General features: G+C 44.3%; 1 protein-coding gene across 1 annotated transcript; it reads right to left on the reverse strand.

The window, feature by feature from the left end:
• Window positions 1–7430: 7430 nt before the first annotated feature.
• LOC136624604 (putative gastrointestinal growth factor xP4) lies at window positions 7431–51720 on the reverse strand. Its single transcript, XM_066598564.1, has 5 exons — window positions 51528–51720; window positions 10649–10804; window positions 9495–9638; window positions 9033–9121; window positions 7431–7553 (listed from the first exon to the last, which is right to left on the reverse strand). Exons 1-4 carry the CDS (start codon window positions 51535–51537, stop codon window positions 9075–9077), a joined length of 357 nt encoding a protein of 118 aa, XP_066454661.1. The 5' UTR covers window positions 51538–51720; the 3' UTR covers window positions 7431–7553; window positions 9033–9074.
• Window positions 51721–72089: the final 20369 nt, after the last annotated feature.

The raw sequence follows: 72089 nt of genomic DNA on the forward strand, positions 1-72089 counted from the left end.
TCGCTGTGCCGGGGGGGGCTGCCGCTGTGATGGGGGGGCTGCCGCTGTGATGGGGGGGCTGTCGCTGTGATGGGGGGGCTGTCGCTGTGCCGGGGGGGGGGGCTGTCGCTGTGCCGGGGGGGGGGGGGCTGCCGCTGTGCTGGGGGGGGGGGGCTGCGCCGGTTACCTGCTGCCTGGCGGTGGGTGACTGTGTACCGTGGTCGGCCGCATTCAATCCAGGGGTCCGGTCGGCGGCTGCGGGGCGTCTGGTTGTCAGGGAGACACAGCTGGTAGCGTCTCGGGAGCGCGCACGTCGGGCTACAGCAAGCGATGGGAAAAGAGCTGGCGGCCATCTTGGGAAAATTTTTATAAGTTGCTGAAACGCTGGAACTGTAAGTACAAACCAGCTAGAAAAGTCATTTACAGGGGGGCTTAGTAATGTATGCTTAATAAGGGGGGCTGGGCAAAAAAAAAATTCACTGCTTCCTCGAGACAACCCCTTTAACTCCTGGAGTTTACTCGCAATAGACATGTTGTGCGTGAGCTGGAATGCCCTGGTCGAGAGCTCCCCGGGGACTGGCCGGCCCAGGGCCTCTTCCAATGCCCCCATCCACCTGGGGCAGTGGCCATCTAGTCGTTCTATTAGTAATTGGTTGTAGAGCAACGAGACAGTGTGTCTGGGTATCTCCGATGCACAGCATAACTTCTCGAAGGGGGTAAGGTTCATGTTCCAGCCCTGGGCCGGTTTTATCTTCCCCAGATAACTACGGACCTGGAGAAATTGCATCCATGAGCCCGAAGGTAGTTTCTGTATCCCGCGCATACCCACCATGTCACGTAGACTCCCCGTCTCTAACACCTCCCCCACCCTAGCCTCCGTTCCATGAGGCAGAAACCCCAGGCTGCGTGTGGACTGTGTTGCTGGAAGCTGTGGATTTCCGGCAAGTGGGGTGAGAAACCCTGGGACCGACATCCTGCACCCCCCTGCCAGGCCTTCAGGAGTGTATTCATTAGGGTTGAGGCCTCTGTCCTCTCGCCTTTTGCCCATCCAGGGACCCAGAACCCCCCCCCCCCCCTCTCAAAAGTGTTGTTATCATTCTCTATTTGTACCCATATTTTATCTGACTTATGGTGGAAAAGGTCTAGTATAAGAGTCCCTATTGTCGCTTTATGGTAAAGGCGCAAGTTGGGGAGTCCCACTCCCCCTTTTTCTTTCTGTTTAGTTAGGCTCTTATGGCTGAGTCTCCTGGAGCTTCCTTTCCATATAAATTGGAGAATTTGACTACGTAGTCTATCGAAGAAGCCTTTTGGAGGGCTACAAGGTGCGGTCTGAAAAATGTATAAGATCCTAGGGAGGATGTCCATCTTAATCGTGCACATCCTTCCGAACCATGATAGTGGGATTCCTTCCCTCTTCTCCAGATCTTTTTTAAGAGTTAGTAGGAGAGGTTTATAATTTAGTTCGTAGATTGTGGTCGGGTCTGTTGGGATCTGGATCCCTAAATATTTGATTGAATCATGTTTCCAAAGGAAGGGGAAGGCCGTGGTCAGGTCGTCAACAACCCGTTGAGGTATGGAAACATTAAGGATCACATATTTTTGTGCGTTGACTTTGTAGTTGCTGAGTTTTCCAAAAACAGCAAATTCTTGTATGATGTTGGGGAGACCTATTCGGGGTTCGGTGAAATATACTAGAAGGTTGTCTGCGAAGAGTGAGATTTTATGTTCATTCTTCCCGACCTGCATCCCTCTTATTGAGGGGTTGTTCCTGATGGCGTTAGCGAGGGTCTCCATCACTAATATGTACAGAATTGGAGATAGGGGACACCCCTGTTGTGTGCCATTTTTAATCTCAAAGGGAGCAGACAGGTTACTGTTGACCCTGATCTGGGCCGAGAGGCTGTGGTATAATGCCAATATCCAAGATAGTGCTCTGGGTTCCAGTCCCAACTTCCCAAGGGTCGCTTCCAGAAATTTACAATATTTCTTATGCAAAGGTTAAGTACTGATATCACCAAGGGAGATACATGAACACATTCACCTTACCTAGGAATATACTCACATCACAAACACATCATCTGTCTTGGAACATTAACTGCAGGAAGAGGCAGTGAAAGACGGAAAACCAATCCCATCTGTAGGAGCCTTCCTTAGCATCATCTGTCTGGGCATCAGCTGGAGAAGCAGGTAGCAGAAGACAGAGAACCACTGGAAACTACACCATGAGAGGGCATCCCCTACTCATGGGTCCATGGCTTCTGTCCTCCATGCATCAACTCCAATCTTTTATGCACTATAAACTAGCTTAGTAATCTACTATGCCCTAAACTTGCATCTTTGCAAAGAACAAAGGTTTGTTCCCCTGAAGTTATCACACATCCAAAGTGGCCACATAGTACTGGATTAACCAGGCTCACCAGCTCTTTTACTGAGAGGATCATAGTCCATGCGATGATACACTCATAGAAAATCAAATTATACAATCATTATAGTTCATATTCATGGCTACTAAGACACAAGATAGCGGGTTGCAAATAGCTACTTTTATACAGTTTCACCATAATTGCCGCAGGATGGACGACTTCCATTTATTTCAATGGAAGCCGTCTATGCGTAGCCTGCACAGAATCGCAGCATGCTGAGATTTCTCCTCCGGTTGCTGGTTGCCCCATTTCCCATTGGCCAGTCTGCCCTCCAAGAAGGTTTTGGAATTGGTTGATAGACAATGGTGTGACAGAGAGGGAGCCCGTGATTGGTCAGGAGAGAGAGAAGAAAAGGTCCCTTACAGGTAGACTTGGCAGTCGTTCTAGGGAAAGGAAGCAGAGCAGACGTATGTGCAGTGAGCGAGTAATGAGGAATGCGGGGAAGAGAAGCTGAGGAGGGGGAATGTGAGAAGGAGTGGATAATGAAGAAGGCCTGGTGCAGGTAAGTAGTCATGAGAAAGGAGTCCGGAGAGGACAATCTTCCTGACGGAGTCATGAGCTAGCCTGTAACTGTAAGTGGGACTGCGCAAGCACCTCGGGCCTGCTCCAGTCCCCTGGGTAAGCGAGTCATCACAGCATCTAGTGCATTAATCCATTCAGTAGGGAGTACACAGAGGCCACCGCCATAGTGTCCACGGCCACAGAAGCCTCCTTTTCACTAGAGGATGTTTATTCCTTATTTAGGATGCAGTTTTACTTAAACCAGAATGCTAAACACAGGAGCCTAAAATCACCTGTGAGGACACTGATGAGGCGGCCACCCACAGAACCTCCTAAATAATGAGGTGGGCAGCTGCTTAGTGATTATTCCTGCACAGAAAAGTGGATATACAGTTTCAGACCACATGGTACTTGTAGTGCACCATGCAGGCTTACAACCTATTGGTAATGCCATATTTGAAACAGGTGGGCTGCCTTGCACCTCACAGGTGAACCACACTGGCAATGGCACTAATATTGCTTAAAATGACAGAAAGGAAATATACAGACAAAAGAAAATAACAGAAAGCGGACATAGTTACAGTGTCCTCAAAGGTGATTTTGGCTCCTCTGTTTAGCATTCTCGCTGTTTGCATGTTGAGGGTGACATGGGGTATATGCCTGCTCTCTTGTATCAGTAAGTATGGCCGCTTTCTGTGATATTTCTTTTTTTGTCTGTATGATATTTTAACCAATATTAGTGTATGGACCTACAATAAGTGAGGATCTGTGACGAGGGTTGTGGGTTCACGTATTTTGGCCAAAATATCAGCTAATACCTCACATTTATTAGTATTTATCTATAACATGCAGTGCCGTTTTGAATGCTGGGAGAGCCCAGGGTGCCGGTGACAGTGTGGTTTGCCTATGGGGGTGCAGGGCAGCCTGCTGGTGTCAAATATGACATTACTAATAGGTTGTAAGCCTGCGTGGTGCACTAGAAGTACCATGTGGTCTGGCAATGTATATCCACTTTTCTGTGCAGAAATAAACACTAAGCATCTACCTACCTCATTATTTAGGAGGTTTTGTGAGTGGCTGACTTATCAGTGTCATCAAAAGTGATTTTTTTGCTCCTGTGTTTAGCATTCTGTCTGTTTGCATGTTGGTGGTTACATGGTGTATAGACCTGCCTTGTATCAGTAAATATGACCACTTTCTGTGTTTTTTAGTTTTTACTACAAACCTCAGTCTTTGCCCGATTTCTTTTCTCTGTATAGTACTGATGTCACGACAAATTATCAGCCCGCATATTAATATCCGTTTACCACTGCAGACGCTGCTGTTTGAGAAGTTGTGATTGTATCCGCTGTGATATACTTCAAAAAAACTACCAATCTTTCAATCTACGTCTGATCCAGCGCGCCGTAAATAGAGGCCTGTGGCTGCATTGTATATGGGGATGTGTGGCTGCACTGTATATGGGGATGTGTGGCTGCACTGTATATGGGGATGTGTGGCTGCACTGTATATGGGGATGTGCGGCTGCACTGTATATGGGGACGTGCGGCAGCACTGTATATGGGGACGTGCGGCTGCACTGTATATAGGAACGTGTGGCTGCATTGTATATGGGGATGTGTGGCTGCACTGTATATGGGGATGTGCGGCTGCACTGTATATGGGGACGTGCGGCTGCACTGTATATGGGGATGTGCGGCTGCACTGTATATGGGGACGTGCGGCTGCACTGTATATGGGGACGTGCGGCTGCACTGTATATGGGGATGTGCGGCTGCACTGTATATGGGGACGTGCAGCTGCACTGTATATGGGGACGTGTGGCTGCACTGTATATGGGGATGTGAGGCTGTACTGTATATGGAGATGTGCGGCTGCACTGTATATGGGGACGTGCGGCTACACTGTATATGGGGACGTGCGGCTGCACTGTATATGTGGACGTGCGGCTGCACTGTATATGGGGACGTGCGGCTGCACTGTATATGTGGACGTGCGGCTGCACTGTATATGGGGACGTGCGTCTGCACTGTATATGGGGATGTGTGGCTATTAAACAGAATATGGGGACATGTGGCTGCAATGTATATGGGGACATGTGGCTGCACTATATATAAGGACAGGTTGCAATACTGAATATGGTTTATTTGCACTCTGCTCCTGGTTTTGCTATATACATTCTGTACATATCACTAAATATAGATAACTGATATATTTACTAGGCCTATATATACAGTATCAATGCATTCTCAGGGACATGGGACTATATACAATCGAATACCCTATTTTGCCACCAGTGCTTATATTTTATATACTACTTTGTTACCAGGGACTGGTTTTATATATATATGCCACTAGGACACCAACTGAATAATTATATATAGCATTGTGTCACCAAAGGCAGGACAATGTACATACTATTGTGACACCATATATACCAATGGGTCCAACCCCCTGCTCAGTGCAGGATCACTAAATCATCCCAGACAGTTGTCTGTGCAGCCTTTGTTTGAACACTTTCATTGAAGGAGAACTCACCACCTCCTGTGGTAACCTGTTCCACTCATTGATCACCCTCCCTTTTAGAAAGTCTTTTCTAATCTAATCTGTCTCCTCACTTTCAGTTTCATCCCATTGCTTCTAGTCTTTCCTTGTGCAGATGAGAATATGGCTGATCCCTCTGTACTGTGACAGCCCTTCACATATTTGTAGACAGCTATTAAGTCTCCTCTCAGCCTTCCCTTCTGCAAGTTAAACATTCCCAGATATTTTAACCGTTCTTCATAGGACATGATTTGCAGACCGCTCACCATCTTGGTAACTCTTCTCTGAACTTAGTCCAGTTTGTCAATGTCTTTTTTAAATTAGGGTGCCCAGAACTGGATATAGTATTCAAAATGAAGTCTGACTAAGGAAGAGTAGAGGGGGATAATTACGTCATGTGTTCTAGACTCTATGCTTCTCTTAATACATCCCAGAATTATGTTTGCCTTTTTTTGCTGCTGCATCACATTGTTGACTCATGTTCAGTCTGTGATCTATTAGTATACCCAAGTCTTTTTCTCATGTGCTGCTTAGCTCAATTCTTCCCATTCTGTATGAGCTTTTTTTCATTTTTCTTGTCCAGATGTAGGACTCTGAATTTCTCCCTGTTAAATACCATTCTGTTAGTTGCCGCCAACTGTTCAAGCTTTTCTAGATCTTTTTGAATTCTAGCTCTCAGTGTTTGCTATCCCTCCTAGCTCTGTTTCATCGGCAAATCTGATCAGCTTTCCCTCAGTTCCTCCTTTATATAATTTATAAAATGTTGAACACCGCTAGGCCTAGGACAGAGCTTTGTAGTACCCCACTTGAGACATTTTTCCAGTTGGGTGTACAGCCATTTGTGGCCACTCTTTGAGTATGATTACTCAGCCACTTGTGAATCTACCTAAGGGCTCCTGCACACGATATTGTGAAAGTGATATCGGGCTGTGATTCATGTCTCAATATTACTCTCGCAAACCTCAGAAACCCCCTGGATGCGAGGTATTTTCATCTGTGGGAGTGTCCTTCATCCCCGCCGTGGCAGTCACAGCTGCGGCTGGAGACTGTGTGTTCTCCGTTTGTTTTCAATGGGGCAGCAGCAGTGCTTGCCCCATTGAAATTAATAGGAGACGATAGCGATCCCCTGCTGCAGATGTGACAGCAGGGGCAGGGGATTCCTTCATCCCCGAAGGAAGTCCCCTCATCACTGAATACTGTGACAGCACTGTCACAGTGTTCATTGATGAGTGGACTCCCAGCAGCAAGGATTTTCATGGGGGGAGGTGCTTGAAATATAAACCCTACCCCAAAAATAATCCCTAGCTGCAAAAAAAAATAAAATAATACATCACCTTAGAAGCCCTGTCATCTCCGGAGCGTCTTCTTGCAGGTCCTCTTCTGCAGCATTTCTTCTGACCGGGAATTGAAAAATCCCCACCTCCTGAAAGCACTGCTTCTGATTGGCTGAGCGCTGTGACCAATCAGAGGCAGCACTATGAAATGCCAGAAGAGATGCTGAAGAAGAGTGCTAGATTGTAATTGTTCAGCAATTACCTCTGCTGCTTCCTTCAGTACCCTAGTATCTAATTCATCTGGACATTATATCATTACGGTCTCAAAACTTTATTACTGGGCCACCAGGAGCTGGACCATGAACATATTGGTTTGTTAGCAAGAGCTGTCCTTTACATATACCACTAGGTCATCAGGTGTTGCACAATGTATAAATTAATTAGTCACCAGGTATATACCACTGGATCACCAGGAACTGGCGCTGTGTATGTGATCCCAGACTTTACAGCTAAAACAATGGATTTTCTCCCTACCAACATATTCAAACTCAAATTCTTATTAAATTGACCCTAGTATGTCTATGATATGGGGAATATAGATTGAGTCCACTGGGGACAAGGACTGCTGCGAGTGAGTGCAATATCAATACAACGCTGCGGAGTACGTCAGCGCTGCATAAATAAGAGAAATAGCAAAACCAAAAATATCTGCAATTGCAAGCAAAATAATTTATTTTCTTTTTTATGTTTTAGGAACATAAGAACAATTAAAACTTTAATAAAACATGATTATGAGAAGAAAAATCACATTGATAGAAGCTTGTTGGCAGATCTGTAAGACAAATACAGCAGAGATTAGCCATGGAATTTATATTGGAGGTCAAAATGTGTGTTGTCATGCTATGTGTTTATCTTTTTGTACTTCAGCCCCCCATCTGGGATATCCTTACTACCCACTAGGTATTATTTGTATTTATTTATTAGAAGTGTGGTCTGTGGTCAGGTATTAGAACTTAAAAAGGGGTCCGAGGCCTGACATATAGGCCCAGGATTGCGGCAGGGATTCCTGCTCTGTTTGGGGAGCAGAAAACGGGAATCCTCATGGCCAAAACACTCCATCTGTGGACGGAACTGAATACCCCAAAAATAAGACCCTGTCATATATTAATTTTTGCCCCAAAAGAGGTGCTAGGTCTTATTTTCAGGGGATATCTTATTATATTTACCTAGCAGGCTTGGTCTAGGAACCCTCATGCTGCTCTCCGGAGCTCTAATGCGCTTCTTGCAGTCCTCGGCCGCCCACAGAAGATCACTTCCTGGTTACAGCATTCACAAATCCTGCTACTCAGCCAAACAATGCAATGCTTGATGAACCAATCACTGTCGTCGCATTGGGTCATCGAGCACTGTATTGACTGGTTGATCATCGCTCGAGAACCAATCTGAGCCATCACTTCCTGGTTACGAAATTCATAAATCCCACATCCAGGAAGTGATGTTCTGTGGGCGGCTGAGGACTGCAAGATGAGCGTTAAAGCAGCGTGAGGGACCCGGACTGAGCCTGCTAAGTCATATATTCCTTTTTTTTAATGTAATGCAGCTATTTTCAGGGTAGTGTTTATATTTCAAGCCTCCCCAAAAAATTCCCCCAAAATGAGTTGCATTCCTGATCTGTGATGGAACTGACGCAATTGTGAAATCGGCCTAAGAGGGACACTTCCAAGTAACAGAGAACCTGAGAAGTGGAGTATAACAGATGGGCGGCCCCTATGTTAGTTCATGCTCCGTCCTTCAGACCCTAAACTAGCCCAAAGACAGTGTATCTGTTTTACCTGGAATGTTCCTTTAATTTAAAACTCAGGTAATTTAATGAATATATATTGATGACATCCTTATACTAGATGATCAGGGTGATATTTGACCATAAAGAACTCCTTATTATTTTTCTTTTTATTAGATCACATGATAAATCTTTTCAGTTGCAATTTTCTTTTACATTTTTGAAGCCATAGAAGGAGTTATATGGTCACATGACAACCCAGCCTCCATATTTAGGCACTTTATGTCAGGATGGGGCGTGCCATTATATTTCTCATATGACTCAAGTCTGGCCTTATTTATTGGTTTAGGTGTTATGCATACACTTAGATATATTATTCTCTGAGTGATACATGTTTGGTCTTGTCTAGATTTTAAGTCTATTTAATTTTTTGCTTCATTATTACTAAAGCTTATGTATGTTTGTCTATTATGAGAGTGCGAGCATTTTCAATGTAGAAACCATAGTGTAACAGCTTTTATTTTATATTACCTTTTATTGTCATACTTGGATCCATAGAAGCACAGATGGTTCCTAGGATTCTTCAGTCTTAACATCAGGCTCAAAAAAGACACTCTTATCTAATGCCGGGAAATGAAAGCAATAACAGTTGTATGAGAAATGTCCATTACATAAGGCCTTTTTCTAGATAATTTATATCCCGATAATCTGGCCTGCATTCGTCTAAACTTTTTTTTATTTCCCATTTATACCAAATCAGTCCTGAAAAATGTTTCTGAAACCCAATATGATTCCTAGTGAATGACTGCTGAGTCCCTCTGTGCTTCTGATTGGCAGACAGGGCTTAGGATAAGCATATAGCCCCCCACTAGGTTTGCCCTTAACTTTTTGATGGCCGAATATAAAGAGTTAGTAACAACGCAACCTTTAAGAGAACCAGACCATGCTAGAACATTAATATTTCATCTATGGATAATGCAGTGAATCATTTACCTTTGATTTGGGGATAAAAGCACCGCTCCCATCTCGGGGCATTTGCGTCAAAACAGCAGCCTCTGGAATAACAAACCTTAGCAGGTATTCCAGGGAAGCCACATTGTTGCCTTGTTTGGAGGCCGACAGAACACTGAGCCTTTTCTGGAAGTAAAAGAAAGTGAATGTTATTATTGCAATAAGACAGTAATCTAAAATTGCTTTAAACCCTTAAAGTCCAGGGTATTTCTGTGCTAAAGGTCCAGACACGTAAACGATTCTACCCAAGTGGTGGTTTTAAAGCCCTATTTTTTTCTTGACTGCCGAAGTTATTTTTGCTGCATTTTTTTCATAACAAATATGGCTATATTTTAATACATTTTTTCAGTGATTTTTTTTTAATGTTTTTGCTTTACTAAGTGTAATGTGTACAAAAAGTAAAAAAAAAAGATTTCGGAGTTATAGTTCTCTTTTTTAATATTATATTTAAAATAAAAGTTCCCCCCTTTTTTTGAAAATTTTGATATAGAATTTGCATAGTCTATGGTAATGGTTTAGGTTGGCGTGGGTGGTTTTCACTTGCAGACCTGGGCCGGGGTCTCCTAAGACCATGCACCTGTGACATGCTGGGGGTTTCTGGCGCTCAATTGATCGCCGGGTTCCATGCAGGAAACTGCACTGCCACTTCCTGCATTTTTTACATAATGCTCTCTAAGCACTATGTAGCCTGTGAAAGAGAAGGCAGAAACTTCTGCCTTCTCCTTTGGGTCCTCGACTGTGTCTAACAGTCGAGGACCTAACCTGCTCCTGCTAAAGTGCAGGAGCAGGAGCTTTAGTCCCATGCCATAGTTATACTATGATGCGGGATTAAAGCCCATGACCAAGCGCTGTATATTTACGGCGCTTGGTCTGTAAGGGGTTAATCTGGTATCATGCAGAAATGTGACTGATTCCTCTCCCAGCTTTCCTAAACTCCTTACTAGGCAATCATCACTATTTTTGTAATGATATAGGAACTGAGTCACTGGTACTATTTAACATAATCAGGGGTTTGGGAAAGTTGGGTGACAACTGCCCTAAGAGCTGAGATTTGCAATGGCTGTCACCCAGCTATCCAAGAAGCAGATGTAACTGTCTTTGTCGTCTGTTCAGACTTGAAGAAAAAAGAATCCTACCTTGTGACTTAGAGAAGAAGCACCAGCTCGTAAAGAAGACGGTTGAGTTATAGCAACAACCTCTTTTCTCGCATCGTGCTTTGCTGATCCCGAGGTAGCCGCAGTTTCTTCTTAATTTTGGGTCCACCTCACATTGCTCCCCCTTAGATGCTGTAGCTATTTATGAGAAGAAAGAAGAGCAAGAGACTCAATTATTTCACTGCAATCAGGGAAAACATATGAGGATACATTATTATGTCATATATACACCAGAGGGCGCCATAGCTCTGTTATGATCTGCAGCTATAGAACTGAGAAACATGTTCTGGTTGAAGCATAGAAACAAATGCATTTTCTCCTGTTGAAATTTTACTACGTTTTTTCCTCTGCCCTACATACACACTGACTGTGATGCTGTATGCTGCCTATCCATACATATAATAAACTGGGTAGTTCATCTATTTCTATAGGTGCATTGGCTGAGATGACGCTCTGACAGACCAGCCAGTATTCTCCCTTCCTGCCTTCTTGATGTTGTTCCTTGTCATCAAATATCTTGAAGCTTTCTGCTACTGCCTGGCATTGAGTGACCATATATATTACCGGCTCACATAGCTGAGATAGCCACTAGTCCAAGGCAAGAGCCAGGCAGCAGACTGAGAGGAGCCCAAGACTGGAACAGTATGAAGCAAAGGTAAGATAGCAGCTATTACTGAAATAAGTATGTGAACCTTCTCTCCTGCTAGGTAATTAAAGTGCATTCATTGTCATGTTCCTGTCACCCCGCCCCCCTCTAGAGGGAACTATAACTCCCAGCTACACACAGCTGAAAACCCAAGGAAGCTTCTTAGTAGAGAGGTTACACACGAGACACGCTGGTGTTCGGTTTCTTTTGCAGACAATATGGTCCTCGAACTGATTGTGAATGGCCACACGTGTTTGTAGGCAAAACTGCTGTCCATCAGCAAAACCGCAGAGACTTTAAAAGTCAGTTTGAAAACTGCTGGTTTACAATAAAACTACATTTCGGTGCATTTTTTGGCCATGCTGTGGTTGGTAGTGTGATCGTACCTTTTACTAGATATGCCATAAATGCCAACTCTGGAATCCTTACCTATCGGGTGGATGCAGGTCCACCAATTCTCAGCTGCCATGTTCTCCATATACTTCAGTGGAAACTCGGCCACACACCAATGTTGCCACCTTTTCATTGATGTGTGTGGGAATGCAGTGGCCAGGAATTTGCGAACGGGGATCAGGTAATATTTTCAAGTAGCTGTACAGTGGACCCCTGAATGATTTTTAGTATTGGGTCCTAGCACCCCAGTCTGACACCGCCATCAGTCATTGTGCTCCCATGTCAGTGATTTACAGTGGCCTCATAACAGCACCAGCCAAAGTACTCCCATAGGTGCTTACATAACAGTCTCAATCATAGTAGTCCGAACCAGCCAAAGACTGTGTATCCTGAGAGTGTTAGCCAGGGGTGTAGCTAGAGGCTCATGGTGGGTGCAATGGGCCTCTCATTTTGGCCCCTTCCGAACTTCTTTTGATGGCCGCAGTCCTTACAACTTTTAAAGCGGGTGAAATGGAAAAAAAAACAAAACATAATGAAGAGGAGACAATGTTTTTGGGGTTTTGTTTTTATGGCATTCTAAGTGCAGTAAAAAGGACATGTTGACTTTATTCTGCAATTAAGTGCAATTACGGCAATATCAAATTTATAGAATTTTTATGTTTACTACTTTTAAAAACCTTAATTTAAAGGGGTTGTCCCGCGCCAAAACGGGTTTTTTTTTTTTCAACCCCCCCCCCCCCCCCCGTTCGGCGCGAGACAACCCCGATGCAGGGACGTACAGAAAGCTTACCGGAGCGCTCACCTTAATCCCCGCGCTCCGGTGACTTCTATACTTACCTGTGAAGATGGCCGCCGGAATCCTCTTCCTCCGTGGACCGCAGTTCTTCTGTGCGGTCCATTGCCGATTCCAGCCTCCTGATTGGCTGGAATCGGCACGTGACGGGGCGGAGCTACACGGAGCCTGCATTCTGCACGAGCGGCTCCATTGAAGAGAGCAGACGACCAGGACTGCGCAAGCGCGGCTAATTTGGCCATCGGAGGGTGAAAATTAGTCGGCACCATGGAGACGAGGACGCCAGCAACGGAGCAGGTAAGTAAAAAACTTTTTATAACTTCTGTATGGCTCATAATTAATGCACAATGTATATTACAAAGTGCATTAATATGGCCATACAGAAGTGTATAGACCCACTTGCTGCCGCGGGACAACCCCTTTAACCCCTTAACACTGTCAGGCGTACATTTACATCCTGCAGCATTGGGGTATGTATGAGGAGAGATCTCTCGTCATACAGCACGGGCGCCCGGCTGTTTATAACAGCTGACACCCCACGGCAACAGCTACAATTGGCCGATCGGAGCTGTTAACGCCTTAACACCACAGGGCATATCTGTACGTCCTGGTAGAAGGGTACTTAACACAACAAAACGTACAGTTACGCCCTGGGGATAGCGCAAGATCAGAAGAGATCCTACACTATTCAGCAGCGGGAGCCGGCTGTCACCGATAACCGGCCTCCGTCTGCAACAGCGTGGGTGTATCAACACAGAGGTCCCCACTGTTTACCCATTACACGCCGAGATCTATGTAGATTGTAGCATGTAAAGGGTTCACAGAGGGAGTTTAATGAAACACATAAGAAGCAATACCTCCCGCCATGGTACTTTATCAGCCTACCTTTTAAAAAGGATTTTTCCAAGTTCTAAAAATATATTTAAGAGGGAAAACATTGTTAAAAATAACAAACTAATCTGCATTTACTGCTCTGGACACCCACCGGTTGAGCATCACTGCGCCCCTCCTTACCACTTACCTCTGCTTACCTGGAAGTCTGCACTATGAGAAGGTTTTTGGGATCAGCTGATAGACAGTCATGTGACAGAGAGAGGGAGCCCGTGATTGGTCAAGAGAGAGAGAAAAGAAAAAAGTCCCTCACAGGAATACTGGAAGTGCGCAATTTATTTGGAGTCGTTTTAGGGAAAGCAAGAGGAGCAGACGTATGTGCAGAGAGTGAGAGAGTATTGAGAGATGTGGTGAGGGAGCGGAACAAAGAGTGGAGTGTGGAGTAGGCTGATACTGGTGCGCAGTCACGAGGAAGGAGTCTGGAAAGGCTATTCTTCCTGCCAGTCACAAGTGAGCTTGTAAGAGTGAGTGAGACCGCCCAAGCGCCTCAGACTGGGACCAATCTCTTGGGTGAGTGAGTCAGGACAGCATCTAGTGCCTTAGTCAGTTCAGGAGGGAGTACACCGAGGCCAGCGCCATAGTCTCCACCACCACAGAAACTTCCTTCTGTCTATTCCTTATTTAGGATGCTGAAGAGCCTAGTTTTACATAATCCGCAAACCTCCAACACCTCCCCGGATCACCCAGGCTACCCTACTGCCATTGTAGAGAGGACGAATATTGTAAATAATTGTATGCTGAGAACCTGAATGTTAGAAACCAGTTGAGTTCAATAAACTGTCGCAACACAGGGGCGTATCTAAAGTCTCATGGGCCCGTGTGAAAAAGTCCCCCCCCCAACTTCTCCTAACCCCAACACTACAGGATGTACAAAAAAAAACTATATAAATTTGATATTGTAGTAATTGTACTGACTGACAGAATAAAGTTATCATGCCAGTTGCTGCAATGTGTACACTATACAAACAAGACCCCCCTAAAGCTTACGGAATTTCATTTCTTTTTCCTTTTAACTCCACTTAGAGGGGTTTTTTTTACGTTTCTCAGCACTTTATATGGTATAGTACCATTGAAAAATACAACTCGCCCCGCAAAAAGCGAGCCCTCAGATAGCTATGCTGATTGATAAATTAAAAGAGTTATGATTTTTTTAAACAAAGGGAGGAGAAAACAAAAATGACAAAAAAAAAATGTCCTCAGGGGTTATCAGCAAACCCCTTTAATTTAACAGTAATCCTGAGCCTGTGTATGGCACTGCGCATGCCCGTAAGTGACGCGTCATGGTCCTGCGCAGTGTTTTTTTTTAATTCCCTGCATTGATCAGAGCGGTGATGCGTATGGAAACGCTGCCCGTATGCAATGCCAGCGTATAGACAATGTTTCATACGCAGACCATAGTAAGGCTGCGTATGATACACAAATAAATAGCGCATGCTATCAATACACAGTGCCCACATTCAGGTGTGAATGAAAGAATCAAAGTCCATTGACTTTCATTGCCTCCATTCACCGCGTGTTACTCGTGGGATATACATGTGTGTAATATGCGGTAACAATATGTGTAAATGAGCCCTTACACACATACAATATACATACAGAACACTACACATATACTTACCATTCCTGCAGATGGCTGCATGTGTGTTTTCTAGATAGAAGAGGAGTCATGTGTTCTCCGGTCAGCTGGAGGGGGAGCACAGGATGTGGCAGTCCTCTAGCCCTTTCTTCAGCCTCCTCCTCCTCCTCCTCCTCTCCGTTCCGACAACGGAGCTGGTGTGTCGGTGCAGCAGGAGACAAGGCTCGGAGGCACAACTATAAACAGTAGAGCTGTAACCACAGCCTCTCAGCCAGAAGTCACCAACCAATCAGTGATAGAGGCTCTGATTGATCGGAGAAACAATCAATGAGCGCTTCCTTCAGTCTGATGAAGGAATCACTCATTGATTACTAAGGTCTTCCTGCTCCTTGCCTAAACTGCGTGCCACGATCCGTGTGCTTGAAAGTCTTCTGTGGTGAGGGACCCCCAAAGCTAAGTGGCTGGGTTGCAATTCGAACCCTGCGACCCCTAGCGGTATGCCTGTGTACTACAAGCTTCAGTCTCTTCATGATTTCTTCTCTTACAACTCTCTGATGTAAAGCACTGGTGTCATGAAAAATTATCACCGGACTTATTAATATCAGTTACCACTGCAGATGCTGCTGTTTGGGGAAGTGCTGTGATAGCTGCTGTGACATAATTCAAGATAACTACCACTCTCATCATCCACGTCCCATCTAGTGTGCTGCAGGTATCGTCTGTTTCTTACAGATGACACCTGCCAGAAAAAACTCCGGTTAGCAGCTAGTCAATTCTGACAAAAGTATTTTAATGCGTCTATTGATGTTCGGGGGTCCCGAAATGGCCCCTTGCGATGAAAGCGTGGGGTGACATTCAGTTGTAGAGATGCCCAGCCGGGACTTTCAGTAGAAGCTGCAACCACAACCTCTCAGCTTGGTGTCACTGAGCAGTCAGTGATAGAAGCTTGGATTGATCAGTGAAACAATCAATGAGCACTTTCTTCTGTCTGATGAAGGAAGTGCTCATTAATTAGTAAAGTCTTCTTGCTCTGATTTACTGCTCCCAGCCTGAACCGCGATCCCCAACCCTACAAGTGGTGTGTGGTCTGTGACAAGGACCCCCCACCCAGCTAAGGTGCTAACCCATAAGTGACCCTATAGTGGGCACAGACAGTCACTGTGCCTTTTTAACAAATCCAGCAAGCCCTACTATATCCTAAAAACAGTGCCAGTCAACGTGTAATACTGGCTACAAGCCATATGACTTTCAATATAATTAGTCACAGTTCTCCTATGCTTTTTATAGTGTTTTTATAAGAATGCCAACCAGCAGGCATACCCTCCTAAGAAGCAACACTAATGCCAGCTATACTGCTCCCATAATAGTACCAGGTAGCCACATTGCTTCCACAACTGGCGAACTAGCCACAGTGCTCACTGTTTGCTTCATCTTCTGTGCCAGGGGTTGGAAAAGATGTATGAGGTCTATCATAATATCTACTCACCTCTATCTACCTCACCGTCGCTTTGGACATCACTTTCGCTTTCGATCTGGCTAGGTTCAGCCAGACTCTGCTGCCCCAGGACAAGGATGACGGTCAGGAGTAACAACACTTTGGTACCCATGTCGGCTCTCAGTCATAGGATGCAGGCTCTGTGTTTAGTGTTGGTATTTATATACTGTAGGGATGCTATCTAACCAGTTAGCGGAACATTTGTCATGGGTGGGTACATGTCCTGCTTATGGTTACTACAAACAGAGATCTAACCATGCAAAATTTTATGACCCCTAAAAAACAGACAGTAGACGACGGATATAGGATTGATGTGTGTAAAGTGATTATCACTAATGATATGAGGTGCGATAAGGACATGTTATCTATCAGGAAATAACGATGATACATGTTATTTAATGTAATTATTACCGCACAATCTTGGAGTTTTTATTAGACACGGATGCAGATATGGGCGAGAGATGTGGCAGCTTCCCTTTAGGCTCAGGTTACATTAATTCGGCTAAATTAAAACAGATATTAAACAGTGATAGTAAGATTTTTAGTGGAAGGGTAGCAAGTGAGTTTGGAAACTGTTGGTAGCTACAGAGGAAGGAAAAAGTAGTCAGTATGTAGAGTTTTATGCAGTGTACACTGAACTTGGATGAATGCTACCTATATACTGAGTCATGGTCAGTTGCAAATGGTTTGACAATATGGTTACCCACATGAGCAAAGAATGATTGGAAAATGTACTCTAATGAAGTGTGGGGTAAATAATTGTGGCAGTGTAGTGGCCCAGAGTTAGTGGGGCACCTCCATAATGTTATATGTCTGTCTCGTGACATTGTCTTGTCAGTGTCTTATGTGTAGTATGCATTTAGATTATGTGCATTGCACCTCTGCAGGGTTGAATGGGTTAATATCTGGATTATGTCTGGAAAATGTATCACTTTGTGTGTCATGTTTTATATATGTGTTTGCAAGGACCCTAGGGAGAACAGTGCTAGTCTGAGTCTGCAAAGTGCAAGGAAGAGAGACGTTTTGCTGAGTGACAGCCACACTTCAGAGACCGGCCTTGTGTGGAGAGAAAGGGGGAAGCTGAGCGATTCCCTTCTGCTTGGCCTGGGACCAGTCTACCCAGAATTTGCCGATGCTATCACTAAGGGTGGCTTCACAAAAGCGTGTGCTTGTGCGTACATATGTGCGCACCCCTAAATGCGCAAAAACACGGGTGTATGCAAGTGCGCATTGCCTGTAATAGAGCCGCGGCTGCTGCCGGCAGCTCCATTGAAGGCAATGGTCTGCCAGCACCCCGCAATTGTTTTTTAGGGAAGGGCTTTAATTGCCGTCCGCGAGCGGAAAATCGCAATGATTCTCCGCTCATGGACAGGGGGCCGACACTTTCCATAACAACGCTATGGAAAGCTTCAGACAGCGTGATTCGCGGGTGATTTACCGCTGGCGAAATCATGCCCATGGACAGGGGGCCTTAAGCAAAATATCTGGCTCTGTGTATTATTCCACACCTCACCACTCGCAACTACAAATTTTGCCCAAGGGCACTGGCGTCCAAGCAAAACAAATCACAATTAATTCTCAGCCACAAATAATAGTTGTTTAAATTATAACTCACTATAGTGCGTTGTGGCGGCATGAAAGCCTTTAGTGGTGTCTATGAACAGGATTAAATCCTCTGTAGATTCCCTACTCCATTCCCCATAATGCCATTTACCATGCCATATTACTTGGGAGCCCCTTGGCTGCCTAGATATAATAGAGAGCAATATTAGCTCAGTGAGTTCAAGCAGAAGAGGAAAGCGCTATACCGGTTGAGCCCTCTCATGAATCAACAAAAGCTGGAGATGTTAGTTGGCCAGTAAGAAGGTGCCGCAGCTAGAGAAGTCAAATGATGGCCCAGAGAACATAGGAAGACGGTGGATCAGAGAAGCTTTTATATACAGAATCCCTGAAGAATGTTGTGGTGTTACAAGCGGGTCAGAACCAGTCTGATGAGGAGATCTTCGATATAGTACAGAAGGATGCTGCAGCAGTAGCCCGTAGTGTATCCACCCTCAGCGAGATTAGACAGGTGAGAGGACTCGATAATGCTGTCACACAAGAGTAATTCCCTTTCCAGCTACCACTTCTACCAGAACATGACTGAGTAGACCAGGCCCAGTTATCTGCAGTCATTGCCAGAAGAGATGACATACCAAAAAAGACTGTTGACAGTTAAATAGATATCCCCTGAGGCCACGAACCGTCCCTCAGGGAAAGCAAGAGTAGGTCCTGAAGTCCCCTGATGGTTCTCAAAGAATATGGGACCCTGCCCAGAGGTTATCATCCACCTCAATGGCACACCTTTTCCAGCGCTAATTGATACAGGATCTCAGGTGACCACCATATGCAGAGCCATATTTCAGAAGTATTCGTTTTTAGAAGAATTAGTACAACCTCCAGAAAAGGTTATGAATAGAGATGAGCGAGCACCAAAATGCTCGGGTGCTCGTTACTCGGGACGAAATTTTCGCAATGCTCGAGGGTTCGTTTTGAGTAACGAACCCCATTGAAGTCAATGGGCGACCCGAGCATTTTTGTATATCGCCGATGCTCGCTAAGGTTTTCGTTTGTGAAAATCTGGGCAATTCTACAAAGTGATGGGAACGACACAGCAACGGATAGGGCAGGCGAGGGGCTACATGGTGGGCTGCATCTCAAGTTCCCAGGTCCCACTATTAAGCCACAATAGCGGCAAGAGTGCCCCCCCCCCCCGCACTGTCAGCGTAAAGATCGTTCTCCTCTGCCATAGCTGTAACAGCTGTGGCACAGAAGAACAATGTTTGCCCATTGAATTCAATGGAGCCAGCAATACAGCAGGTTCCACTTAAAGCAATGGGCTGCCAGCGATTGCAGGATGAATTGTCGGGAAGGGGTTAAATATATAACCCCTTCCCTGCAATTCATCCAGAAATATGTTACAATAAAAATATATACCAGCGTATAAGGCGACGGGGCGTATAAGACGACCCCCCAACTGTCACCTTATACGCTGGCAATACAGTGAAGCAAAGAATAAAAATCATTACTTACTTCTTCTGACATTCTGCGGCGCTCCTGCAGGCTGTTGCTCCCTCCTGGTCCACGGCAGAGTATTGCTTTCTGGACGCAGGGCTTGAAATCCCCGCCTCCAGAAACACAGCCAATCACAGCCATTCAATGACATCATTGTCATTGGCTGTGATTGGCTGAAGGCACGTGTGTTTCTGGAGGCGGGGAGTTAAAGCCCTCCGTAGAGAAATCAATGCTCTGCCGGGAACCAGGAGGGAGCAACAGCCTGCAGGAGTACCGCAGAACACCAGGAGGGAGTGACAGCCTGCAGGAGCACCGCAGAACGTCAGAAGAAGTAAGTAATGATTTTTATTCTTTGCTCCACTGTATTGCCGGCGTATAAGGTGACAGTTGGGGGGTCGTCTTATACGCCCCGTCGCCTTATACGCCGGTATATATTTTTATTGTAACACATTTCTGGATGAATTGCAGGGTAGGGGTTATATATTTAACCCCTTCCCGACAATTCATCCTGCAATCGCTGGCAGCCCATTGCTTTCAGTGGAACCTGCTGTATTGCTGGCTCCATTGAATTCAATGGGCAAACATCATTCTTCTCTGCCACAGCTGTTACAGCTGTGGCAGAGAAGAAGGATTTGTCTTCTATATGTTCTCAATGGGGTCGGCGCTGCTGCCGCCGGCCCCATTGAGCGCATATAGAGAAGATTTATGGCCTTAAGAAGGACCGTTGGGGTTCTTGAAACCTAAAATACTCCTAACACTCTCCCTATAGCAGCTCCAACACGATAGCACTTTCCCTGAACTAATGTCAGAATGCATCTGAGGCGAGCCGCGGGAGGGGCAGATTTCAATACTCGGGTGACACCTAATCTCGCCAGCCACTCACTGCAGGGGGTGGTATAGGGCTTGAACGTTGCAGGGGGACGTTGTAATGCCTTCCCTGTCTTTCTATTGGCCAGAAAAGCGCGCAAATTTCTCAGGGAAGAAAGTGAAAGTAACTCGAACACCGCATGGTACTCGTTACGAGTAACGAGCATCTCGAACACCCTAATACTCGAACGAGTATCAAGCTCGGACGAGTATGCTCGCTCATCTCTAGTTATGAACGTTGTCACTACCAATGGACAAAATGTTCCCTTAGTGGGCTAGTGGGAGGCTACGTTGATGACTGGAAATGCCAAACTGCCCCGTCAAGGAATCTTAGTCATATGTAGCAGAGAGAATATTCATTTTGGCGATGAATATTCTTAGAAATTGATATGGAGAAATGATGGAAGCCTTACAAAGTTCCATTTCTTCTGCTTCACAAGCCTAACAACGAGTCTTACATCAAACTATAAAAGTCTTGTCTACCCACCAGAAATTCACCAACGATAAAGGTCAAGTAGGACATGCAAGAATAAAAAACGTGAGACCGATAATTTAAAACCCAGGACTGGTGTCAAGCTCGACTAGGTCTCAAAGGAAGAGATAACAAAGCGCTAGTAGAGGCGCTTCAATTAGAAGAACATCTGAGTATCATGGCAGCCTGGAGTATAGTAAACACCTCAAGAGGAAGAGTTCACCTACTTAATATAGGAGAGTCTGTGGTACAATTGAAGAAATATGACCCAGTGGCACAAATCTCACTCTTACCCCAGACGATATCCTCACCCTCTCTGAAACAGAGGTTCAACAAAATACACAAAGTTTTGACCACAGTAATAGCCAACCTGAGACCCCTTGGTGGGCTGAATTACAAATTGGGAATGCTGACACCCCTGCTATTGAGAAATAAGGAGTAGTCAGAGTGGCTCAGAAATTTCACCAAGCCTTCAGTAAAAACCTATTAGACTTTGGCTGAACAGAAGGTGTCTGTCACTACATCCTATCAGGATCCCATCCACCAATTAGAGAAAAATACCGACCCATACCACCAGCCATGTACCAACCTGTAAAGAACTTAATGAAAGAAATGAAAGACACCAAAGTGATACAGGAGAGCCATAGCCCGTTGGCAGCCCCACTGGTACTAGTGAAGAAAAAAGATGAAGGTATTCGCTTTTGTGAAAGTTGTACAATATCACACACAAGGATGCCTATCCTTTGCTCCGAATTGAAGAATCCCTCACTGCTTTGGGGTCAGCAGCTTACTTCTACACCTTAGATTTGACTAGCAGATACTGGCAAGTACCCATGGCTCCAGAGGACAAAGAGAAAACAGCTTTTACTATCCCAATGGGGCTGTACGAGTTAAATTCTATGCCCTTTGGCCTATGTAATGATCCTTGCACTTTTCAAATACTCATGGAAAGCTGCTTTGGGCATAAGATATCATCATATGCTCCAAGACTTACAACAACCATCTGAAACACCTCGCTGAAGTGTTCGAGATACTAGTTTACCATCACCTGAAGGTGAACCATACAAATGTCATCTGTTACAAATGAAAGTACGATACTTGGGACACGTCATGCCTGCGGAAGCAGCTAGGCCCAATCCAGAGAAGATTGCAGAAGTACAAAAATGGCCAATACGCAAAACTGTCAAGCAAGTGAGGAGTTTCTTAGGATTTGCAGAAAGTCCAGCTGCCGGGGGCGCGGTGCGTGCGCTCGTTGGTTTGGGGAGCAACGTGCGCGCGCCTGTGAGTGCAGCTCCATGCACGAGCCCCTGTTTATGGGATTCTTCTGGGAGGTAGTCACCTCCCTCTCTCCACCCCTGGGTGGAGGTTTCTGTTTATAAGGCTGGCAGTGAGGTCCATTCACTGCCAGTTATTGTTCAGTGTGCTAGCGTCCTGCTTCTGTGAGTTTCCTGTTTTTCAGCTTTTACTATATCTGCCAGGTTATCCCATCGACTCCGTCTGCATGTTTTTCCTATTGGTTTTCTTCAACTGCCCTTCCTGTCGGTATTCTACCCTGTTCCATCTTGGTACACCAGTCCCCCCTCTCGGTCCCTAGTGAGAGCAGGGACTGCCGCCCAGTTACCCGCCTGGGCTTAGCCAGGAGTGGAGGCAAGTAGGCAGGGACAGGGGTTGCGGGTAAGTTCTAGGGCAACCCAGGCTGGCGTATCATCAGGTAGGATACCGTAACATAATAACTGGCCTTTAAAATTGCCCAGTGGGTTTTTGTTTTTGCTCTCCAATGGAGACCAGGAGTGTCCTTGCAAGTCAGTTTCAGGATCTAGTGGGCGTGATTCAAGACCTGTCCGGTCGTATAGTGGCCCAGGAGCAGCGGGTGTTGGTGCAGGTTTCTGCCGCCCTGTCTATCCTTGAGCCCAAGTGTCCTCTCCCTGAGGTGTTTTCTGGGGAGAGAAGCAAGTTTTTTAGCAGGCATGTAGACTATATTTCTGGATGCGGCCCGGATCCTCCGGCTCAGAGTCCCAGAAGGTGGGATTGATTATGTCCTACTGCGGGGTCCTTCCAGATATGGGCCTACTCCTTACACAAGAGTTCGGCTTGCCTGCATTCTGTTGATTCGTTTTTTTCGGGAACTAGGAGGTATTTTTGATTAGCCGGACCGGGTGGGGTTAGCAGTGTCTCACCTCATGGCTTTGCGTCAGGGGCAGCAGTGTGCTGAAGACTATAGCTCTTAGTTTAGACAGTATGCCGGTGAAGCCTCCTGGAACGATGGTGCCCTCAAAGATGTGTTTTTGTTGGGTCTTTCTGATGCTAATTATTTTCCCATCCCGCTCCCGTAACACTTAAGGAGGCGATGGAACTGGCAGTAAAGGGTGACAGGAGACTTAGATCTAGAGAAAAGGAACGTCAAGCCTGTAAAACTAGGGAATCCTGCAGACCTGCTCCTACTTCTCCCATGACAACTTCTGGAGCCGAGCCTATGGAAGTGGACCATTCTGGTGTATTCTCCAGACTGGGATTCACATGTGCGGCACCTGAGGTTGGTTCTGCGTGAGTACCAACTGTTTGTGAAGTTGAAGAAATGTTTATTCGGTACTAAACAAGTGTCTTTCCTGGGTTATGTGATTTCACCCACGGATTCAGATGGAGTCTGATAAAGTAGCAGCAATCTCCCAATGGGTCAGACCAGATAACCTTAAGGCTCTCCAGCGGTTTTTGAGTTTCACAAATTTTTACCGTAAATTCATTAAGAATTACTCAGTTATTGCTCAACCCTTGACCGATCTTACTAAGAAGGGGGCCGACTTTGTAAGATGGTCGCCTGCGGCCCTAGAGGTTTTTAAAAACAGACAGAAAGTTTTAAATAAAAATGTTCGTGCTCGTGGAAAATGTAAGAAGATAACCCAGAGTAAACCGTCAATCTGGTGAAAAAGAAATAAGGATGGCACTTACTCCGGAGGAGTAAAACCACAGAATTAAATCCTTAAGGACGTGCGGCACAAAATACGTAATTTACTTACTAGAATGCCCTTGCGGCTTGAAATATATAGGCCGCACAATAAATGCACTAAGGATACGTTTGAACAAACACAGAAATAATATTATAAAAGGTTTCGACAAACACAGCATCTCACGACACTTCAAATTGGTGCATAATAAAGACCCAACGGGACTTAAAATAACACCCCTTGAACAAATCAAACCAGGCCTCTTCTCTTTATTAAAGAGAAGGGAAATGTATTGGATTTTTAATATGCAAACACTTATCCCGCAAGGTCTTAATGAAGTACTTGAGAAAAACTTTTAATAAGTGTTCGGAGTATGTATTCTTTTTATCATGTTTTAAGTGAGCTATAATTTCTGTATGGTAATTCTTATATATGACTATTAACTTAAAATAACACGTCTTATATAAAATTTTTTTATATGACTCAAAATAGCACATTTTAAATAATGTCTTATATGTCTTTTAAACAATAGACTATTTTTTAAGCATATTGACAGAGAAACATGGGTGACGCCGGTTCTCAACACACAGATCATACTACCTATCCTTATGCGATAGGACTAGCATCTTTTCTATAAAACAAAACGAAACTACACTTCGAAACCCCACTCCTATGATGACGCGGCACGCCTGGATAGCGTGACCGCGTCACCGGATTTGTCACATGACCCACGGCAAGACGCGGCGCGGACGCGTCACCAAGAAAGCCACATGACCTCTAGGATGATGCGGCATGCATGAACTACGCGACCGCATCACCAGGTACACCACATGACCTCTAGGATGACGCGGCACACATGAACCACGCGGCCGCGTCACCAGGTGAACCACATGACTTCGAGAATGATGCGGCGCGTATAGACAGCGCGACCGCGTCACGTGATCCATAATATGATATGATACGAACGCCACGCTGTTTATTAAAACAGCGATGGCACATCATTGGACGCTTCCCACCCTCTCCTCTCCCCCCCTCCCCAGTATAATGATTTGAAACGCTTGAAAAACGCCTACTGTCCAGCTTGATGTTATGCAAACATATTAATCTAACCACCCCATACTATTGGCTCCTCCCCCCATCAGGATGCAGTGGGCTGACCCTACCAACCCTGCCCACAAAGATGGCGTCGCCCATGGAACTAAAAGTGCTGCATGCTTCTCCATAAATGTTAGTATGTTTTGTACAGTTTTTTATGTATTGGCTTGAGAAAGGTGTTTTTTCACACTGAAACGCGTTGCCCTTTATTGCCTAATAAATAAGAGCAAAGATTTAATCCGCCTGTTGCAGTAATATTTGCGACTGGGAGGACTGGGAGGAGTCGACGCTTCAAGGAGGGGGCTTCTTGTTTAATACACCGACCTCCTTGGGAGTAAGTGCCATCCTGATTTCTTTTTCACCAGATTGACGGTTTACTCTGGGTTATCTTCTTTCATTTTTCACGAGCGCGAGCATTTTTATTTAAAACTTTCTGTCTGTTTTTCCTTTGGGGGTCCGTTCTCCTTGCGAGAACACCCTATATTGTTGTTACAGCTCTCCTTACTTGCAAAGGATTTGAAAATGCTAAGATGGGTAACCCACCACTAATCCTCTGGCGCTGTCTGAACTGCTGTGGCTTTTAACTTCCTAGAGGCTTTTAGTCATCTAAAAAGAGCATTTACTACTGCCCCGGTGATAGTACAGCCGGACGCGCGGCGACCATTTTTTATTGAAGTAGATGCATCTGAGGTGGGGGCTGGAGCTGTATTGTCTCAGGAAGTCAGTAGGAGATCTGGGTATTGTCCCTGTGCGTTCTTTTCACGGAAGTTTAGTTCGGCAGAACGTAACTACAACGTGGGTAACTGAGTTACTGGCGATCAAGTCGGCTCTAGAAGAGTGGCGACACCATCTTGAGGGGGCTAGACATCCCATTACCGTGTATATGGGTCATAAAAACCAGGTATACCTCGCCAGTGCTAAAAGACTCACTACTCGTCAAACCAGGTGGGCGTTGTTTTTCGCCAGGTTTAATTTCATCGTGACTTATATTCCGGGAGAGAAGAACGTGAAGGCGGACGCCCTGTCATGGAGTTTCAAAGTGAGACAGTGACTCCTGAGAATATCTTGGCACCTGGGGTGGTGGTGGCAGCTGTAGAATCTAACGTCGTCCCTCAACTACAGAATGCTTAGCAGGACACTCTTTCGGGGGTGCTGGAGGACAGATGGTTTGTGCCAGAGACCTTACGTCTCAGAGTCATTGAAGAATCTCACTCGTCGGTTTTCACAGGCTATCCGGGGGTGCAGGGGACTTTTGTACTCTTGAATCTTTGTACTAGACAGTACTGGTGGCCAGGCATGTCTCAAGAGATCCGCAACTTTGTTAAGGGATGCTCTTTCTGTGCACGCAATAAAAGTCGGCGGCGTCCTCCGGAGGGTCCTCTAAGACCGTTACCCTACCTTCTCGTCCGTGGCCGCAGTTATCGGTAGATTTTATCACCGATCTACCGGAATCCCAGAAGTTCACCACTATCTTAGTGGTTGTCCAACGGTTCTCAAAGATGGCACATTTTGTGCCGTTAAAGAAGCTACCTTCGGCAATAGATTATTCCAAGATTTTTCTAAAAGAAATCATTCGCCTACATGTAGTTCCCGAAAACACTGTATCTGATCATGGGGTTCAGTTTGTTGCGCAGTTTAGGCGAGCCTTCTGCAGAAACCTGGGAATGTCGCTTTCCTTCTCGTCAGCATTCCACCCGCAAACTAATGATCAGACTAAGCGGAAGATTTAGGGCAATATTTGCGGTTGTTTGCTAGCGAAAAGGCTCATCAGTGGGCAGAATTCCTGCCATTGGCAGAGTTTCCGCTAAACAGCCGCACTTGTTCTACCATGGAAGTATCTCAATTCTTTTGCGTATATAGTCAGCATCCTCGCTTCGTTACGGTGATTCTTACTCTATCTGTCTGTCCTGCAGCAGACGTCGCCACAGATACGCTGCAAGGAGTATGGAAAGAGGTACAGAAAAACTTGGAAGCAACGGGGGCTCGTATGCAGTTGCGTAGTTGGAGGAGTCTGTCAGTATCTGAACCTTACAGGGTGGGATAGAAGGTATATTTGTCTTCTAAAAATCTCAAATTATAGGTTCCGTCCTTGAAGCTGGCGCTGCATGGGGCCCTTTGTCATCACACGTGTTGTGAATCATCTCGCCTATGAACTACATGGAGGGTTCACAGGGTTTTCCATAAGTCTTTATTGAAACCTTTTGTCCCTTCATTACCAAAGACTATCTGCCACATCTGGTTTCTCATGACTTGTTACAGCCGGCACAAGCAACTTGTTATGGATTGTGCACCCCAAGTTGTGCCTAGGGACGATACTCTTAGTGGTAGCGAGGCTGTTTACCAGGGTTCTTAAAAGGACTGCCTTAACCATAGTTAGGTTTGTTGTCCCAACTACAACTAGAAGGATAAACACTCTAACGAAGATGAATCAAGATTCAAAATTTGTAATGTTTGTTTTGCATGCCTGCATAGAATGTCACCGAGGGAATCACTAAGGATTAAAATATAACTTTTATTAAATAAAATTAAAAAATGTGTATGGGGCGTGATCCTTTATTATAACTATTAGGCTCCAACTGTAAAGGTTGGCACTATACAAAGAGGTAAGTCCTTAGACACACTGCATATCAATGGACAAAAACGACTGCACTGATACAAGTATGGCACAACAGCTACAGTGACGATGGCACATATGATTTGTGTATAGCCATTGGTCAACAATGTTGCTGTATACAGCTCTAATGGGTAAATTTGACATCTTGTCATGCCTGCATAGCCCAAATTTTTGCTCCCACCAGGTGGATTGTATCAAGAATATCTAAATATGTCAAATGTTTTTATGCATAATGTTGCTGTATATAAACCTTCGGAAATGCATTATTTGTTGACTGTTGGTGATTTTGCCCCTCTTCAAATCCCTTGCTAAATGATAAGTCGATTTCCCCGACATTTTGTCATTTTCTCTAGCCATCCACCTGCTCTGGAATTGAAAAGAAAAAAAACGCAGAGGACGGCTGTTTTCAAACAAGTGGGAGATGTAGTGGCCTGAAGAAAAGGCACTACATAGCGCTGTTTAGTTATGGGGACCGGTAATATAAGAACCGGCTATAGGGGTTAATCTAAGTCAGTTTACACAAGGGATGCAGGTAACCTACCAACCATTTAGGATGTTTTTTATCCAGCTGCACGAGATAGAAAAAATGCATAGCGACTCAGATGAGGCAGGTAGCCTAGCAACCAGATAGATTGTGATTGGCTGCAGACAAACTGGTCAGGTGACAGAGATGATAAATAGCCAGACAATGGTCGCCAGTGAGAGAGTGAGATGCAAGTGCCAGAGAGTAGAGGCAGAATAAGTTTAAGAAAAATGTAATGAGAGTAAAGAGTAGTGAGAAAAGAGAGGTGACAGACAGAGGAGCACCAAGAAGAGGAGCGCCATGCAGAGAGAAAGCACCAGAAAAAAGAAGCACCCGACAGGAGAAAATAAAGTGCCAGGCAGGAGAGAGAAGTGAAAAGAGACAAAGATCAGCCGTGTCAGAGAGAGAAAGAGAGAAACGGGAGAAATCTGAGGTGTAAATATGAAGACAGGGAGATAAAGAAATAAAGAGATATAAATACAAAGAAGGATAGAGAGAAGAAATCCAGAGTAAGATCCTAGTATATGAATGAGTTATACACGGGTGTCTTCATTGTTGCAATTTGTGTATCAGTTTAGTATGCACTGAATGTTTTGAAGAAAACTACCTCATCTCACTGCCTTATTTAATAATACCGTGGTTACAACAATTTAAGCAAAATATCTGGCTCTGTGTATTATTCCACACTTCACCACTCATAACTACAAATTGTGCCCAAGGGCACTGGCGTCCAATCAAAACAAATCACAATTAATTGCCAGCCACAAATAATAATGATAAAATTAGCGCTCACCATAGCGCTTTGTGGTGGCACAACACATAGAATGGATATTTCATGTTCCCTATTACCCGCAGGCTGCTGGCTTAATAGAAAGAATGAATGATTTACATCTATGTTGGCGCTATACAAATAAAGATTATTATTATTATGTAAGCTAGGAGAAGAAACCAACAAAAAGTGGAGAAGTAACTTTACTGAGACCCTAAATGTTTTAAATAAATAATCGACCAATTGGAGAGCAGAATGACGGCCCCTGCATTGCAGATCATGCCCCTTAAACCTAGTGCTTAAAGGGGTTGTCCGCCGCCGAAACTGATTTTTTTTTTTCCCCATGAATGCCCTGTAGAGTAGAAGCATCACACACTACAGCTTTACCCATAAAAAACAATATTTTCCTCACCTTTTTATTCCTTTTCTTCCCTTATAAAGCTTGCCTGAAGGATTTTTCAAAGATGGTGCCGCTGGGTAGTTCCCATGATGCACTGCTGCCTCTCTCTCCTCAGTGCGCGCTCCTGATGACACCGCTCACATGATTGGAGGACCGGCGTCATGCACGCTTCACTGCTTTGAATGGAGCCAGCAGCCGGCTGGCCCCAAAGTAATGAAAGAGCAGGGAGAGCAGTGGGATCTGCTCCTACAGCTGTCACAGCAGTAGCAAGAGTTTCCTTCATCTCCCCGGCATGTCCCCTCATCACTGGACACTGGGACAACAGTGTCCCAGTGTCCAGTGATGAAGGGACATGCTGGGGAGATGAAGAAATCTCCTGCTACACCTGTCACAGCAGTAGGAGCAGATTGTGATCTCTAGCAGCACTTTCAATAGCAGACGATGGTCTGCTATTGAAAGTGAAAGTAGCACCAAGCATGCCCTACACACATCAGCCCGGCCCCCACCAGCACCACCCATCCCCCCAAACCAGCCCCCCCTTCAGGTTCTTACCTTACCAAGAAGATCCAGCAGCAGCGCGTCCCCTGCAGGCAGACCAGAGCTTCCCAGCCACTGAAGCTCTACTGCACATGCGCAGTAGAGAGAACAAGCTGGAAGCAAGAAGCGCGTCCCCGACGTCCCGTCAAGACCTGGAGCCGGCCCGACAAGAAGAACAGAAGACTTGTCATAACCATGGACGATGGAGGAGCAACACAGGGGGTGGGGGGGGCACCCCTAAAGGTAAGTCAATAACTTCTGTTTGCATCATTTTCCATGCACAATGTATATTACAAAGTGCATGGAAATGGGCAAACAGAAGTAATGAGATGTAATGTTTCTGGCCGGACAACCCCTTTAAGATCAAACCATAGTTTGTTAGGAAATTGAAGCAGGAGCATTGGGACCATACAGAGCCAAATGCAAGCTGCTGGATCTGTTTTATATGCCCATGAAGAAGTACTTTAAAGCAGGCATATGGGCAGGTAATTAAAACTAGAATTGGAATTACTATGCCCCCTGATAAAGTTTGAATGGATAGCACCTCGATCAGGGTTGGCATTGCAGGGAGTCAAATAATAGGGGCAGTGATTAATCAGGACTATCAAAGAGGAATTAAAGTTATTTTGTTGAATAGTGGACCACAAGATATTTTGATTCAAAAGAGAGATAGAATTGCACGCAGGGGGATAAAGAATTATATAGTAGTACAGAAGGCCATGTAACAATATAACAATGCATATAATAACATAAACCAATATTAATAAATCTAGTTCTGCATACTATGGGGTGAATGGCCATTAGGTTAATAATTTCATTGCATGAAGTTGATTTAGTTATTTGTAGGTCTTGTTCAGCATTTTAATGTCTTTATGTTTCCCACCCAGCATCTTTTGAGGGAGAATGCGTTTTATTTTTTAGAAGTGGACATAATAATTTAGATTGGGAACATTAATGAAAGCAATCCAGGGATCCCAATTTTTTTCAAATGGGGCAAATTTGTCAAGACGTATGGCAATAAGCTTCTCATATAAAAGGATTTTATTCATATGAGTAATGAGTAAGTCAAAACGGAGTATAGGTTTTCACCAATGTTATGCTATCAGAATACGGGCAGCCATGGTGATCTATTGTAAGAGATTAAAAGGTGCATTTGCAGATGCCGGCAGGTTTGCTACCTAATAGTAAGAGAAAAGGGTTTAGTCCAGGGCGTGTACCAGTAATAGAGGTTATAAGTAGAGATGTGCGAGTACACTCGTCCGAGCTTGATGCTCATTCGAGCATTAGAGTGCTCGAGGTGCTCCTTACTCGAGATGAGCACCACGCGGTACTCGAGTCAATTCCATTTCCTTCCCCGCATGTTTAGCACCATTTTCTAGCCAATAGACATGCAGGGAAGGCATTACCACTTCCTCCTGTGAAGTGCCAGCCCTATCTCACCCCCCTGCAGTAAATGGCTGGCAAGATCAAGTGACCGCCAAGTACTTAAAGCGGTCCCGCCCGCGGCTCGCCTCAGACACGCACTGGGAGAGTATAGGGAAAGTGCTGCTGAGATAGGAAAAGTGGTAGTATAGGATCCTGTCTTCAAGAATCCCAACGGTCCTCCTTAGGGCCACATCTGACCGTGTGCATTACTGTTGTGGCTGGCTGGGAGCAGTTTTGCACAATTGTTTTTTTTTTCATCTCGGCAGGCAATTACAGCTATAGCGTTCTCAGTCTTCAGTCTATTATACAGAGTATAGGGAAAGTGCTGCTGAGATAGGAAAGTGGTAGTGTAGAATCCTGTCTTCAAGAACCCCAATGGTGCTTCTTAGGGCTACATCTGACCGTGTGCATTTTACTGGGTGGCTGCTGGGAGTTCTAGTGCTTCCATTATACTACTGTGCAGCTAGACCTGTTTGCAGCCTTCCGTAATTTTTTTTTCTCGCTGGAGTTTGCGTTAAAATACCGCTCTCAGTGTGAAAGTGTACGCAAATAATTCCATACTTATTTATACCGGTCTGTGTCTGCAGTAAATTAGATGCACAGTGTAGGGCCAACACAGCCACTTCTACAGGGAAAGTGATATACACTATATAGCCTCTATCCTCTGTCCAAAAAAAACAAAAGCTCCTTCGTTGGGCTACATCTGATCGTTTGCATTTTACTGGGTGGCTGCTGGGAGTTTTAGTGCTTCCATTATACTACTGCTCAGCTAGGCTTGTTTGCAGCCTTCCTTTATTTAGTTATTTATTTTTTCTGGCTGGAGTTAGCGTTAAAATACCGCTCTCAGCGTGAAAGTGTACGCAAATAATTCCATACTTATTTATACCGTTCTCTGTCTGCAGTGATTTAGCCAGCGGTCTCACCGCTAAACAGTACTGTAATACTACCGGGGCCACTGCAAAGTATTTCAGCTCAGCCGCTGTGCAGAGCGTCTCACAATAGCATTTCCGTTGGTGAGGTTGAGATCGCCGCAGTTACCAGCACTATCCACTGGCTTTACAGTCTTCTCCCACTCCACAAAGCCTCTATAATCTACAAGTCTCTGCAAGCAGTAAATTACCCCTAGGTATCAGCGCAAGACAGCGGGTTACTTTTTTCCTAGTCACAACATAGAGCCTCCGCTATCTACAAGTCTCTGTGTGCGGTGAATTAAGGCCCAGTTGTCAGTGCTGTACAGTGGGGTAATTTATTTGGCCCCTGCTCTATTCGTAATCTGCCATGATGAGGGGTAGGGGTAAGGGTTGAGGACGCGGACGTCCAAGTGAGGGTGTGGGCACAGGCCGAGTTCCTGGTCTAAGTGAATCACAGCCGGCTGCTGTGGGATTAGGAGAGAGGCAAGTGTCTGGGGTCCCCAACTTTATATCACAATTTATAGGTCCACGTGGTAGACCCTTATTACAAACAGAGCAGTGTGAGCAGGTCCTGTCGTGGATGGCAGAAAATGCAACCAGCAATGTATCGACCACCCAGTCTTCTACGTAGTCCACTACTCCAAATCCTCTGGCTGCTGCTCCTCCTTTCTCCCAGCCTCATCACTCCATGAAAATGACATATTCTGATGAGCAGGCAGACTCCCAGGAACTGTTCTCGGGTCCCTGCCTTGAGTGGCAAAAATGGTTCCTCTGTCACCTGAGGAGTTTGTCGTGACCGATGCCCAACCTTTGGAAAGTTCCCGGAGTCCGGGTGATGAGGCTGGGGACTTCCAGCAACTGTCACAAGAGCTTTAGAGGATGATGATGATGAGACACAGTTGTCTATCAGTGAGGTAGTAGTAAGGGCAGTAAGTCCGAGGGAGGAGCGCACAGAGGATTCGGAGGAAGAGCAGCTGGACGATGAGGTGACTGACCCCACCTGATTTGCTAAGCCTACTGAGGACAGGGCTTCAGAGGGGGAGGCAAGTGCAGCAGCAGGACAGGTTGGAAGAGGCAGTGGGGGGGGCCAGGGATAGAGGCAGGGCCACAGCGAAGAATCCCCCAACTGTTTCCCAAAGCACCCCCTCGCGCCAAGCCTCCGTGCAGAGGGCTAGGTGTTCAAAGGTGTGGATGCTTTTCAGTGAGAGCGCGGATGACCACCACCAGCATGCGCAGGCATATGATGGCCAAGCACCCCACAAGGTGGGACGAAGGCCGTTCACCGCCTCCGGGTCAACCCACTGCCTCTTCCCCAGTGCCCCAACCTGCCACTCAGATCCAACCCCCCTCTCAGGACACAGGCACGAGCGTCTCCCGGCCTGCACCCACACCCTCACCTGCACTGTCCTGCACCCCATCCAGCAATGTCTCTCAGTGCAGCATTCAGCTGTCGCTAACACAAGCGTTGGGGTGAAAGCGCAAATACGCCACCATACACCCGCACACACAAGCTTTAAATGTGCACATTGACAAATTAATCAGCCTGGAGATGCTGCCGTACAGGCTTGTGGAAACGGAGGCTTTCAAAAACATGATGGCTGTGGCGGTCCCGTGCTACTCCGTCCCTAGTCGCCACTATTTTTCCCGGTGTGCCGTCCCAGCCCTACAGCAGCATGTCTCCGGCAACATTAATCGTGCCCTCACCAATGCGGTTACTGGGAAGGTCCACTTAACCATGAACACCTAGACAAGTACTGGGTGAATTTGGTGGAGGCTGGGATGGAGTCAGAGCCTGGCACCGCTCACGTCCTACCCACATCCAGAATAGCGGGTCCTACCGTGGTGCTGGTATCTGTGGCGTTCTATGCCACCCCCTCCAAACCCTCCCCCTCCTCTGCCACTTCTACCTCTCAATTAAGAAGTGTGATCACGTCGCCAGCAGCTGATATCGCGCGGCAGCACAGCAGTGGGCAAGCATCAGTAGGATGTGCTGAAACTAATCCGCTTAGGTGACAAGAGGCACACGGCCCCCGAACTGACAGAGCAGACCAACCTCTGGCTTTCACCACTGAGCCTCCAACTGGGCATGGTCGTGAGTGACAATGGCCGTAATCTGGTGGCGGCTCTGCAGCTTGGCAGCCTCACACATGTGCCATGGCTGGCCCACATCTTCAATCTGGTGGTTCAGCGGTTTCTTAAAAACTACCCCCACTTGTCTCACCTGCTTGGCAAGGTGCGCCGCATCTTTGCACATTTCCGCAAGTCCACCACGGACGCTGCCACCCTGAGGACACTGCAACATCGGTTTCAGCTGCCAGAGCACCGACTGCTGTGCGACGTGCCCAACGCTGGAATTCTACACCGCACATGTTGGCCAGGCTGTACGAGCAACGTAGAGCAATAGTGGAATACCAGCTGCAACATGGGCGGCGTAGTGGTAGTCGGCCCCCCCAATTCTTTACTGAGGAGTGGGCCTGGATGGCAGATATCTGCCAGGTCCTCAAAAACTTTGAGCAGTCTACCCAGATGGTGAGCGGCGATGCGGCAATCATTAGCGTTACCATCCCGCTGCTTTGCCTGCTGAGAAGTTCACTGCAAAGCATAAAGGCCGACGCTTTGCGGTTGGAACAGGAGATGGGGGATGAAAGTATGTCGCTTGATAGCTAGACCACCCTCATGTCTATATCTCAGCGTTTTGGAGGAGGAGGAGGGGGAAGAGACAGCTGGGCACACTGCAGAGGGTACCCATGCTGCTTGCCTGTCATCTGTTCAGCGTGTATGGGCTGAAGAGGAAGAGGAGGAGGAGGATCCTGAAAGTCATCTTCCCAGTGAGGACAGCGATGTGTTGCATACTGGTACCCTGGCACACATGGCTGACTTCATGTTAGGCTGCCTTTCTCGTGACCCTCGCGTTAGACGCATTTTGGCCAACATAGATTACTGGGTGTACACCCTTCTTGACCCACGGTATAAGGATAACCTTTCCACTCTCATTCCCGAAGAGGAAAGGGGTTCGAGAGTGATGCAATACCACAGGGCCCTGGTGAATAAAGTGATGCTAAACTTCCCATCTGACAGTGCTTGTGGCAGAAGACACAGTTCCGAGGGCCAACTAGCGTGGGAGGTGCGGGAATCAGGCAGCATGTCCAGCGCAGGCAGGGGAACACTCTCCAAGGCCTTTGCCATTTTTATGGCTCCCCAGCAAGACTGTGTCACCACTCCCCAGTCAAGACTGAGCCAGAGGGAGCACTGTAAAAAGATGGTGAGGGAGTACATAGCCAATCGTACCACGTCCTCCATGATGCCTCTGCTCCATACAACTATTGGTATTCAAAGCTGGACACGTGGCACGAACATGCGCTGTATGCCCTGGAGGTGCTGGCCTGCCCTGCCGCTAGCGTCTTGTCAGAGAGGGTGTTTAGTGCGGCTGGGGGAATCATCACGGATAAGTGTACCCACCTGTCAACTGCCAGTGCCGACATGATTACACTCATAAAGATGAACAAAGGCTGGATTTCCCCAGAATTCTCTTCTCCACCAGCGGAGAGCAGCGGAACCTAAAAATTATTTTCGCTGCAACCGGAGAAAAAAGCATTCTCTTTCACCGGAAAAAAAGGGGGAAATAGCTTTGTCAATCACTCTTGGAAATTATTACTCCTCCTCCTCTCACTCCTCCTCCTAAAACAGCATGTTATCATGCTGAACTGTCAATTTTTCTGCGGCCCAAAAGGCTCTGCTTATAATTTTTTTACAATTTTTTAAAGTTTCTAAAGTATTGATACTTTAACAGAAACCAATTTTTTTCACAGGGCTGCCTCCAGGCTCTGTTACAAATTAAGCAACAGTGAGCTGTATCTTTAAAAAATGTTTATGGGTTTCACCTGCCCTCGCGGTTGAACAATTTTTCAGGGGTACACTTGTACTCTTTGTACACCAATTTTTCTGGCCCTCGCCTATACTGTTATCTAACTAATTTTTCCGACCTTCGCCTACACTCATGGTACACCAATGTTTCAGGGGTTCGCCTATACTCTTGCTACAGAAATGTTACAGGGGTCTGCCTATACTTTTGCTACAGAAATTTTACTGGGGTCTGCCTATAATTTTACTACAGAAATGTTACTGGGGTCTGCCTATACTTCTGTTACAGAAATGTTACAGGGGTCTGCCTATACTTTTTTTTACAGAAATGTTACTGGGGTCTGCTTATACTTTTACTACAGAAATGTTACAAGGGTCCATCTATACTTTTGCTACAGAACTGTTACTTGGGTCTGCCTATACTTTTACTACAGAAATGTTACTGGGGTCCGCCTATACTTTTACTACAGAAATGTTACAGGGGTCGGCCTATATTTTACTACAGAAATGTTATAGGGGTCTGCCTATACCTTTGCTACAGAAATGTTACAGGGGTCTGCCTATACCTTTGCTACAGAAATGTTACGGGGGTCTGCCTATACTATGGGTGCACAAAGACTTCCCATCGCGGTGTTTTACCTATCTGGCACAAATACACTGACTGACTAGGGCAGAAATGTGGGCCCAGACCAAGGCCCTTGCCGGGGTGAAACTCTCCCATGTTTGGGCATTCTGATTTCCTCTTGTATAATACTATCTTTTTGCACTGACAGCATAGGCGAGCCCAAGGAACTCAAGAACTTCCCCTTGCGGTGTTGAGCTATCTGACACCTACACAGAATGAATTGTGTGGGGACACATGGATTTCCCATTGCTATATAACTCGGGGCACCTTGGGTCACACAAGGGGGAGGCTGGGACCGAGTCTGACCCAGGGCCCGCTCACATACTTCCCACACAGACTATAGTGGGTCCGGGTCCTGGTTTCTTGGCCTTGTAATGCCACCTCCTCCTCCTGCTTGGGGTCAGGGGATTACTACTGGGCAACATGTATTTTCTCTCGTGTTACCACAGTTATCTGAGACACTGGTTTGGGCCAAACAAAAAAAGCGTTACTGCATTAATGAGATATTCACAGCTGTACTGCTATCAGAGTCCGGTTTATGCCCACGATTGCTGAGGGTGTGGGCAGAGGCTTATGTCCTGGGGGAAATGCAACTGCGCCAGGTTATGCCTGTGGAACTTCTTCCTTGTTAATCCAGTCTTTGGAGCGGTGTAAGCAACCATAACTGATTTAATGAGCCGTTCACAGCTGTACTAGCATCGGAGTTTGCTTTATGCCCACGATTGCTGAGGGTATAGGCAGAGGCCTATGTCCTGGGGGAAATGCAACTGCGCCAGGTTGGGCCTGTAGAACCTCTTCCTGATTCATCCAGTCTTTGGATCGATGAAAGCAACCGCAACTAATTAAATGAGAAGTTCACAGCTGTACTAGCATCGGAGTCCGCTTTATGCCCACGATTGCTGAGGGTGTGTGCAGAGGCCGAGGTCCTTGGTGGAGTGAAAGTCTGCCATATTGGGGCACTGTAATTGCTTCATGTTTAATACTTTGGTTGGGTTCCTTTGGCTCGCCTATGCTGTGAGTGCACAAAGACTTCCCATACCGGTGTTTTACCTGTCTGACACAAATACACTGACTAACTAGGGCACAAATGTAGGCTGAGGCCCTTAGCAGGGTGAAACTCTGCCATGTTTGGGCACTCTGATTTCCTCATGTGTAATACCATGCTTGAGTTCCTTGGGCTCGCCTATGCTGTGAGTTCACAAAGACTTCCCATTGCGTTGTTTTACCTGTCTGGCACAAACACACTGACTAACTAGGGTAGAAATGTGGGCCGAGGTTCTTGGCGGGATGAAACTCTGCCATGTTTGGGCGCTCTGATTTCTTCTTGTGTAATACCATCTTTGTGCACCGACAGCATAGGCAAGTCCAAGGAACTCAAAGACTTTCCATTGCGGTGTTGAGCTATCTAACACCTATAAAGATTGAATTGTGTGGGGACACATGGATTTCCCATTGCTATGCAACTCGCGGCACCTTGGGTCACACAAGATGGAGGCTGGGACCGAGCCTGACCCTGGGCCCGCTCACGTGCTTCCCACACAGAGTATTGCTGCATTGTGGAGATGTGTACAAGTGCTGGCACCTGAGTCCCCTTTATGCCCACATTTGCGGCTTCTGCCAATTTTGCGACGGAAGTGGCACGGGATTGAAATGATCGAACGTCAATTTATCATCAATTCTCAATAGCATTGCGGGCTATCGCCCACATTTTCAAAGATGGTTGCTGCCTGGCCCTGCCAACCCTCTGCAGTGTGTGCCTCCGGTTCCTCCTCGTCTAGTACACGCTTATAAATAGACACGAGGGTGGTGTGGCTATGAAGCGAGCGTGTGGCATGAGGGCAGTTGAACATTGCGCAGGGACACTTTTGTGTGCGCTGTGGATGCAGGATCGTGCGGGGGGGGGGGGGGGGGGGGGGGTTGGACAGCAATGCCAGCATGTAACCCAGGAGAAAAGGCAGCGTGTCACCTGAAGGCAATGATTGTCCTTGGTTGCAGGTAGTGTGGTGCTTAGCTAAGGTGTGCCTTGCTAATGAGGGTTTGTCCCAAGTAAAAATTGTTAGGGGGGGTGACTCCAGACTCTTGCCCCCATTTTGGCTTAATAGTGGGACCTGGGAGCCTCAGATGCAGCCATGCATGCTGCCCCTGCCCTTCCCTATCCAGTTCTGTGGTGTTTCCATGACTTTCTGAGGTTTTCCAGTGATTCACAATTCCTGACCTATGCGGAGCATCGGTCCCATACAAAAATGCTCGAGTAGCCCATTGACTTCAATGGGGTTCGTTACTCGAAACTAGCTCTCGAGCATTGCAAAAAGTTCGACACAAGCAACGAGCACCTGAGCATTTTGGTGCTCTCTCATCTCCAGTCGGCACCTATTATTTAGATGGATAAGCGTATGTTGACAGCTAACATATTGCTTTTGAAATTAAGGGGTGCTTTTACAACAATTGCCCAATCTGCTACAATGAAGAAGCTCAAAATAATGTCACTAAAACTAAGTACAGCCAACTATACCAGGCTTTTTAGCTAAAAAGCATTTCTTACAATAAATACGGTACTCTTTACTTGTCTTATAGGAGCATGAATGGCATGAAATGGTTGAGACCGTTTCAATCCTTCAGGCATTTCTTCTTAAAATGCAGTCCTCAGTGCCGCTAGACCCTTGTGACGCGCTTTATGGGGTCGAACTAACGCAATATAGCTATACCACAGACTGAGCGAGGGTAAGACAATAAATGATTATGATTTCACTAGTTTGTGTCCCTTTGTCAACAAAACAAAGACACCCTACAGGGCACCCGCCAATTATTTATGAAAATTTTGGCTACATCATAAATTACTTTGGACTCACAAAAGTTAAAGTGTGTCCACCACTTGATTTATTTTTCCCAGTGCTGCCAGTGAAAATGAATCATAAATTGATGTTTCCCCTCTGTTACACTCACAGCCAGAGCCGTGTAGTCATACCGATGAAAAGAGGTCTATCGTCGCACATGGTGTACGTTGGAGCTCGAGATGGCTATGGAGAAAGGCTACAGGATAGCCAACACCTACAAAATATGTCATTTTCCGGAAATGTCAGATGTTCTGTTTGCATCTTGCATCAAGTTGCATCTTAGGGATAAACAAGAGACTTCAGGGTATCCTAGCTGGTGCACGGACGATGTGAAGAAAAATGAACTCATTGATTCCTTCCTTGAAAAGGGTGTGCAATTGCGTAAGGGTGAAATACACATAAATCCCGCTAAAAGACAAATCTCCAAGCTTTGCCTAAACTCCTTGTGGAATGACCCTGATGAACTCTTCGAGTGTGCATTTCTAGCTCACTCCGAAATTTCCGGCCTGAATTTTATTGATGATGAAACAGCCAACGTAACATGGAAATACACAACACAGTCAACAAAAGCACCAACCTCTTTATAGCCTGCTTTACAACAGTCTACGCATGCCTAGAGCTTTAATCGCTTCTGGATAGACTGCAGGAACGCTGTCTTTATCACTACACAGATTCTGTCATTTTTGTACACCGGCCGGGTGAGTGGAATCTGCCATTAGGTGACTACCTAGGTTAATTGACTAGCGAGATCCCCGATGATACATACATCACTGAGTTTGTATGTGCAGGACACAAAACCTATGGTTACAAGCTGAACACGGGTAAAGCTGTTAAAAGTTAAAGGTATAACTTTAAATGTTGGCAACACTCAGCTCATAAATTTTGACAGCCTGAAAGATTTGGTTTTGGATTATCCTCACAACACAAACCCTGAAACTCAAAAAACTATCAGCGTAGATCATCCAGGGTTTGTAAGAAATAAGACGTATTGGGACATTGAAACATGGCCTCTACACAAAGCACAGAGATGCGTTTATACAAAGAGGCATCTATTAAATGATTTTACAACTCTGCCTTACAGTTATTAGCACAGCTATTGTGAAAACACATCCAAGCATACAAACCGGTAATATTGTTTGATTTTGGGGCATGTTGGCGTAATTATATGACAGGGGATAACTGCTTCTTCTCCTAACCAGGTTTTGTAAGGAATAAGAACTATCGGCTCGGTAATGCGTCAACACTATGCAAGCTGCGACATCATGTGTGGAGGCGGTTATTAGATAAATTTACAATATAACCTCATGGATGTTAAAACTGGTATGATGGAGGGCGGAGCCTGACCGCTGCCTTGTATGGCCGTGTGAGTGCAGAGCTCCGGCGGCAAGGCATCTGCAGAGGACTCCAGCTGCTATCATAAGCATCAAAATGAAGAGAATCGGGAGGGAGAAGAATACTGAGCACTCGGGGACTCCGCGGGCGAGCAGAGGACAAGCGGACATGCAGCGCTATCTGAAGGAAAAGAACTCCCGCTCACCGCTGCTCCCTGCTAAGATGGCGCCGGCTCAGAACTCCACTGAAGCTGACAGTAAGGAGGGGGAGGAGGGGGCTGCCTCAGATAGCGAGGATGAAGCGACAGTCTCAAGAGGCTTCATGAAAAACCTCATTTCAAAAGCCCTGCACCCGGTTTTGACAGAACTGGGTGAGATTAAAGAAGACATCAGACATTTAGGACGGAGAGTAGAGGAGTTGGAAACCTCCGCTGTGTCTATGACATCCCATGCCACTGAAATGGCGCTAATTTTGAAAGCACACCAGAACCACTTAAATAGAGCCCTATTGATGCAGGAAGACCTGGAGAATAGGAGCAGAAGATGCAATATTCACATCAAAGGGCTGCCGGAGTCATGGGCTACAGACTGTCTTCCAAAGGTGGCAAAAGAAATTTTCTCTATCCTGCTGGGGCAAGAGAGAGCGGCCCCCATCTCAATCGAGCGGATACACAGGGCCCTGAGACCCCTCCCAGCGAACACAGACCCGCCGAGGGACGTGATTTGCAAGGTCCTTTCCTTCCAAGATGCGTTCGCTATACTGAGGTCGTCCAGAAATTTTAGGGACTTAAGGTACTCGGACGCACCCCTGCAAATTTACCAGGACCTTGCCCCCACTACCCTGGCAAAACGCCGTCTCTTCCGGCCACTCTTGGACATACTCAAAGAGAAAGGTATCAAGTATGCGTGGCTTTTCCCATTCGGGCTAGGCATATCGCATAAAGGTAGGAGGATTAATATAAGAGACCCTGGGGACCTGACGGCGTGCTGGCAGTTCCTAGAGATGGAGCCGGTGGATCTGCCGTGTTGGCTCCCTCTCCCTGAGATGCCCGATCTACCTACACTCCCTACTGCGGCGGCCTGGGGACCGACGGGAGCTACAAAGTCTCCAAGGGGCAAGAAAAAGAAGAGCCGGGACACTACTCCAGCGGGGGACTGACCTTTCCATTTTCTTGTTTGTCGGCTTGTCCGCTCCTGATGGGAATGCCCAGAGAGGAGCCTGTGACCAGCCCGGTTGCACACTGATGGCTTGCGGTGTGGCGGCCGGCTGTGGAAAGTTGTTCGTAACCCCTGAAAGGGGGTTCCGCCGTGTTACGGGAACTACCCCGTTATTGTTCCCGAAGCGCAATGTTAACTTTTCCCTTTGTCGTATTTTTGATGCGGGCCGGAGATGCCCTCTTTCTCGATTCTCTCGAGATATTAGTCTTTAGCTTCCTAAATTACCTTAAAATTAGTCCTCCAGGATGTCTGTCAGGGCAGGCCTAGTGCAACACGGTACCTCTGCCTGGTATTGTTTATATACCAGATTCCCACAAAAAGTGGGTAATACCGCCTTGCACCCCACCCCCACCGACTGTCCTAGGACTCTCTAGTCTTTTACTTAACTGATTGTTACATTTAGCTGTTGTATTACCCCTCCCCCTTGTGTGTCTTCCTTCTTCCCCAGAAGTCGATCCTACCCATACCGACCCCCCACCCGCCCTTTCTCGATACAATTTCATATTGAGTCACTGACAATCTAACCTTTTTTATTCTTAGATCAATCACCTGAATACATTATGCCTCAGATTTCGCGACCTGCCGTGGACGGGGATCTCCGCCTTTCATCCTTTAATGTGAGAGGGATCAACTCTCCCTTCAAAAGAAACAACGTGGCGCAATTACTCCGAAAATATGGCACGAAAATCGCCTTCCTTCAAGAAACGCACTACAAGGGGGGTAAGTGCTTGGCCCTTCCGGGCAGACAGTTCTCGCAGGGCTTCCACAACCCACATCCAACTTCGGCCTCTAAGGGGGTCTCCATTTTATTTCATAACTCTATCCCCTTCATATGCGAAGCGCAACATATGGATGGAGAGGGCAGAGTTATTTACCTAAAAGGGCACATCAACAACTTTAAAATTACCCTGGCCAATCTATATACCCCCAACACCAACCAGGTCTCGTGGCTGGTTGGGCTACTAGAGACCCTCAGGGAATTTGCAGTAGGCCCCATCATATTGGGGGGGGATCTAAACCTCACAATGAATCCCTTGATGGACTCATCAGTAGGCCGTTCTCAGATCTCTCAGGTCAAACTGAGACGTCTACACCGCTCTCTCTCTGAGATGGGGTTGGTGGATGCTTGGCGCCAGTGTTCTCCCTCCGTAAAGGACTATACTTACTTCTCGCAGGTTCATGGCTCATTCCAGAGGCTAGATTACATTTTAATAGCCTCGGAACTGTTGCCCTCCCTGGTCAATTCGACCATCGCGGCAGCAACAATTTCCGACCATGCTCCTTTACACGTTGATTTAAAACCATTTTGCAATACCCCTCGGGAGTGGAGGTGGAGGCTGAATACATCCTTGTTGGATTCCGAGAAAGATAAGGCCCAATTTGCTAACCAACTGGACGAATTCTTTAGGATCAATAAGGAGGGGAACCAGTCGCCGTCTTTAGTATGGGAAACGCACAAGGCTTTCGGCAGAGGCCTGCTGATAGCTTTGGGCACTAGAAAGAAAAAGTGCCAACAGAGAGAGATAGATAATTTACTGAAACATATTGCCAAACTCGAATACACCACTAAACAAACAATATGCAAAGAGAACCTGACCAAACTGACCGCCCTCAGAAAAGAATTGAATCTATGCTTGAAAGCGAGGTTCAATAAAAGATGTCTCCATCTTAAACACTTAGTCTTTATCCAAGGAAACAGAGGTAGTAAACACATGTCTGCAATGATAAAAAAGGCGCGCACCAAAAACCAGATTAGCGCAATAAAAACAGACGCGGGGGGAAGGGCTACGTCCTCCCCCGATATTGCGACTGCATTCCAGCAATTTTATTCTAAATTATATAACTTACGCCCTATGAGGGATAATTCCGAGTCAGTTAAGAACAGCGACTTGATAGCAGAATATCTAAAGAAGCTCCACCTCCCAAGCCTTGAAGCGGGAGCTGAAGAAAAACTTTTGGCCCCTGTAACAGAGAAGGAGGTGAACGAGGTCCTTGACTCTTCCCCCCCAGGAAAGAGTCCCGGGCCAGATGGCTTACCTCTTGTATATTATAAGGCCTTTCGTTCTACTCTTGTCCCACATTTAACGGAAACATTCAATTGTCTCCTAAAAGGTGGCTCCCTCCCTAAACAGGCCCAGGAGGCACATATCACTTTAATCCATAAGGAGGGCAAAGACCCGGAGATGTGTGGCAGCTATAGGCCCATATCCTTGATAAACCTGGATGTTAAGCTATGGGCCAAATTGCTCGCCAAGCGTGTGGAGAAGTTCATTCCACATCTGATTAATAGGGAACAGGCGGGCTTCGTGAAGGGCAAGGAGGGGAGGGATAACTGCATGCGTATCCTCCACGCAATACACTATGCAAACGAAAAAGGAACGCCATTAGCCTTAGTAAGCACCGATGCCGAAAAGGCTTTTGACAGAGTTGACTGGACATACATGAGATCGGTCCTGCGGCAGTTCAACTTCCCTCCCCCCTTTGTCGGGGCCATCTTTTCTCTATACGCGGAACCCTATGCCCGATTAAAAATAAATAATATTCTATCTCCCCCATTTGAAATAAAAAATGGTACACGCCAGGGGTGCCCATTGTCTCCCACGTTGTTCATATTAGCCCTGGAACCCCTGCTCCAAGATGTCAGGTTGGACCGGGAGATACGGGGACTGGACGTCCGGGGACACACACTCTCTGCGACAGCTTTCGCAGATGATATCATCTTTCTGGTTACTAATCCAGAGAAGGGACTGCCCAAACTCACTGCAAGTTTGGAGTACTTTGGGACACTCTCAAACTTTAAAATTAATTATAGCAAATCGACAGTCCTAAATGTCTCTATTCCAAGAGCTAGGTGTTTGAAACTGATGTCGGGTTCCCCGTTCTCCTGGTCTGATAAGTCAATTGAATTTCTGGGAGTAAAGCTGACTAGGAGGATTGGCGATCTTTACACAGCAAACTTTCCTCCGCTGCTAACTAAAATTAAAAATCTACTTCTGAACTATGATGTCCCCTACATCTCCTGGTTCGGGAGGAAGAACCTATTAAAAACCTACGTCTTCCCTATTATTCTATACTTTATCAGGTCCCTCCCGATACATCTACCACCAAATTTTTTTAATGCGCTGCGCTCAATGTTCATAAAATTCTTATGGAGACAGAAGAGCCCCAGATTGGCCTATAGTTTAATGATGAAGAGTAGAGAGGAGGGAGGAATAGGCATGCCCAATGTCCACGACTTCTATATAGCTACACATATCAGCTACTGGCTGAAACTAACTTCCTCAGAGGGAGACCCTCTGATGTTCCAGCTCGCCAAGGAAATATATGGCGATTCCACGAAAAGGGATCTGTGGTTTCCCAGAAAAGCAATGTATAAAAACAAAAAATACAACCCTCTGCTCCGGGGACCATGCGAAGCGTGGGACCTGCGGAGGGAGACACTGGCTCCAACACCATCTCCGATCACCCCCCTAAGCATACTGCCTGCCCTTTTGGGCCTACCAACGGCCCCTTGTACAAATAAGCTTTGGATGGAGTTCGGGGATAACCCCCTAAGTGAGCTTCAGACCCTGAGTTATTTAAGCCCCAAGGAGGTGGTGAGGTCCTTGTTGACCGATCGGCCACTGACCTTTCTCCAGCAAGCACAGGTGGAGGGAGTAGTGGGAGACTTCATCAAGACATATACATCTACTAGGCCCCTTTCCGCCTTCGAAAGGGCGGTAAAGGAAAACAGACCACAGAGCCAAAAAATCGCGTTCATACGGAGGTGCTGCTTTCCCCCAGTCGCGGACGCCAAACCAGCCTTTTTATTTTCTTGGGAAAAAGAGCTTCATATCTCTCTGACAGCCCAAGAGACACATCTTATTCTAAAATTTGCGTACGGACTCTCCCCCTGTATTATCTCACAGGAGGCCCATTATAAACTTCTGGCCAGATGGTATAGAACGCCACAGTGGCTCTCTGACCACAAACTTTCTTTAAATAGCAAATGCTGGAGATGCGAGGGAGATATTGGAACCTTCACCCATATCTGGTGGAGCTGCCCAGCTCTGAACACCTTCTGGCAAGAAATTTCGGAAGTCCTCCAGAAGATAGCCCCAAACTTTGTACTAACACCGGAGGTGTTGTTTTTGTGGAAGCCCTCGAGTAACTTTAACCCTCTCAAACACAAATTGTTGGCACAAGCAATTGATATCGCCAAAGCACTTATCCCCCTAAAGTGGCTGCAAAAAACCCCTCCGCTTCTGAGCCAATGGAGGGATAGAATGGATCAGACATACAGCATAGAGGAACTCTCGAGCTGGACTAAAGATAACCATGATAAGTTCCTGATGACTTGGGGACAATGGAGTGTTATCCGCGCTACACTGACCCCCTAGATGGCACTATGATGGGAGGCGGAGTCACGTCACGGCACGTCTGTGGTCCTCGAAAAGAGGTATGGTTTAGCGATTTCGGATAGGCTGCGGGCACGGAGTTTCCCCGTCTTCTGTGAGAGGGCATCCCCCGAGGGTCTTGGCCCCCCCCCCTCTTCCCTATCCCAACCCTCCCCCCCCCCTCCACCTGTCTGTCCATGTTCGTTTTGACGCTTAGATATTTCATTCTAAGCTAATTAAATGATACTTGTTTTATCAGTCACTGTATTTTACCTAATAACATCTTCCAGGATTATATGATGCGGTCTCAACTACTTGGCCGGAGGTTGTTCATGTGTACAGTGTATGTTTATCGTTTAAAGCTATGTTATAAAATCCAATAAAAATCTTGATTTGAAAAAAAAAAAAAAAAACTGGTATGATGGACACATGTTTGCAACACCCCTTCTCTTGTATTTTAGCCAGACTGTCTAACTCTTGGAAAAGTTACTTTGTGAAGCGACTGTTATATAACTCTGCAATGCATATATCACACAAGCCCAGCAACATCATCTGGTTTTATTGTTGTTGGCAGACACTTTATGATGAACTTTCTGCCTATTTTGCTAACAATAGATTTATAGAGGGCCTACCTCACACCTTTATAGATGATGACTTATTTCCACCTGATAAGGTAAATGGGACCATTATTGATGATCTCATGGAGAGCACCAGCAAAGATGGCAAAATAGAGAAAGCGTTTACCAAGTATGAACATCACAGAAATCTGAGCCTTTTGTACCCTTTGCAGAACATATTTTGTCAAGGTAAGAAAAGCCGAACGATCAATTTAAAGGGGTTGTCTCAAGAAATCAAGTGGGGTTATATACTTCTGTATGGCCATATTAATGCAGTTTGTAATATACATCGTGCATTAATTATGAGCCATAAAGAAGTTATTTCACTTACCTGTTCCGTTGCTAGCGTCCCCGTCGCCATGGATCCGTCTAAAATCGCCGTCTTCTGGCGATTTTAGACGCGCTTGCGCTGTGCGGTCTTCTGTGCGGTGAATGGGGCCGCTCGTGCCGGAGAGCTGGTCCTCGTAGCTCCGCCCCGTCACGTGTGCCGATTCCAGCCAACCAGGAGGCTGGAATCGGCAATGGACCGCACAGAGCCCACGGTGCACCATGGGAGAAGACCCGTTGTGCATCGTGGGTGAAGATCCCGGCGGCCATCTTAGTAAGGTAAGGAAGAAGTCGCCGCAGTGCGGGGATTCGGGTAAGTACTAAACTTTTTTTTTTTTTAACACATGCATTGGGTTTGTCTCGCGCCGAACGGGGGGCCTATTGAAAAAAAAAAAAACCCGTTTCGGCGTGAGACAACCCCTTTAAGCACCAAGTACATGGTCCTTTTTTAATAACCCTTGCGATAAATTGCACATTTTTACACTAGTTAGACAGATGTACCCCTAGAAGACATGCTTCTTCTTAGAAGCTTTTGAGGATACCACTCGTGCTCCTTACAGATGTCTGCTAGTAGACTTAATACGTCTGAGGAGCATCGCTGGAGAACGGGTTTGCTTTCCACCGCTTTTCTCGCTGTGCATATCCAGAAAAAAAATGCTTCTAAAAGGGAGTTTGCCTTTTTGCAACTTATTTTATTCCTCACGCTTTGAGTTGACAGGATGTCTGAGAGAAGGTTGTCGTAATGGCGCTATGATGACAGTAAAGATAAGACTCCGTAGCAGCATACAATAGTGCAAAAAGCTCTATTCATCCATTAAAAAAGAACAGCAACAGTTCGATCAAACAATAGGATCTTTATCAAGCTTATACAGCCTATTGTTTGGTCAAAACGTTGCTGTTATTTTTTAATGGAGGAATAACGTTTTTTGCATTCTACTTTTTGCACCATTGTATGCTGCTATGGAGGTTCAGATTTCCTATGACCATGGCTCTTACATAAACACTTGGAGGTCCTACCCGTGCTGCTGGTTACATTTCACTTCTTGTAATGGTGCTGTTGCGTCATCCTCTTGTAATTCCCCATTATCCTCAACTTTCACACGTTCTCCAGACTTGCACAGTATCTCAATGGCCCAACTCCCTTAGAAAGTCTCTGTGTTGCCACAGCAACTATCAACAATTAGTGCAATCGCACATAGGAATCATATCCCGAGCTAATGCAGCTCTTACAATAATGGTTCAAGCGCTTCCCATGGAATGGCAAATAAATGCTAATGAAGCTTGTACAGTATATAACATATATTCTCCAATGAAAGTGGGGGTTGTAGTAATAATTTTAGTACACTGATAGATTATTGCTCAAAATAGAAAAGGAAAAAAATGGGAAGGATAGAAGAAAACAGGGGTGGGGGGTGTGGGGTGGGCTGAGTACTTCAGAGGAACTGAGGAATAAAATATGTATATACAAAGAGGAGAGTTAGATTCTCCTCAGACTGCATGGACCGATGTTCCTCTGCAGAATGTGCCACCCCTTTCACTCTCCTCACTTTTTGCCCTTAAAGGTAACACCCCTTTTTATTCAAATTTACTGCCAGACTGGAGGTTGCAGCCGCTTCTTAGCCTCAAAGGCATACTCCATCCCTGCAGTCCATGCTTCCCTATGTACCTTACAGCCTTTCAGTATATGCACCCAGAGGTCAGTTAGATTTTCCTCAGTATATACACATAGAGCTGAGGTAAATTCTCCTCAGTATATGCACATAGAGGAGCATTAGATTCTCCTCAGTGTATACACATAGAGGTAAGGAAGATTCTCCTGAGTATACAAATCATTTCCCTAGGCTTTATGGTTTCTGAAAAAAGTACTCTCTCATGTATTGTGGATTTTTGCACAATTTTTCATGCTTAGAATTGAATATTGAAGTTGCGACTGCTAAAAAAAAATTGTATACTCACCTTTCCGCTGCAGCCGGAGTCCAGCCGCGGCCGCTGTCAGTTCTCCTGAACTGCTTCTCGGCACTATTCAGCCGGCGGGGCTTTAAAATCCCCGCCTGCTGAATGATCTGCCTCTGATTGGTCACAGCCCTGACCAATCAGAGGCTGAAAACACTCACACACCCATTCATGAATGGGTGAGTAACTGCTGCCTCTCAGCGCTGAGCCAATCAGGGGCAGGTCTGACTCACATCCATTCATGAATTCATGAATGGGTGTGAGTGAGGCATGCCTCTGATTGGCTCAGCGCTGAGCCAATCAGGGGGCAGGTCTGACTCACACCCCCTTCACACCCACTGCAGGACGGCCGCACGGAGCTCCGGCTGCCGGCAGAAGGTGAGTATCCAATTTTTTTTAATTTTAACACATTTTAGGATGAATTGCAGGTAAGGGCTTATATATTTAAGCCCTTACCGACAATTCATCCCGGGCTCGCCCGCAGCGCATTGCTTTCAATGGAGACGGCTGTATTGCCGTCTCCATTGAATGCAATGCGCTGGGCAGCTCTTGCCCGTTTCTAATGAAACGCGGCTAGGAGCAGATTTTCGGGCGATTTGCGGGCAACTTGCGCGCACAGGTCACGCGATTTGCGGATGCGCATCCGTCATGCGATCCGCAAATCGCGCGAAAAAACGCCCGTCTGACTAAGGCCTCAGCCTCAAAGGCATACTCCATCCCTGCAGTCCATGCCCGCTTCCTTCTGTACTTTACAGCCTTTCAGTATATGCACCCAGAGGTCAGCTGCATTTTCCTCAGTATATACACATAGAGCTGAGGTAAATTCTCCTCAGTATATGCACATAGAGGAGCGTTAGATTCTCCTCAGTGTATACACATAGAGGTAAGGAAGATTCTCCTCAGTATACAAATCATTTCCCTAGGCTTTATGGTTTCTGAAAAAAGTACTCTCTCATGTATTGTGGATTTTTGCACATTTTTTCATGCTTAGAATTGAATATTGAAGTTGCGACTGCTACACTTTTCCTATTCAGGACCCAAACAAAGGTCGTGCCAAATTTCAAGTCTCTACGACATCAGGAAATTAGAGAATTAGATTAGGTACATTACAAAAGGGGTCACTTAGTTTTGCACTTAGAAATGAATAATCATTTTTCCTATTTAGGATCCAAGGAATGGTCCTGGCAAATTTTCAAGTTTGTACGACACTGGGAAGTTGGATAATGAAGCCCCATTTACATGGTTTGATTTTCGCTCAAAATTCGCTCAAACAATGTCATTTGAGCAATAATCATCCCATGTAAATGCTACTATTGTTTGCTTTTTAGCCAAACAATGATTTTATGTTGAGTTTAAAATCCATAGCTCGCTCAGGCAGCTGATGAAAGGGACTGCACACTGTGATTCTCCGCAGGAGCACTGATGACATTGTTTTCAGTTGTTCTCCCACAGCAGAACAAAGGGGCTGTATGCAGATAACTGACCACCTGCTGTTATCTGCATACAGCAAATTGAGCCTCATTTACATGCAAAATGAAGCTAATAAGCTACTAATGGGCATTAGTGCCCATTAGTAGTTTATGCAAAATGATCGCTCAAGTTGTCATTCAAGCTATCTTTTTAACAAATTTTAAACAATCATTTTTGCGTGTAAATAGGGCTTTAGTCGCGAGTCAGTGAGTCAGTGAGTGAGGGCTTTCGCCTTTACAGTATGTATATAGATACATATGAAAAGGCACAGACATGGAGTGATTCATTTGCACTTAAAGCAATATGAGAACAGGATGAAAAGAGGAGTATATACTTAATTAGTCTATTGATAAGGGATGTGAGCATTTTATGGCCTCTAAATTGGTGTTAGGGGATGATGAGGCCTGTGTGTTATCTCTGCTATACATTTCTCATATTCTCCAATGATGCAGGAAACCACTTGCAATGTTAATTCCAGTCTTGAGAGTGTCAAAGATGGTTATAAACTTTTACTCCCAAACTCTTAAATGATGTTAAAATTTGAAGTTGCCTTAAGGACCAAGCACGTTAAATATACAGCGCTTGGACCTGGGCTTTCATTTGTGATTTTTACCTTGCACCATGTGTATGAATGGAGTTCATATTCGTGCGAGTTTTGTGCGTTTGGCAACGCTCAAGGCTAGCGCAATTTTAGCGCTCATATGCATGTAGCCTTACTGCTAATCTATTTGATAATTATAACGCTATTATGGAGTGTATGCAGTGCAAGTATGGGATAATCTGCTACATATCGAATGCACAACATTATTGCATCACTAGTACTGCACAAAAAATCCTTACAAGTACCTGAAGGCATTTGCGTTTGAGTGGGTTGCGGAGTCACTGGAGTTGTAGAGGTAAATATAAAAGTTCCAGTCCATGGTCCATAGCTACTGCTTGTGACCCCATTTCTTGTGGTTCCAATGTAACTGGGCTGACCCGGTGTCTTTTGTACTGTGACTTGGCCTCCAGCATCGGGTATTATTCCAGCATGGATAGCTGCTCGGCAAATGCCAGAATCCTAAGAGAAATTATGGATAGATTATGGATAAACGTTTAATACATTATTTATTTGTTTACACAAAATTGTGTGTTATCTTACATCTGTATAGGTATCAGTCCCCCAAATAGGTCTTCCGTTGGTTTTGCATTCAGCTGAACAAGAAACGCTAAGAAAAAAATATATATAATTTTAGAAATTGTTCCTGTAATGTGTGGGCCTTATTAAGTGTTTTTTAAATAAATAGCTAAAGATAAAAATGAAAGTTTGGAGGAAATCTTACACTGCATTGGATCCTGTTATGTCCCTGGCCGTTGTTGTACAAGTTGCTGTCACTGTAATTAAATGAGAGCAGTTATAGGAGATGTTTATATGGAGTTACTAGCTGATTTACCCGGCTTTGCCCCAATTATTTTAATACAGGTGTTTACCTGTTGTTCGCACTAAAAATGTTATGAAATTGTGTTTACTTCAGAGTAACTGAGGAATAAAAAATGTATACACATAGAGGAGAGTTAGATTCTCCTCAGACTGCATGTACCGATGTTCCTCTGCAGAATGTGCTACCCCTCCCACTCTCCTCACATTTTACCCTTAAAGGTAACACCCCGTTTTATTAAAATTTACCGCCAGACTGGAGGTTGCAGCCCCTTCTTAGCCTCAAAGGCATACTCCATCCCTGCAGTCCATGCCCGCTTCCCTATGTACCTTACAGCCTTTCAGTATATGCACCCAGAGGTCAGTTGCATTTTCCTCAGTATATACACATAGAGCTGAGGTAAATTCTCCTCAGTATATGCACATAGAGGAGCGTTAGATTCTCCTCAGTGTATACACATAGAGGTAAGGAAGATTCTCCTCAGTATACAAATCATTTCCCTAGGCTTTATGGTTTCTGAAAAAAGTACTCTCTCATGTATTGTGGATTTTTGCACATTTTTTCATGCTTAGAATTGAATATTGAAGTTGCGACTGCTACACTTTTCCTATTCAGGACCCAAACAAAGGTCGTGCCAAATTTCAAGTCTCTACAACATCAGGAAATTAGAGAATTAGATTAGGTACATTACAAAAGGGGTCACTTAGTTTTGCACTTAGAAATGAATAATCATTTTTCCTATTTAGGATCCAAGGAATGGTCCTGGCAAATTTTCAAGTTTGTACGACACTGAGAAGTTGGATAATGAAGCCCCATTTACATGGTTTGATTTTCGCTCAAAATTCGCTCAAACAATGTCATTTGAGCAATATTCTTCCCATGTAAATGCTACTATTGTTTGCTTTTTAGCCAAACAATGATTTTATGTTGAGTTTAAAATCCATAGCTCGCTCAGGCAGCTGATGAAAGGGACTGCACACTGTGATTCTCCGCAGGAGCACTGATGACATTGTTTTCAGTTGTTCTCCCACAGCAGAACAAAGGGGCTGTATGCAGATAACTGACCACCTGCTGTTATCTGCATACAGCAAATTGAGCCTCATTTACATGCAAAATGAAGCTAATAAGCTACTAATGGGCATTAGTGCCCATTAGTAGTTTATGCAAAATGATCGCTCAAGTTGTCATTCAAGCTATCTTTTTAACAAATTTTAAACAATCATCTTTGCGTGTAAATGGGGCTTTAGTCGCGAGTCAGTGAGTCAGTGAGTGAGGGCTTTCGCCTTTACAGTATGCATATAGATACATATGAAAAGGCACAGACATGGAGTGATTAATTTGCACTTAAAGCAATATGAGAACAGGATGAAAAGAGGAGTATATACTTAATTAGTCTACTGATAAGGGATGTGAGCATTTTATGGCCTCTAAATTGGTGTTAGGGGGTGACGAGGCCTGTGTGTTATCTCTGCTATACATTTCTCATATTCTCCAATGATGCAGGAAACCACTTGCAATGTTAATTCCAGTCTTTTACTCCCAAACTCTTAAATGATGTTAAAATTTGAAGTTGCCTTAAGGACCAAGCACGTTAAATATATAGCGCTTGGACCTGGGCTTTCATTTGTGATTTTTACCTTGCACCATGTGTATGAATGGAGTTCATATTCGTGCGAGTTTTGTGCGTTTGGCAACGCTCAAGGCTAGCACAATTTTAGCGCTCATATGCATGTAGCGTTACTGCTGATCTATTTGATGTTTATAATGCTAATATGGAGTGTATGCAGTGCAAGTATGGGATAATCTGCTACATACCGAATGCACAACATTATTGCATCACTAGGACTGCACAAAAAATCTTTACAAGTACCTGAAGGCATTTGCGTTTGTGTGGGTTGCGGAGTCACTGGAGTTGTAGAGGTAAATATAAAAGATCCAGGCCATGCTCCATAGCTTCTGCTTGTGACCCCATTTCTTGTGGTTCCAATGTAACTGGGCTGACCCGGTGTCTTTTGTACTGTGACTTGGCCTCCAGCATCGGGTATTATTCCAGCATGGATAGCTGCTGGGCAAATGCCAGAATCCTAAGGCCTCCTTCCCACGAACGGATTTCCGCCGCGTAATTCGCGGCGAAAATCCGCTGCGTTGCCCGCAGCTATTAGGTTCTATTGAACCTAATAGCTCCATGCTCACGATGCGTAATTCCACCGCGGAATTACGCACCGCGATTTCTCCCGTCCTCACCCGCAGCATGCTCTATTTTCTGCGGGTGAGGACGGGCTGTACGCACTGACGGCTTCCATTGCAGTCAATGGAAGCCGTCCATTCACGCTATCTCCCGCTGTAACCAGCGGGAGATAGCGTGAAAAAACGCTTTCCCGCCCACCGCCGAGCGTCATATGACGCCAAATGACGCGGTCCGGCCGCGTCACGTGACACGGCTGGTGACGCGAGAGCGGTGGGCGGTGACGAGCGGTGACGAGCGGTGACGCGGCGGTGGTGGGCGGGGAAGCGATTTCACGCTATCTCCCGCAGGTAAGTATAGGGGCTCTGGGGGGCGCCGTGACGGGCTTCACAGCGGAATATTACGCTGCGGAGCCCGTCACGCTCGTGGGAAGGAGGCCTAAGAGAAATTATGGATAGATTATGGATAAACTAATACATTATTTATTTGTTTACACAAAATTGTGTGTAATCTTACATCTGTATAGGTATCAGTCCCCCAAATAGGTCTTCCGTTGGGTTTGCATCCAGCTGGACAAGAAACGCTAAGAAATAAAAATATATATATAATTTTTGAAATTGTTCCTGTAATGTGTGGGCCTTATTAAGTGTTTTTTAAATAAATAGCTAAAGATAAAAATGAAAGTTTGGAGGAATTCTTACACTGCATTGGATCCTGTTATGTCCCTGGCCGTTGTTGTACAAGTTGCTGTCACTGTAATTAAATGAGAGCAGTTATAGGAGATGTTTATATGGAGTTACTAGCTGATTTACCCGGCTTCGCCCCAATTATTTTAATACAGGTGTTTACCTGTTGTTCGCACTAAAAATGTTATGAAATTGTGTTTACTTTAGAGGAACTGAGGAATAAAATATGTATACACATACAGGAGAGTTAGATTCTCCTCAGACTGCATGTACCGATGTTCCTCTGCAGAATGTGCTACCCCTCCCACTCTCCTCACTTTTTACCCTTAAAGGTAACACCCCGTTTTATTAAAATTTACCGCCAGACTGGAGGTTGCAGCCCCTTCTTAGGCCTTAGTCAGACGGGCGTTTTTAGCCGCGATTTGCGCATGCGTCCGGCGATTTTTTAAAACCATTGCTTTGCAATGGTATCGGACACATGAGCGCTTTTTATGCGCTCGTCCGATAAATTATAGAACAAAAAATCGCAGATCGCACCTATCTGCGATCTGCGATTCCTGTTCTCTTCTGTATATGCGCTCAATGGGGCCGGCGGCAGCAGCGCCGACCCCATTGAGAACATATAGAAGACAAATCATTCTTCTCTGCCACAGCTGTAACAGCTGTGGCAGAGAAGAACGATGTTTGCCCATTGAATTCAATGGAGCGGCAATACAGCCGCTCCATTGAAAGCAATGGGCTGCCGGCGTGCGCGGGGTGAATTGTCGGGAAGGGGTTAAATATATAAGCCCTTCCCGGCAATTCATCCTAAAATGTGTTAAAATAAAAAAAATTTGTATACTCACCTTTCCGCTGCAGCCGGAGTCCAGCCGCGGCCGCTGTCAGTTCTCCTGAACTGCTTCTTGGCACTATTCAGCCGGCGGGGCTTTAAAATCCCTGCCTGCTGAATGATCTGCCTCTGATTGGTCACAGCCCTGACCAATCAGAGGCTGAAAACACTCACACACCCATTCATGAATTCATGAATGGGTGAGTGACTGCTGCCTCTCAGCGCTGAGCCAATCAGGGGCAGGTCTGACTCACATCCATTCATGAATTCATGAATGGGTGTGAGTGAGGCATGCCTCTGATTGGCTCAGCGCTGAGCCAATCAGGGGGCAGGTCTGACTCACACCCCCTTCACACCCACTGCAGGACGGCCGCGCGGAGCTCCGGCTGCCGGCAGAAGGTGAGTATACAATTTTTTTTTATTTTTACACATTTTAGGATGAATTGCAGGTAAGGGCTTATATATTTAAGCCCTTACCGACAATTCATCCCGGGCTCGCCAGCAGCGCATTGCTTTCAATGGAGACGGCTGTATTGCCGTCTCCATTGAATGCAATGCGCTGGACAGCTCTGGCCCGTTTCTAATGAAACGCGGCTAGGAGCAGATTTTCGGGCGATTTGCGGGCGACTTGCGCGCACCGGTCACGCGATTTGCGGATGCGCATCCGTCATGCGATCCGCAAATTGCGCGAAAAAACGCCCGTCTGACTAAGGCCTAAATTTACAGCGCTTGGACCTGGGCTTTAATTTGTGATTTTTACCTTGCACCATGTGTATGAATGGAGTTCATATTCGTGCGAGTTTTGTGCGTTTGGCAACGCTCAAGGCTAGCACAATTTTAGCGCTCATATGCATGTAGCCTTACTGCTGATGTATTTGATGTTTATAATGCTATTATGGAGTGTATGCAGTGCAAGTTTGGGATAATCTGCTACATACCGAATGCACAACATTATTGCATCACTAGGACTGCACAAAAAATCTTTACAAGTACCTGAAGGCATTTGCGTTTGTGTGGGTTGTGGAGTCACTGGAGTTGTAGAGGTAAATATAAAAGATCCAGGCCATGCTCCATAGCTACTGCTTGTGACCCCATTTCTTGTGGTTCTAATGTAACTGGGCTGACCTGGTGTCTTTTGTATTGTGACTTGGCCTCCAGCATCGGTTATTTTTCCAGAATGGATAGCTGCTCGGCAAATGCCAGAATCCTAAGAGAAAATATGGATAGATTATGGATAAACGTTTAATACATTATTTATTTGTTTACACAAAATTGTGTGTTATCTTACATCTGTATAGGTATCAGTCCCCCAAATAGGTCTTCCGTTGGTTTTGCATTCAGCTGGACAAGAAACGCTAAGAAAAAAATATATATGATTTTAGAAATTGTTCCTGTAATGTGTGGGCCTTATTAAGTGTTTTTTAAATAAATAGCTAAAGATAAAAATGAAAGATAGGAGGAAATCTTACACTGCATTGGATCCTGTTATGTCCCTGGCCGTTGTTGTACAAGTTGCTGTCACTGTAATTAAATGAGAGCAGTTATAGGAGATGTTTATATGGAGTTACTAGCTGATTTACCCGGCTTTGCCCCAATTATTTTAATACAGGTGTTTACCTGTTGTTCGCACTAAAAATGTTATGAAATTGTGTTTACTTCAGAGGAACTGAGGAATAAAAAATGTATACACCTAGAGGAGAGTTAGATTCTCCTCGGACTGCATGTACCGATGTTCCTCTGCAGAATGTGCTACCCCTCCCACTCTCCTCACTTTTTACCCTTAAAGGTAACACCCCGTTTTATTAAAATTTACCGCCAGACTGGAGGTTGCAGCCCCTTCTTAGCCTCAAAGGCATACTCCATCCCTGCAGTCCATGCCCGCTTCCTTCTGTACTTTACAGCCTTTCAGTATATGCACTAAGAGGTCAGTTAGATTTTCCTCAGTATATACACATAGAGTAGAGGTAAATTCTCCTCAGTATATGCTCATAGAGGAGCGTTAGATTCTCCTCAGTGTATACACATAGAGGTAAGGAAGATTCTCCTCAGTATACAAATCATTTCCCTAGGCTTTATGGTTTCTGAAAAAAGTACTCTCTCATGTATTGTGGATTTTTGCACATTTTTTCATGCTTAGAATTGAATATTGAAGTTGCGACTGCTACACTTTTCCTATTCAGGACCCAAACAAAGGTCGTGCCACATTTCAAGTCTCTAAGACATCAGGAAATTAGATAATTAGATTAGGTACATTACAAAAGGGGTCACTTAGTTTTGCACTTAGAAATGAATAATCAGGTTGCGACCGCTCATTTTTCCTATTTAGGACCCAAGGAATGGTCCTGGCAAATTTTCAAGTTTGTACGACACTGGGAAGTTGGATAACTAAGCCCCATTTACACGGTTTGATTTTTGCTCAAAATTCACTCAAACGATGTCTTTTGAGCTACAACCATCCCATGTAAATGCCACTATTGTTTGCTTTTTAGCCAAACAATGATTTTATATTGAGTTTAAAATCCATAGCTCGCTCAGGCAGCTGATGAAAGGGACTGCACACTGTGATTCTCCGCAGGAGCACTGATGACATTGTTTTCAGTTGTTCTCCCACAGCAGAACAAAGGGGCTGTATGCAGATAACTGACCGCCTGCTGTTATCTGCATACAGCAAATTGAGCCTCATTTACATGCAAAATGAAGCTAATAAGCTACTAATGGGCATTAGTGCCCATTAGTAGTTTATGCAAAATGATCGCTCAAGTTGTCATTCAAGCTATCTTTTTAACAAATTTTAAACAATCATCTTTGCGTGTAAATGGGGCTTTAGTCGCGAGTCAGTGAGTCAGTGAGTGAGGGCTTTCGCCTTTACAGTATGCATATAGATACATATGAAAAGGCACAGACATGGAGTGATTAATTTGCACTTAAAGCAATATGAGAACAGGATGAAAAGAGGAGTATATACTTAATTAGTCTACTGATAAGGGATGTGAGCATTTTATGGCCTCTAAATTGGTGTTAGGGGATGATGAGGCCTGTGTGTTATCTCTGCTATACATTTCTCATATTCTCCAATGATGCAGGAAACCACTTGCAATGTTAATTCCAGTCTTGAGAGTGTCAAAGATGGTTATAAACTTTTACTCCCAAACTCTTAAATGATGTTAAAATTTGAAGTTGCCTTAAGGACCAAGCACGTTAAATATACAGCGCTTGGACCTGGGCTTTCATTTGTGATTTTTACCTTGCACCATGTGTATGAATGGAGTTCAGATTCGTGCGAGTTTTGTGCGTTTGACAACGCTCAAGGCTAGCGCAATTTTAGCGCTCATATGTATGTAGCGTTACTGCTAATGTATTTGATGTTTATAATGCTAATATGGAGTGTATGCAGTGCAAGTATGGGATAATCTGCTACATATCGAATGCACAACATTATTGCATCACTAGGACTGCACAAAAAATCTTTACAAGTACCTGAAGGCATTTGCGTTTGTGTGGGTTGTGGAGTCACTGGAGTTGTAGAGGTAAATATAAAAGATCCAGGCCATGCTCCATAGCTTCTGCTTGTGACCCCATTTCTTGTGGTTCCATTGTAACTGGGCTGACCTGGTGTCTTTTGTATTGTCACTTCGCCTCCAGCATCGGTTATTTTTCCAGCATGGATAGCTGCTCGGCAAATGCCAGAATCCTAAGAGAAATTATGGATAGATTATGGATAAACGTTTAATACATTATTTATTTCTTTACACAAAATTGTGTGTTATCTTACATCTGTATAGGTATCAGTCCCCCAAATAGGTCTTCCGTTGGTTTTGCATTCAGCTGGACAAGAAACGCTAAGAAATAAAAATATATATGATTTTAGAAATTGTTCCTGTAATGTGTGGGCCTTATTAAGTGTTTTTTAAATAAATAGCTAAAGATAAAAATGAAAGATAGGAGGAAATCTTACACTGCATTGGATCCTGTTATGTCCTTGGCCGTTGTTGTACAAGTTGCTGTCACTGTAATTAAATGAGAGCAGTTATAGGAGATGTTTATATGGAGTTACTAGCTGATTTACCTGGCTTTGCCCCAATTATTTTAATACAGGTGTTTACCTGTTGTTCGCACTAAAAATGTTATGAAATTGTGTTTACTTCAGAGGAACTGAGGAATAGAAAATGTATACACCTAGAGGAGAGTTAGATTCTCCTCGGACTGCATGTACCGATGTTCCTCTGCAGAATGTGCTACCCCTCCCACTCTCCTCACTTTTTACCCTTAAAGGTAACACCCCGTTTTATTAAAATTTACCGCCAGACTGGAGGTTGCAGCCCCTTCTTAGCCTCAAAGGCATACTCCATCCCTGCAGTCCATGCCCGCTTCCTTCTGTACTTTACAGCCTTTCAGTATATGCACCCAGAGGTCAGTTGCATTTTCCTCAGTATATACACATAGAGCTGAGGTAAATTCTCCTCAGTATATGCACATAGAGGAGCGTTAGATTCTCCTCAGTGTATACACATAGAGGTAAGGAAGATTCTCCTCAGTATACAAATCATTTCCCTAGGCTTTATGGTTTCTGAAAAAAGTACTCTCTCATGTATTGTGGATTTTTGCACATTTTTTCATGCTTAGAATTGAATATTGAAGTTGCGACTGCTACACTTTTCCTATTCAGGACCCAAACAAAGGTCGTGCCACATTTCAAGTCTCTACGACATCAGGAAATTAGAGAATTAGATTAGGTACATTACAAAAGGGGTCACTTAGTTTTGCACTTAGAAATGAATAATCAGGTTGCGACCGCTCATTTTTCCTATTTAGGACCCAAGGAATGGTCCTGGCAAATTTTCAAGTTTGTACGACACTGGGAAGTTGGATAACTAAGCCCCATTTACACGGTTTGATTTTTGCTCAAAATTCACTCAAACGATGTCTTTTGAGCTACAACCATCCCATGTAAATGCCACTATTGTTTGCTTTTTAGCCAAACAATGATTTTATATTGAGTTTAAAATCCATAGCTCGCTCAGGCAGCTGATGAAAGCGACTGCACACTGTGATTCTCCGCGGGAGCGCTGATGACATTGTTTTCAGTTGTTTTCCCCCAGCAGAACAAAGGGGCTGTATGCAGATAACTGACCACCTGCTGTTATCTGCATACCGCAAATTGAGCCTCATTTACATGCAAAATGAAGCTAATAAGCTACTAATGGGCATTAGTGCCCATTAGTAGATTATGCAAAATGATCGCTCAAGTTGTCATTCAAGCTATCTTTTTAACAAATTTTAAACAATCATCTTTGCGTGTAAATGGGGCTTTAGTCGCGAGTCAGTGAGTCAGTGAGTGAGGGCTTTTGCCTTTACAGTATGTATATAGATACATATGAAAAGGCACAGACATGGAGTGATTCATTTGCACTTAAAGCAATATGAGAACAGGATGAAAAGAGGAGTATATACTTAATTAGTCTACTGATAAGGGATGTGAGCATTTTATGGCCTCTAAATTGGTGTTAGGGGGTGACGAGGCCTGTGTGTTATCTCTGCTATAGATTTCTCATATTCTCCAATGATGCAGGAAACCACGTGCAATGTTAATTCCAGTCTTGAGAGTGTCAAAGATGGTTATAAACTTTTACTCCCAAATTCTTAAATGATGTTAAAATTTGAAGTTGCCTTAAGGACCAAGCACGGTAAATATACAGCGCTTGGTCCTGGGCTTTAATTTGTGATTTTTACCTTGCATCATGTGTATGAATGGAGTTCCTATTCGTGCGAGTTTTGTGCATTTCGTAACGCTCAAGGCTAGCGCAATTTTAGCGCTCATATGCATGTAGCCTTACTACTAATCTATTTGATGTTTATAATGCTATTATGGAGTGTATGCAGTGCAAGTATGGGATAATCTGCTACATACCGAATGCACAACATTATTGCATCACTAGTACTGCACAAAAAATCTTTACAAGTACCTGAAGGCATTTGCGTTTGTGTGGGTTGTGGAGTCAATGGAGTTGTAGAGGTAAATATAAAAGATCCAGTCCATCGTCCATAGCTACTGCTTGTGACCCCATTTCTTGTGGTTCCAATGTAACTGGGCTGACCTGGTGTCTTTTGTATTGTCACTTCGCCTCCAGCATCGGTTATTTTTCCAGCATGGATAGCTGCTCGGCAAATGCCAGAATCCTAAGAGAAATTATGGATAGATTATGGATAAACGTTTAATACATTATTTATTTGTTTACACAAAATTTGGTGTAATCTTACATCTGTATAGGTATCAGTCCCCCAAATAGGTCTTCCGTTGGTTTTGCATTCAGCTGGACAAGAAACGCTAAGAAAAAAATATATATGATTTTAGAAATTGTTCCTGTAATGTGTGGGCCTTATTAAGTGTTTTTTAAATAAATAGCTAAAGATAAAAATGAAAGATAGGAGGAAATCTTACACTGCATTGGATCCTGTTATGTCCCTGGCCGTTGTTGTACAAGTTGCTGTCACTGTAATTAAATGAGAGCAGTTATAGGAGATGTTTATATGGAGTTACTAGCTGATTTACCCGGCTTTGCCCCAATTATTTTAATACAGGTGTTTACCTGTTGTTCGCACTAAAAATGTTATGAAATTGTGTTTACTTCAGAGGAACTGAGGAATAAAAAATGTATACACCTAGAGGAGAGTTAGATTCTCCTCGGACTGCATGTACCGATGTTCCTCTGCAGAATGTGCTACCCCTCCCACTCTCCTCACTTTTTACCCTTAAAGGTAACACCCCGTTTTATTAAAATTTACCGCCAGACTGGAGGTTGCAGCCCCTTCTTAGCCTCAAAGGCATACTCCATCCCTGCAGTCCATGCCCGCTTCCTTCTGTACTTTACAGCCTTTCAGTATATGCACTAAGAGGTCAGTTAGATTTTCCTCAGTATATACACATAGAGTAGAGGTAAATTCTCCTCAGTATATGCTCATAGAGGAGCGTTAGATTCTCCTCAGTGTATACACATAGAGGTAAGGAAGATTCTCCTCAGTATACAAATCATTTCCCTAGGCTTTATGGTTTCTGAAAAAAGTACTCTCTCATGTATTGTGGATTTTTGCACATTTTTTCATGCTTAGAATTGAATATTGAAGTTGCGACTGCTACACTTTTCCTATTCAGGACCCAAACAAAGGTCGTGCCACATTTCAAGTCTCTAAGACATCAGGAAATTAGATAATTAGATTAGGTACATTACAAAAGGGGTCACTTAGTTTTGCACTTAGAAATGAATAATCAGGTTGCGACCGCTCATTTTTCCTATTTAGGACCCAAGGAATGGTCCTGGCAAATTTTCAAGTTTGTACGACACTGGGAAGTTGGATAACTAAGCCCCATTTACACGGTTTGATTTTTGCTCAAAATTCGCTCAAACGATGTCTTTTGAGCTACAACCATCCCATGTAAATGCCACTATTGTTTGCTTTTTAGCCAAACAATGATTTTATATTGAGTTTAAAATCCATAGCTCGCTCAGGCAGCTGATGAAAGGGACTGCACACTGTGATTCTCCGCAGGAGCACTGATGACATTGTTTTCAGTTGTTCTCCCACAGCAGAACAAAGGGGCTGTATGCAGATAACTGACCACCTGCTGTTATCTGCATACAGCAAATTGAGCCTCATTTACATGCAAAATGAAGCTAATAAGCTACTAATGGGCATTAGTGCCCATTAGTAGTTTATGCAAAATGATCGCTCAAGTTGTCATTCAAGCTATCTTTTTAACAAATTTTAAACAATCATCTTTGCGTGTAAATGGGGCTTTAGTCGCGAGTCAGTGAGTCAGTGAGTGAGGGCTTTCACCTTTACAGTATGCATATAGATACATATGAAAAGGCACAGACATGGAGTGATTAATTTGCACTTAAAGCAATATGAGAACAGGATGAAAAGAGGAGTATATACTTAATTAGTCTACTGATAAGGGATGTGAGCATTTTATGGCCTCTAAATTGGTGTTAGGGGATGATGAGGCCTGTGTGTTATCTCTGCTATACATTTCTCATATTCTCCAATGATGCAGGAAACCACTTGCAATGTTAATTCCAGTCTTGAGAGTGTCAAAGATGGTTATAAACTTTTACTCCCAAACTCTTAAATGATGTTAAAATTTGAAGTTGCCTTAAGGACCAAGCACGTTAAATATACAGCGCTTGGACCTGGGCTTTCATTTGTGATTTTTACCTTGCACCATGTGTATGAATGGAGTTCAGATTCGTGCGAGTTTTGTGCGTTTGGCAACGCTCAAGGCTAGCGCAATTTTAGCGCTCATATGTATGTAGCGTTACTGCTAATGTATTTGATGTTTATAATGCTAATATGGAGTGTATGCAGTGCAAGTATGGGATAATCTGCTACATATCGAATGCACAACATTATTGCATCACTAGGACTGCACAAAAAATCTTTACAAGTACCTGAAGGCATTTGCGTTTGTGTGGGTTGCGGAGTCACTGGAGTTGTAGAGGTAAATATAAAAGATCCAGGCCATGCTCCATAGCTTCTGCTTGTGACCCCATTTCTTGTGGTTCCAATGTAACTGGGCTGACCCGGTGTCTTTTGTATTGTGACTTGGCCTCCAGCATCGGTTATTTTTCCAGCATGGATAGCTGCTCGGCAAATGCCAGAATCCTAAGAGAAATTATGGATAGATTATGGATAAACGTTTAATACATTATTTATTTCTTTACACAAAATTGTGTGTTATCTTACATCTGTATAGGTATCAGTCCCCCAAATGGGTCTTCCGTTGGTTTTGCATTCAGCTGGACAAGAAACGCTAAGAAATAAAAATATATATGATTTTAGAAATTGTTCCTGTAATGTGTGGGCCTTATTAAGTGTTTTTTAAATAAATAGCTAAAGATAAAAATGAAAGATAGGAGGAAATCTTACACTGCATTGGATCCTGTTATGTCCTTGGCCGTTGTTGTACAAGTTGCTGTCACTGTAATTAAATGAGAGCAGTTATAGGAGATGTTTATATGGAGTTACTAGCTGATTTACCCGGCTTTGCCCCAATTATTTTAATACAGGTGTTTACCTGTTGTTCGCACTAAAAATGTTATGAAATTGTGTTTACTTCAGAGGAACTGAGGAATAGAAAATGTATACACCTAGAGGAGAGTTAGATTCTCCTCGGACTGCATGTACCGATGTTCCTCTGCAGAATGTGCTACCCCTCCCACTCTCCTCACTTTTTACCCTTAAAGGTAACACCCCGTTTTATTAAAATTTACCGCCAGACTGGAGGTTGCAGCCCCTTCTTAGCCTCAAAGGCATACTCCATCCCTGCAGTCCATGCCCGCTTCCTTCTGTACTTTACAGCCTTTCAGTATATGCACCCAGAGGTCAGTTGCATTTTCCTCAGTATATACACATAGAGCTGAGGTAAATTCTCCTCAGTATATGCACATAGAGGAGCGTTAGATTCTCCTCAGTGTATACACATAGAGGTAAGGAAGATTCTCCTCAGTATACAAATCATTTCCCTAGGCTTTATGGTTTCTGAAAAAAGTACTCTCTCATGTATTGTGGATTTTTGCACATTTTTTCATGCTTAGAATTGAATATTGAAGTTGCGACTGCTACACTTTTCCTATTCAGGACCCAAACAAAGGTCGTGCCACATTTCAAGTCTCTACGACATCAGGAAATTAGAGAATTAGATTAGGTACATTACAAAAGGGGTCACTTAGTTTTGCACTTAGAAATGAATAATCAGGTTGCGACCGCTCATTTTTCCTATTTAGGACCCAAGGAATGGTCCTGGCAAATTTTCAAGTTTGTACGACACTGGGAAGTTGGATAACTAAGCCCCATTTACACGGTTTGATTTTTGCTCAAAATTCACTCAAACGATGTCTTTTGAGCTACAACCATCCCATGTAAATGCCACTATTGTTTGCTTTTTAGCCAAACAATGATTTTATATTGAGTTTAAAATCCATAGCTCGCTCAGGCAGCTGATGAAAGCGACTGCACACTGTGATTCTCCGCGGGAGCGCTGATGACATTGTTTTCAGTTGTTTTCCCCCAGCAGAACAAAGGGGCTGTATGCAGATAACTGACCACCTGCTGTTATCTGCATACCGCAAATTGAGCCTCATTTACATGCAAAATGAAGCTAATAAGCTACTAATGGGCATTAGTGCCCATTAGTAGATTATGCAAAATGATCGCTCAAGTTGTCATTCAAGCTATCTTTTTAACACATTTTAAACAATCATCTTTGCGTGTAAATGGGGCTTTAGTCGCGAGTCAGTGAGTCAGTGAGTGAGGGCTTTTGCCTTTACAGTATGTATATAGATACATATGAAAAGGCACAGACATGGAGTGATTCATTTGCACTTAAAGCAATATGAGAACAGGATGAAAAGAGGAGTATATACTTAATTAGTCTACTGATAAGGGATGTGAGCATTTTATGGCCTCTAAATTGGTGTTAGGGGGTGACGAGGCCTGTGTGTTATCTCTGCTATAGATTTCTCATATTCTCCAATGATGCAGGAAACCAAGTGCAATGTTAATTCCAGTCTTGAGAGTGTCAAAGATGGTTATAAACTTTTACTCCCAAATTCTTAAATGATGTTAAAATTTGAAGTTGCCTTAAGGACCAAGCACGGTAAATATACAGCGCTTGGTCCTGGGCTTTAATTTGTGGTTTTTACCTTGCATCATGTGTATGAATGGAGTTCCTATTCGTGCGAGTTTTGTGCATTTCGTAACGCTCAAGGCTAGCGCAATTTTAGCGCTCATATGCATGTAGCCTTACTACTAATCTATTTGATGTTTATAATGCTATTATGGAGTGTATGCAGTGCAAGTATGGGATAATCTGCTACATACCGAATGCACAACATTATTGCATCACTAGTACTGCACAAAAAATCTTTACAAGTACCTGAAGGCATTTGCGTTTGTGTGGGTTGTGGAGTCAATGGAGTTGTAGAGGTAAATATAAAAGATCCAGGCCATGCTCCATAGCTACTGCTTGTGACCCCATTTCTTGTGGTTCCAATGTAACTGGGCTGACCTGGTGTCTTTTGTATTGTGACTTGGCCTCCAGCATCGGTTATTTTTCCAGCATGGATAGCTGCTCGGCAAATGCCAGAATCCTAAGAGAAATTATGGATAGATTATGGATAAACGTTTAATACATTATTTATTTGTTTACACAAAATTGTGTGTTATCTTACATCTGTATAGGTATCAGTCCCCCAAATGGGTCTTCCGTTGGTTTTGCATTCAGCTGGACAAGAAACGCTAAGAAATAAAAATATATATGATTTTAGAAATTGTTCCTGTAATGTGTGGGCCTTATTAAGTGTTTTTTAAATAAATAGCTAAAGATAAAAATGAAAGATAGGAGGAAATCTTACACTGCATTGGATCCTGTTATGTCCTTGGCCGTTGTTGTACAAGTTGCTGTCACTGTAATTAAATGAGAGCAGTTATAGGAGATGTTTATATGGAGTTACTAGCTGATTTACCCGGCTTTGCCCCAATTATTTTAATACAGGTGTTTACCTGTTGTTCGCACTAAAAATGTTATGAAATTGTGTTTACTTCAGAGGAACTGAGGAATAGAAAATGTATACACCTAGAGGAGAGTTAGATTCTCCTCGGACTGCATGTACCGATGTTCCTCTGCAGAATGTGCTACCCCTCCCACTCTCCTCACTTTTTACCCTTAAAGGTAACACCCCGTTTTATTAAAATTTACCGCCAGACTGGAGGTTGCAGCCCCTTCTTAGCCTCAAAGGCATACTCCATCCCTGCAGTCCATGCCCGCTTCCTTCTGTACTTTACAGCCTTTCAGTATATGCACCCAGAGGTCAGTTGCATTTTCCTCAGTATATACACATAGAGCTGAGGTAAATTCTCCTCAGTATATGCACATAGAGGAGCGTTAGATTCTCCTCAGTGTATACACATAGAGGTAAGGAAGATTCTCCTCAGTATACAAATCATTTCCCTAGGCTTTATGGTTTCTGAAAAAAGTACTCTCTCATGTATTGTGGATTTTTGCACATTTTTTCATGCTTAGAATTGAATATTGAAGTTGCGACTGCTACACTTTTCCTATTCAGGACCCAAACAAAGGTCGTGCCACATTTCAAGTCTCTACGACATCAGGAAATTAGAGAATTAGATTAGGTACATTACAAAAGGGGTCACTTAGTTTTGCACTTAGAAATGAATAATCAGGTTGCGACCGCTCATTTTTCCTATTTAGGACCCAAGGAATGGTCCTGGCAAATTTTCAAGTTTGTACGACACTGGGAAGTTGGATAACTAAGCCCCATTTACACGGTTTGATTTTTGCTCAAAATTCACTCAAACGATGTCTTTTGAGCTACAACCATCCCATGTAAATGCCACTATTGTTTGCTTTTTAGCCAAACAATGATTTTATATTGAGTTTAAAATCCATAGCTCGCTCAGGCAGCTGATGAAAGCGACTGCACACTGTGATTCTCCGCGGGAGCGCTGATGACATTGTTTTCAGTTGTTTTCCCCCAGCAGAACAAAGGGGCTGTATGCAGATAACTGACCACCTGCTGTTATCTGCATACCGCAAATTGAGCCTCATTTACATGCAAAATGAAGCTAATAAGCTACTAATGGGCATTAGTGCCCATTAGTAGATTATGCAAAATGATCGCTCAAGTTGTCATTCAAGCTATCTTTTTAACAAATTTTAAACAATCATCTTTGCGTGTAAATGGGGCTTTAGTCGCGAGTCAGTGAGTCAGTGAGTGAGGGCTTTTGCCTTTACAGTATGTATATAGATACATATGAAAAGGCACAGACATGGAGTGATTCATTTGCACTTAAAGCAATATGAGAACAGGATGAAAAGAGGAGTATATACTTAATTAGTCTACTGATAAGGGATGTGAGCATTTTATGGCCTCTAAATTGGTGTTAGGGGGTGACGAGGCCTGTGTGTTATCTCTGCTATAGATTTCTCATATTCTCCAATGATGCAGGAAACCACGTGCAATGTTAATTCCAGTCTTGAGAGTGTCAAAGATGGTTATAAACTTTTACTCCCAAATTCTTAAATGATGTTAAAATTTGAAGTTGCCTTAAGGACCAAGCACGGTAAATATACAGCGCTTGGTCCTGGGCTTTAATTTGTGATTTTTACCTTGCATCATGTGTATGAATGGAGTTCCTATTCGTGCGAGTTTTGTGCATTTCGTAACGCTCAAGGCTAGCACAATTTTAGCGCTCATATGCATGTAGCCTTACTACTAATCTATTTGATGTTTATAATGCTATTATGGAGTGTATGCAGTGCAAGTATGGGATAATCTGCTACATACCGAATGCACAACATTATTGCATCACTAGTACTGCACAAAAAATCTTTACAAGTACCTGAAGGCATTTGCGTTTGTGTGGGTTGTGGAGTCAATGGAGTTGTAGAGGTAAATATAAAAGATCCAGGCCATGCTCCATAGCTACTGCTTGTGACCCCATTTCTTGTGGTTCCAATGTAACTGGGCTGACCTGGTGTCTTTTGTATTGTGACTTGGCCTCCAGCATCGGTTATTTTTCCAGCATGGATAGCTGCTCGGCAAATGCCAGAATCCTAAGAGAAATTATGGATAGATTATGGATAAACGTTTAATACATTATTTATTTGTTTACACAAAATTTGGTGTAATCTTACATCTGTATAGGTATCAGTCCCCCAAATAGGTCTTCCGTTGGTTTTGCATTCAGCTGGACAAGAAACGCTAAGAAAAAAATATATATGATTTTAGAAATTGTTCCTGTAATGTGTGGGCCTTATTAAGTGTTTTTTAAATAAATAGCTAAAGATAAAAATGAAAGATAGGAGGAAATCTTACACTGCATTGGATCCTGTTATGTCCCTGGCCGTTGTTGTACAAGTTGCTGTCACTGTAATTAAATGAGAGCAGTTATAGGAGATGTTTATATGGAGTTACTAGCTGATTTACCCGGCTTTGCCCCAATTATTTTAATACAGGTGTTTACCTGTTGTTCGCACTAAAAATGTTATGAAATTGTGTTTACTTCAGAGGAACTGAGGAATAAAAAATGTATACACCTAGAGGAGAGTTAGATTCTCCTCGGACTGCATGTACCGATGTTCCTCTGCAGAATGTGCTACCCCTCCCACTCTCCTCACTTTTTACCCTTAAAGGTAACACCCCGTTTTATTAAAATTTACCGCCAGACTGGAGGTTGCAGCCCCTTCTTAGCCTCAAAGGCATACTCCATCCCTGCAGTCCATGCCCGCTTCCTTCTGTACTTTACAGCCTTTCAGTATATGCACTAAGAGGTCAGTTAGATTTTCCTCAGTATATACACATAGAGTAGAGGTAAATTCTCCTCAGTATATGCTCATAGAGGAGCGTTAGATTCTCCTCAGTGTATACACATAGAGGTAAGGAAGATTCTCCTCAGTATACAAATCATTTCCCTAGGCTTTATGGTTTCTGAAAAAAGTACTCTCTCATGTATTGTGGATTTTTGCACATTTTTTCATGCTTAGAATTGAATATTGAAGTTGCGACTGCTACACTTTTCCTATTCAGGACCCAAACAAAGGTCGTGCCACATTTCAAGTCTCTAAGACATCAGGAAATTAGATAATTAGATTAGGTACATTACAAAAGGGGTCACTTAGTTTTGCACTTAGAAATGAATAATCAGGTTGCGACCGCTCATTTTTCCTATTTAGGACCCAAGGAATGGTCCTGGCAAATTTTCAAGTTTGTACGACACTGGGAAGTTGGATAACTAAGCCCCATTTACACGGTTTGATTTTTGCTCAAAATTCGCTCAAACGATGTCTTTTGAGCTACAACCATCCCATGTAAATGCCACTATTGTTTGCTTTTTAGCCAAACAATGATTTTATATTGAGTTTAAAATCCATAGCTCGCTCAGGCAGCTGATGAAAGGGACTGCACACTGTGATTCTCCGCAGGAGCACTGATGACATTGTTTTCAGTTGTTCTCCCACAGCAGAACAAAGGGGCTGTATGCAGATAACTGACCACCTGCTGTTATCTGCATACAGCAAATTGAGCCTCATTTACATGCAAAATGAAGCTAATAAGCTACTAATGGGCATTAGTGCCCATTAGTAGTTTATGCAAAATGATCGCTCAAGTTGTCATTCAAGCTATCTTTTTAACAAATTTTAAACAATCATCTTTGCGTGTAAATGGGGCTTTAGTCGCGAGTCAGTGAGTCAGTGAGTGAGGGCTTTCACCTTTACAGTATGCATATAGATACATATGAAAAGGCACAGACATGGAGTGATTAATTTGCACTTAAAGCAATATGAGAACAGGATGAAAAGAGGAGTATATACTTAATTAGTCTACTGATAAGGGATGTGAGCATTTTATGGCCTCTAAATTGGTGTTAGGGTTTGATGAGGCCTGTGTGTTATCTCTGCTATACATTTCTCATATTCTCCAATGATGCAGGAAACCACTTGCAATGTTAATTCCAGTCTTGAGAGTGTCAAAGATGGTTATAAACTTTTACTCCCAAACTCTTAAATGATGTTAAAATTTGAAGTTGCCTTAAGGACCAAGCACGTTAAATATACAGCGCTTGGACCTGGGCTTTCATTTGTGATTTTTACCTTGCACCATGTGTATGAATGGAGTTCAGATTCGTGCGAGTTTTGTGCGTTTGGCAACGCTCAAGGCTAGCGCAATTTTAGCGCTCATATGTATGTAGCGTTACTGCTAATGTATTTGATGTTTATAATGCTAATATGGAGTGTATGCAGTGCAAGTATGGGATAATCTGCTACATATCGAATGCACAACATTATTGCATCACTAGGACTGCACAAAAAATCTTTACAAGTACCTGAAGGCATTTGCGTTTGTGTGGGTTGTGGAGTCACTGGAGTTGTAGAGGTAAATATAAAAGATCCAGGCCATGCTCCATAGCTTCTGCTTGTGACCCCATTTCTTGTGCTTCCATTGTAACTGGGCTGACCCGGTGTCTTTTGTATTGTGACTTGGCCTCCAGCATCGGTTATTTTTCCAGCATGGATAGCTGCTCGGCAAATGCCAGAATCCTAAGAGAAATTATGGATAGATTATGGATAAACGTTTAATACATTATTTATTTGTTTACACAAAATTGTGTGTTATCTTACATCTGTATAGGTATCAGTCCCCCAAATGGGTCTTCCGTTGGTTTTGCATTCAGCTGGACAAGAAACGCTAAGAAATAAAAATATATATGATT

This window comes from Eleutherodactylus coqui, chromosome 4 (assembly GCF_035609145.1).
Source record: "Eleutherodactylus coqui strain aEleCoq1 chromosome 4, aEleCoq1.hap1, whole genome shotgun sequence".
Lineage (NCBI taxonomy): Eukaryota > Metazoa > Chordata > Amphibia > Anura > Eleutherodactylidae > Eleutherodactylus > Eleutherodactylus coqui.

Coding starts and splice junctions, on each gene's coding strand:
- LOC136624604 (XM_066598564.1), bottom strand. Junction 9,639..10,648: donor CTTCTTCTCTAAGTCACAAG/GTAGGATTCTTT, acceptor TTTTACTTCCAG/AAAAGGCTCAGTGTTCTGTC. Junction 9,122..9,494: donor CTTTTATCCCCAAATCAAAG/GTAAATGATTCA, acceptor TCCCGGCATTAG/ATAAGAGTGTCTTTTTTGAG.